This window comes from Nothobranchius furzeri, chromosome 2 (genome assembly GCF_043380555.1).
Source record: "Nothobranchius furzeri strain GRZ-AD chromosome 2, NfurGRZ-RIMD1, whole genome shotgun sequence".
NCBI lineage: Eukaryota > Metazoa > Chordata > Actinopteri > Cyprinodontiformes > Nothobranchiidae > Nothobranchius > Nothobranchius furzeri.
In genome coordinates this window covers 1,194,919-1,256,622 of record NC_091742.1, presented here as the reverse complement: position 1 = coordinate 1,256,622, position 61,704 = coordinate 1,194,919, and the positions used below count along the sequence as shown (strand labels likewise).

Genomic DNA, 61,704 nt, shown 5'->3' with positions numbered 1-61,704 from the left:
CCCTATCCAATCTTTTAACTTTAAATCCCAATCTGATATTTTGCCTTTACCGAAAATCATAAAGCTGAAATATATTTTTGGCAAGCAACTTCCTGTTTTGAGACCAAATGTAGAGTGTTATATTTTCGGTAGCTTTATTTTGCGGTGAATTGCTACTGTGAAGATGGACTCCAAAGTACGAAAAAGGAAAGGTCGCATTTGGTTACGGAGAGCACGAGGTGGGCTGCAACCAGTAACAGCAGCTCTCGCTTTGTTACTCTCTTGGCATTTGTTGCTCTTTCTTCTGTGCGTGTTTTAATTCCCTTAAGGTGGGCGCCGCTAATGCTAGCTCTCTTTAGCGGCTAACTTCTCTACGGGAAACGTCGCTTCTGCCTCCAGAATTACAGAGAAACGACTATGCAGCAGAATGAAGCTCTGGAGAGGGAACAGAGTCATAAACCATATCTACCCTTTGTGGTTATGGGAAGTGTCTGCTTTCTCCCCAATAAAATGGAAGAGCTCTCAGTGCTGACCCGGCTGCAGCGGGACTACTGACAGCCTGGTGTGTTCATTACCCAGACGTGGATGAACAAGCTCGTAGCAGACTCTTAGGTTTTCCTGGAAGCATTTAAAATCACACAAGCCGACAGGAGAGCGGAGCAATTTGTTAAGTGTCCCAGACATCTTGAGAAATGTAAATCGCTGTTTAATTCGTCATCAATCTGTGACTTCTTTGGAAAACCCGACCGTGAACAGGACGAGACTATCACACAGGAAAAGGAGCCCTCTATAGGAGTTTTCCACCTGGAAGTAGCATATGCTAACATGCTCATACTCTATTTCGGGAGATCGGCAAGACTCAATTATAATTGCCGATTTCGGATCACTGAAAAGAATGAAAATATCGGCCCGATACAATCCAAGGATCGGGACATCCCTAATTTAAATAATTTTCTTGATCCAGTATGTGCTAAAACAACCCTTTACAGGGTTATTAAAATGTCACTCAGACCCCGCCATCTACTGTGGCCAGAACACCACACTTGCAACTTCAGAGTTGCCGGTTCGGTCCCTGCTGGTGGAGGGAGCTGTGGAATGGGGTGGAGCTGACACGCCAGCGATGAAGTCTGCTTCCAGCGTGTTTTAGATCAGGAACACAGCTGATTTGTTTGATTTAGTGAAGAACCGCTCCTCTAAAAACTAATGGAGGCTGAGGAGTAATTTCAGCAGTTAGACTAAAGTGTTAAAAAGACAAACGCACAGTGAGGAGACAAGTTTCATTTTTGCTTTGACTACAGATAATTAAAAACGAACACTAGGGGGTGCTAAAATCAATTAAAACTGCTCCTTTTTATTTGATATTTCTCAACATTTTAGCAGTGCTTAAAATAAGCTCAATATGCAGTCCATCTGAAAAGTGTTAGAGTACAAATAATAACACAAGAGATATATGGAAGACGTTAAACAGCATCATTACCCTGGGCACTTTATGGAAGGGACAAGAAGCATTAATAATAGGAAGGAGATAGTAAATGGTTTTAATGAATTCTTTGTAAACATAGGGCCAAAACTGGCAGAAGAAATAAAGGTTGATGGAATAGAAAGGGACACTGGTGAAAATATTGAAAGGAATAGAAGCTCAATGTTTTTGAGAGCAGTGGAAGAGAAAGATCTATGACATAGTTAGAGGACTTAAGAACGAAACCAGCACATTGGAATGATATTGATATGGTAACAGTAAAAACAGTTATTGACTTATAATTCAATTTGTCATTTCATAAAGGGGGTTTTCCACAAGATATGAAAGTTGCTAAAGTTATTCCCATTTACAAAACCGGTGAAAGGCATCATTTTACAAACTACAGACCAGTGTCGATACTCTCCCAGTTCTCTAAGATACTGGAATAAACTGTTCATAAAAAGATTTGACAGTTTTTTGGAAAAATATGAATTACTGTCTGATAGCCAATTTGGGGTCAGAAGCAACAGATCAACAGCTTTGGCACTGATAGATTTAATGGAAAAGATAACGGACTGTATTGATAATAAGAGGTATGCACTCTCAGTTTTTTTTAATTACATAAAAAAGGCGTTCGATCCTGTTAATCATGAAATCCTATTAAAAAAATGGAAAGGTACGGGTTTAGGGGAATCGTTGGGGACTGGTTAAAAAGTTATGTAAGGAATAGGAAACAATATGTACAAATAAATGAATACAAATCTGATTTGATGGATATAGCTTGTGGAGTACCTCAAGGTTCAGTACTGGGACCAAAATTGTTTATTATGTACTTAAATGATATCTGCAGAGTATCAAAATTTTTAAAGTTTGTAATATTTGCAGATGACACAAATATTGTGTTCAGGTGTGGAATTGCCACAGGTCTTGGAGTTGATCACACAGGAATTAACAATATTAAAAAAGTGGTTTGATATAAATAAATTATCATTGAATCTAGATAAAAACAGCTTTATGTCATTTGGCAACCAAAAGAAAAACATCAAAATAGAAATTTGTGTGGATAATGTATATTTAGAAAGAGTAAATGAAATAAAATTTCTTGGTGTGACCATTGACCACAAGCTCTGTTGGAAGCCACACATTACTTATGTTCGGGGGAAATTGGCACGGGCCGTTGCCATCCTGGGGAAAGCAAAGAAGATGTTGGATCAGAAAGCCCTGCACATGTTATACTGTGCTTTAATTCTACCATGTATGAGTTACTGTGTAGAGGTCTGGGGAAACATACAAAAGCAACATACAGACGATAACTACAATACAGAAAAAGGCCATTAGAATAATTAATAATGTGGGGTACAGGGACCATACAAATGCACTCTTTGTCGAAATGCAAGCTATTAAATTCCAAGACTTGGTGAAGCTCAAAACAGCACCAGTAATGTATAAAGTAAGAAATAAAGTGCTTCCAAAAGAAATCTGTGTATTGTTAAAAGAAAGAGAAGGTGGGTATAACTTAAGAGGGAAATTGAAGTTAAAAATACAAAGTGCTAGAACAACTTTAAAAACTATGTCAATCGCAGTTGCAGGAGTTAAATTACGGAACAGTCTAACAGAAGAGATGAAAGAAAGTAAAAACATAAACCAGTTTAAAGTAAAATATAAAAACCTAATTTTAAATAAGTGTAAGAATGAAGAAAACAGGGATAACCCAGGACGGTGAATGTGGATGGTTATGCTGTTGTGCTTCTTTTTGGTGTTTTTTGGTTTGTTTGGTTTTTCTTTTTTCTTCATAACTGGTGAATCTGAAAATTTACACATTCTCTGTTTTCCATATGTTGTTTGTTTATTTTTTATATAATTTTTCCATTTGTTGTTTGTTTCATTTAAGATTGAAAGAAAATTAAATGAACAAGAGGTAAAACTTGGGGTAGGGACAAATAAGTAAATACTTCTGCCTACTCCTTTTCAAACAAATAATGAATTTTTTGTAAAAACAGAGTAAAAAATAAGTGTAATGTTTGCAGATATGTGCAACATGATTCTGTAAATACTGAGCGGTATGGCCAGGATAATAGCTGCTGTCTTGTGTGAATTTTCTGTTTTTATTCGCACTTTGCATAATCTTCCTGCTTTTTTAGGAATTGTGGTTTTATTCTTCCTGTAAGACGTGTGCATTTTTTAAATAGAAAAGGACTTTGTTGGCAGCTTGAATTGAAATAAATATTTTTAGACAGTTTTTTACCTATAAAAAATGAAAATTTTAACCACGAGCCAAAAATCTTCTAAAGTTAAATATCTATTGAAGTGCTGTCAGAGATGATATTTATTATTTTAGCTTTTATTTTTAAAGTGTTGGCCAGAGAAAACTAATTCATGTTTCTGTTTGCTACAAAATAAAGAGTATTTTGTCTTCTCGTCCTTTAAAACCACACGCAAGTGATTGATGGGTTCCATCAGTTTAATGACATAAAAGCCCAGGAGAGAAAACATGCTGCCGAGGAGCATAATTCAAAGTGAACACAGTTGAAAACATTAGTGGAAGATGAAAGTCTGCCTCTTTCATGCTCATCCTCATCAGAGAGGAGGAGGCCAGGTTATCCTCCACAAATGGTAATGATGAGATGCCTTCTGCAGGGATCACTCAATAATCAGTGTGGGAGTCGCCTGACCCTTTAACCTTTAACCGGCACAATGGGATTTGAGTCCAAAAATTCATTAAAAACAAATATGAATGATGTGAAAGATTGAAGAAGATTAGCTTTCTGCCTCTAGTTTCCTCTAACGTATAACAAGTCAGTATATCAAAAGCTGATTTATTATGGTTGCTGCCAGAAAATTATGACAAATATAAATTTTTCTTTGTAATTTTAACATATATATATATATATATATATATATATATATATATATGTATATATATATATATATATATATATATATATATATATATATATATATATATATATATATACTTGACAGGAAGTAATCTACGTCAATTGATAATCATTACCTATAACATATGTGGAAGACTGTCAAAAATTGTGCAATCCATCCATTTTCTGAACCAGCTGTTGTCCACGCAGGGTCGCAGTGGGCAATCAGGCGGGGTACACCCTGGACAGAGAGCCAGTCCATTCCAGGGCAATCCACAAAAAGTTAATTATAAGCACCTAAACTTGGTTCATTCTAAATTAAAATGGTCATATTCAATAGATGTATATGTTTTTAGTTCCTAATGCCATCACATTTTCTAAAATGCCAAGAGCTTGATCAGTTTCAATTGAATGTCAGGTTGTGTGATGCTGACATCTGCAGGACAGCGACAGAACTGCTCATTTTGTCATCTGTAAATGTATAAATGGATAATAATAATAATAATAATAATAATAATAATAACCATAGAGGTAAATGTTTAATTTCCATAAATTATCAACTAGATTTCAAAAACACACTGACAGTAAGAGCCTTGCAGAAAATAAAACAGTCTAAACATTTCTTCTGGCATTCATAAGCAAGATTAATTAATGAACCTTTAGAGACTGCAGATGTGGCGAATATGTGATGATTTGATGCATTTAATTTAATTAATGGATGTAATAAAAAAGAAAGATGCTGCACTTCTTAATGAAAAAGTCTGCTCTATCAGTAATTGTCTGTGAAAACCTGCCTGCTCTGGCCTTTTTGGTGACTTTTACATGTTTTTATGAAAAAACAAGAAAAATGCACAGATGGACAAAAACTCAATAAACTCATTGATTAATGATAAAACCTATTATTCACCTCGCTCTCATTGATCATTGACATTCAGTGCTTTATTTCAGCTGTAATTAAATATTATAAATAATAAGTGGTTTGTTTTGTTGCTTCTACAACAAATATTTTTAGTAGGAAAAACATCCCGATGTCGACCAGTTTACCAAGCGAAGGACTTTTACAGTGTGGCATTTAAAGAATGCTGACTCACACTTCCTGTTTCCTGTCCGTACAGGAAATGGTAGGGTTTAACCCCTGGCTGCCATGGCCACTCCACTCTCTTATCTCCAAGATACCATCTGGGGAGGATGAAAACTTCTGTAATTTAGCCGAGTTTGTTGTTTTTAAACAGTTCCAGTGTGGTTCACAGTTTTTCACATTAAAAGTAGAGCTTTTATTTTGACATTTGACTGTTTTATCTTTAAGATGATTGAAATCAAAGCAAGTCAGATGTTTCCATATCGTTGATGTGGGGGGAGCCAACTGAGTGGATTTTATCTTAAAGTGAGGCATCCGGTGTGCGTGCGAGTGCTTTTAGCTTTTTTAAAGTTGCAAAGCAAACTCTTATTTCTTAAATAATGCTCCAGTCTGCCCACCAGAAACATTTCAGTCACTCTATTTCTTGTTGAAATCGCCTTTTCTGATTCAGATTCTCTATTTACATACATACTGACATACATACCCCATATATATATATATATATATATATATATATATATATATATATATATATATATATATATATATATACATTTTGTATAAGGAAGCCAATTTTTTCCAACTTAACTGAATAAAACATAAAAAGTGCAAAAGATTGTGCATGTCATCTCAAACAGTTGGTTTCTGTATCACTCATCAGTCACCTTCACTAATTCCACACGGGGTCCAGCGGCTGCCGATCGTGGTCGTTTTTCCATTATTTCATGCCAGCCGGTGCCTACCCACACTCCATTGACTCATTTGAAAACCAAAAGCTGAAATAGTCAAAGTAAAGTCAGTGGAATGAACATGAGTTGAGTTGAAGTCTTTGATTTGCTTCAGTTGTTCATTTCCGCTGCTGACAGCAGAAACAAGAGAAGCTCTGATGTTCGTTCTGATGAATTGTTTGAATTCAATCGTTTGAGCGAGTCAAAAAGATGATCTTCAGTCATTAAAGTCTGTTGTTTTCTGATGCTCAACAAGAAACGTTTCTACCTTTTTGTATGTATTTGATGCTAGCTAGGGCTGCATCTCATATTGTCCCTCCGTAGCAATGAAGAAATCATTAAGAGTGTTCTGTAGAAATTCAAAAGTCGGACGCTCTTCTGGTTTTTGTCTCCAGCACGTCATCATAATCTCATAGAGCTCCTCGGGACAGTTGTCTGGTTGTGGCATTCTGTAGAGCTTGTCCAGGTTCCTGATCACCTCTGGGTTGGTCATTCCTGGTCAGGAAAAATGAACAAAAAATAAATAAATAAACAAACCTAGCAGGTACTTTAATAAGCTCTGATTTGTAATTTCCTTACCCGGGTATGGGATTCTCCCGTAGGTGACGATTTCTGTCAGCAGGATCCCGAAAGACCAGATGTCAGATTTGATGCTAAATGTGCCGTAGTTGATCGCTTCTGGAGCTGTCCATTTGATGGGAAACTTAGCTCCTACATTTGAAATTGAGGAGAAAAATGGAAGGAAATGTTGTCACTAGCCCATGGTGGCATAAAAGATGTTTGCGTGGGAGGTTTTATTCGTTTTTGATGACATGTGAGGTATAAACGTTAATAGAATTATGTTATCTTGGTGTTTATTATCAACAGAAACACATAAAAATAAAAGGATGTCTTTGATCTTTCAGGTTCGGTAGAAAGGTTGTTAACCATAAAACCGCAGTTGGTACCATGCCTAGCTGTTAGCTTATCAATCAGTTCTCAACTAAGCTCTTTTCTCCCAAACTGAGTTCAAAGAGCCATCTGTAGCAGGTAAGATATTATCTTTTCATAGCATCTTCACAGAAACCCACCCACTGAGGCTTTTTCATTCTAAAGATGATAAACATGTTTTCCAATCCTGTACCTAGTTTTGGTTTTCCTAACACCAGCTGAACTTTAAATTAAACTTTAATAAAGTTTCGAGAAGCTGGAAGCAGTAACATGAGAAAATTGTAACGCCACTGATCCAACTTCCTGTCAGAGGAGCGACCTTGATCTTTTAACAGCTTCATTTTGACAACACTAAGAAGAGACTCTATAAAAAATGAAAAAAGTAAAGAATCTGCAAGTTCTTGTTTTAATGCAAACATAAATTCAGGCGTATTAGAAATATCAAAACACTTAGACATTAATTCAATGTTATGTGATCATCTTATATATTCTTTAAATAGAGTTCCATTTCTTAAAGTTTCAGGGTAAAAAAATGTGTTTGTAAATTATTTTTGATTTATTTAATAATAAAAACATGAAGTTTCTCACTTATGAAGACTGAATATTCAAATTTCAGTTTTTATGTAAAACATGTACTTTTGTGCAGCTTGAGTTCAGGGCCTCAGTGTTTCTAAACTTTTCAACAAACACATTTTCTGTGAGATTCTGCCCATTCTTCACCTTCATGAGCCGTGTACTCAGTCTCGATGATCCTCGCCAGGCCAAAGTCTGCGACCTTGCAGTGCAGCGTCTCGTTGACCAGAATATTAGCTGCACGCAGGTCACGATGGATAGAATTCTTCTTTTCGATGAACGCCATCCCCTCAGCTATCTGTTAACATGATGAAAGCAAATGCGACTGCAGAACTAAACATGAGTTTTACAGCATATTGAAAAACTACACTGTAAAAAATAAAATGTTGAATTAACTCAATCAAGTTGGGTCAACTGGTTCCACTAAACCTAGTTCCAAGAATAAACTGTATTGGGCACCCATGGGATGTCTCTACCTGATTTATGGTAATAGCTGTTTACCATGTGTTTTCGTCAACGACGGCAATGACTACATTATTTCTTTCACGTCCCTTTTTCCAATAACAAAACCGAGACACCGAAGCTAAGAAAAGCTCTTTGGTGACTAAAACAAAACCAGACGTTTGGGGTTTTTGGTTGACGAGAAGGGACAAAAATTAAGCTCTAGATGCAAACTTCTGCCTCTCTTAAGCCTGGGGCACACCGGAGACAGATGCGCCACACCCACACTATCCTTTAAATAGAAGCCATTGTAGTTACTGAGAGTGGCTGCATGGGGAGCGCAGCGCAGCATCCCAGAAGCGCAGCGCCGAGGCACTACAGATAGATGCCATTTCTATTTCAAGCTCTGAGGCGCGGCTGGTTACGACAATGTGGAGTACTTTACAACAGACATTACAACGCGGGACGGTTTTACGGCACAAATCCAGCCGCAGTTTTGATAACTTTAAAGTACTATTAATCTTAAAATATTCTAACAAATAGCAAACATCATTTTTAATGAATTAGAGTCTCAGAAAACACAACGGCAAGTCTGATCACGTATAAGCAATAGAGTCACTTCCTGCTTCATGTTCTCAAGTCCCACGTTCAGCAACATGGCGCTTTCCATGTGACCACTTGACTTTTCAAAACTGCAGTGCTTCCGTGGTGCGCCTGTCTCCGGTGTGCCCCAGGCTTTAGAAATTCTAAAAAATAACAGCTCATTCTGCTCAGCAGACCTGTGTGCCGATTATTGAAGATATAAACATCACAAATATAGGCAATCACGAGGTGGCTTTTAACTATATTTGTAATATTAACACATTTCTTATCCACATGCTTCCAGAAAATGTGATGCTTTTGGGCAGATTAATGAAAGAAATGACTGTTTTAAACACAATTTATCTGAACATGTTTAAGACGAATGTTTTAAAGTCAATGTGTAACGAGTCACATTGCTGCTTTTTAAACCAACAGCATAATAGTTAGTCTTGTGTCACATATATATGTTTATGAGCATTTAGACTCTATAGCAGGGTTTTTAACACCAGCTGTAATTCTGCTTTCAACCAGTAGGACGGAGAAGCATAAAAATTATGAAATGTTCCTTTGAGCACTAGGTTTAGTGGAACCAGGTGACATTACTCGGTTGACTAAATTCAACTTTTCATTTCTTACAGTGAATGTGCACATTGTTCACATGGAATAACTGCTGCATGTGTGTGACGACTCATGGTAACAGATGAGGCGATTGGAAAGGAGGGGGCTTAACAGGATGTGCCAGCTATCAGGAAGTTAAAAGTTTTTCACAGGGGGCAAAAAATTATAGTAGAAGAAGGGAGGGCTCAGTGTGGATGGAAAAATAGCACAACTTCCTGTCCGGATGTTAATAATTGACGTAGCGCGAGGCTTTCAAGCCAGACGAACACAGAAGCCCCGCCGCAGAAACCACACAGCTCCTGTTGACAGTTTCCTTGTGTGTTCACATCATGACTGATGTCAAAAGGAATGCTCTACTGTAACAAGAGCATTGCTACTGTAGAGCGACATTTGGGTGTAAGTTGGCTTTGAGGTCAGTATTAAGGCTAATGTTAGTTTTTTTAAGGATACCAATGAGCTAAATGCTAAAAGCTAACAGAAAGAACAGCATCAACTTAAAAAAAGAGGATTTAAGGAAGAATTCAGATGAAAACTTGAAACGTTTCCGGTGCTTAGCGAATGATCGGTGATAATCTTTGATAGACACACAGATTATTAATAGAATGGAAATGTCACATTAACACTGCTCAAATAATAAGGTTTCCTACCTTAAGATGTGTATGAAATGAACTCTACTATGATTAGGTAGAGTGCCTGTTCATTAATTAAACCTATTACTCATATTATGAACATTTTGTTGAACTTTGTTGAAAGGGTTAAGTCTATGATAGACATAGGAGGGGTGGTTGGTACAGTTTTTTTAGATCTACGAAAAGCGTTTGACACGGCTAACCATGATATCCTCCAGTCTAAATTTGTTCAGTTTAATTTTTCACAATTTACGTGCAGCTGGTTCAAATCATATCTCACTAATCGAACTCAGTGTGTCAAAATACAAAATAACAGATCTTCTTTTAAAGATCTTGTTACAGGTGTACCACAGGGCTCAATCTTGGGCCTAATTCTATTCAGTCTTTACATTAACAACCTACAATCTGTGTGTCATGGTTGTGAAGTGCTTATGTATGCAGATGATACCGTGATTTTTGTCAAAGGTGATGATCATTTTGAGGCAGCTGCACAACTTACAAAGGTCATGGTAAATGTCTCAAACTGGTAGAATAGCTGTCATTTACAACTAAATTTCTCTAAAACTGTTGCAAAGTTTTTTACTAAAACACGAAAAAAGGTTTACACAGAACCTAATGTTGTCAAGGCCGGATTAACCATATGGGCAACCGGGCAATTGCCCAGGGCCCACAAGCTCTAAAGAGCCCTGGCCCAGGGCAGCAAGGGCACAAGCACAATATTGTATCTGTAATCTCCCGCTTTATATTAAACAAACTGTCCACCGGGCTTTTGCACTGCACAGAGAGGCTTCACTGCCTATGACTTTGAACGTCAGTTGAGAGCGGTTGAGAGTTAGCCTCATGCAGACTGACCAATGAAGAGAGGGCCTCAAGTTAAGACCCTCTCCTCATTGGTCAGTCCACACGAAGTGGGTCAAAGGTTACGCCGAGCGGGTTACGTGACATCAGGCGTTGCTACAACAGAAAAAAACAGACATGGAGAAGCCAAGTGGTGGCGCGAAACGGAAATTAAAAAAGGAAAAGGGCATCAGAAATGCAGAAAACTTAAAATATACACCTAAAATATGTAATTTCTTTACTCCTGTTGAGTCAGCTTCCGTCAATGGCGAGGACTCAGCTAGCCAGGGCTTTTCTACACCGCCAACACCAGCTTACACTTACAGCCCGGAGAGCAAAGAGCCAGCAGCATCAACTTCAAGCAACAAACCACAGGCAGCGAGTCTGATCGCTGAGGAAAGCGGTAATGGCGGGTCTCCAGTTTCACCGCCACCGGAGCCGCTTGTCGAGTCTGGGAGCAACCCCTGCATCTCAACGCCTCTACTCCCTGGGGATCCTGTGGGGGGGCCGTTACGGAGCGGCTCCGGCAAGAAGCGATTTACCGAGGGCCTGCAGCTTTCCAGAACCGGGCCGCCAAGTATCCTGCATCGGTAAGGGAGTCCGGACTTGGAAGTAGAACACGCTCCCTCACCAATAATTTGCTTCACTGCCGGCTTCCAAACAATCAAATTGTGCCAAGAGAATGGCTTCTTTACTCGCCATCAACTGGATCAATTTATTGTTATGCCTGCAAACTTCCGTCATCCCAAAAGCATGCATTCATCAGCGGATTCTGTGATTGGAAACATCCAGGAAGGGTTAGTGATCACGAAAAGAGTGCACAACATAGCCAAAACATGCTGTCTTTATTGCACAGATCTAAATATGCATGCAGAGTGGACGCTTCTCTTGCCCGACAGTGTGAGTCAGAACAGCAGTACTGGAAGGAAGTCCTCAGACATGCGGTGGCTGTTGTCAAATTTTTAGGAGCGAAAGGAATGTCGTTTCGAGGCGACAACGAACTGCTGGGCTCTGCGCACAATGGGAACTATCTGGGACCGCTTGAACTTTTAGCAGAGTTTGACCCCTTTTCAAAGGAGCACCTTGAGAGACATGGCAGTAAGGGTAGAGGTAAGCCATCTTAATTGTCATCAACTGTGTGTGAAGAATGTATTTCATTAATGGGTGAAAAAACTAAGCAAGTGATTGCAGAGGAACTCAAACGTGCAAAATATTTCTCTGTAATTGTTGATTCAACACCAGATTTAGCACATGCAGATCAGCTCACATCTGTTTTTCATTTTGTCAGTGCAGATGGCAGAGTAGTGGAAAGATTCCTCGGGTTTGAGCCCATCCACAGCCACACAGGTGTCAGCCTAGCTGAATCTGTGATTGAAATGGTGCATCATTTGGGGTTAGACTTGCCAAACTGTCGTGGCCAAAGCTACGATAATGCTAGCAACATGTTTATGTTTATGTATTTAGCAGACGCTTTTGTCCAAAGCGACTTACAAGTGATAATTGGCATGTTGCCCTTGAGGCTAACAACAACAATAACAACAACAACATTGACATCAATCATGGAGAGTAGGGAACAAGGAGTGGACGGTAGAGAGGAGGGACGGATGCAGGGAGGGTGCTAGTTAAGAAGATGCACTCTGAAGAGCAGGGTCTTCGGGAGTTTCTAGAAAATTGAAAAGGAAGCCGCTGTTCTGGTAGTGCTTGGAAGGTCATTCTACATTTGTGGAACGACATGGCGGGCAAATACAGCGGGCTCCAGGTGCACTTGAAAATTACTTACACTGTCTTAAAAACTGAATCTGTAATTTTATTTTTTTTTCCCGTTTCTGTTTTGAAACAGGTAAAAAATGAACTGAGGACCACAATGTCACAGACTCGGCTCTCTGCACTTTCTCTCTTACATGAACTTGTTAGTGGCCTTGATTTAGAAGATATTGTACACCAGTTTGCACAGTCAAAGTCCAGAAAAAAGCCAGTATAAGATGCCAAATGAAAGCAAACATGCACTTCCTGATTATTTAGGATTAAAATTGTGTGTTTTTGCCAGGTTTTGTAGTATTTTTATCTTGTCTTCTACAGAGAAATTGTGTCACAGATGCAGCTCTGCACTTACTGTTGTAGCTATTGGACATGAACTTGTTGGTGGCTTTGATTTTGAAGACGTTATACACCAGTTCGCACAGTCAAAGTCCAGATTTCTAAATGTTTATGTAGCACTAAAATGTTTAACTGGTTATTTGTGCTGTGACATGTTGTTCTATTTTAAAACAAGTTAAAATGAGCTTAGGATCAAAATGTTAACGAGCAGATAATAGTGATGTTGCATTTTGTTTATTTTCCTTGGGGTGCGAGCTTTATGAAAATGGTGAAAATTGTTGTGGAAGGATAACTGGCAGATTTAAATAGTTTGTGTTGGACTAATAACTTGATTGCCTTGTTGATTTCTGAGGTGACAGGGTCTCCATGTCAGTGTGATTTCTGCTTAAAATGAGCTTAGGACCAAAATGTTTCTTGATGTGTTCTCTGTGGTATTCTGTGATAGCTCTATCAATTCAATACATTTCTATTGGGAATAAGTGTTGTTAAATAAATGATGGTTTCTAAGTGGTTGCTTATTTACTCATTTTGACCCAATGTAATGGGTCAATTTGACCAGATTATACAGATGCTGATGTGTTTTGCTTTCATAGCATCATATGTGAGTGGGTATCTTTGATAGGGGACATAGTAGTGCATTTGTAGTTCTATGAGCATTTAAATATCTGTAAATCAAAATACACCTGATGACAGTTAGAATTTCAAGTATTGAGTATATTTACTGCATATTACAGTAAAATATTCTGTATATGACCATTTTATGGTGATCCTTGGGTCGTGATGATGGGGCCCTTGAATATTGTTGCCCAGGGTACAACGAAGTGTTCATCTGGCCCTGAATGTTGTTATTTCTGGACAGAGAATTCTAAATGTAAATGAATACAAATATCTAAGTATTATTTTAAACAGTAACTTCACTTTTAAACAACATGTTAAAAAAGTGACCACATGTATAAATTCCACACTTGTAAATTTTAAGCACCTTAGAAATCATGTCAACAGAAGCTGCAAAAATGTACATGTTTGCTCTCGTAAATCTCACATACATTAATGTTTACCTGCTTGGGCCTCTGCAAACTCCACCACTTTAAGTAGGTTAAAATCTTTATATAAACAGGCTATCAAAATTCTAGATAAAAAAAAAAACAAGGTCCTTTCATCATTGCACAATCCTTAGTAAATATAGGCTCCTAAACTGGAGCAATCTTGTCATTTTTTAAAACTGTTGTCTTACGTACAAGATCAAAACCGCTTAGCTCCACCTCCTCCATGTACTCTCTAATGTTGTTTAACTTGTATTGTTTTTAAAATATTTATAACTTTAAATGTTGTTTTATACTATGTGCCAATCGGCAGGGGGACTACCAATGGAAATGAACCTTTTGGCTATAATTGGGTACATTTACATTGTGAAATGTTTATTAATGCACACTGTCCCTCCACATGAAATAAAAGTTATTCATTCATTCACCTGTGCTGACATGTCGATCAGCTTATTCATCTTCAGCTTCTTTCCTTCCTCAGTTTTCAGAAAATCAAGAAGGCATCCTGTGATTAAGAAAAGGGAAGTGATTCAATTTAAAAAGTGAGCAGAAATACTAAATTTCGTGCTGTAATTATATAATCTTAACAACAGTAAGACGATATCATCATTCATAAATTAGACGAGTTGTCTTATTACCTTAAAAATAATCATATTTCTTATAGTTTCATGTCAAAATTTAGTTGAACAACCAATAACAGAAATTTGACCAATTCGATAAGCAAAATAGTGATTTTTTCATCTTGTTTGCATATTTTTCCTGCGTTAACTTGATGAGAAGTTTCCAGTTTCCAAAAAAGGCTCCTCTCTAGAGGACTGTGCATGTTTACCATCAAATTGTAACAACCTCATGGCTATTCCTTTAAAAAAACTAAACAATATACTGCATTTTCATTTACAAGTCAATGTTTCACTAATTAACAAATTACATTAATATGGATTACTGAGAAAATCTAAAGAACAATAAAAATATATAAATAATTAATTAAATGAATACACAAACAAATAAATAAATGACACAATTCTGTGTGAATATTTAACACATTTGATCTATTTGGTGATGTTTGTTGATTTAACAGACACATTTCATGCTACACTATCAAAGGCAAGTTGGGCCTGGAAAGATGTCCAAAGTACAGCCAGCAGGATTTTTTACTGAAGTGATGCATAACAGAATTACCCATAAAACAAAAAGACTAAAATGCAAAAGGTTTAGCGGTTCACTAACCTTTTTAAATGTTTGTTTTTGCTTTTCATTTAATTCCAACGTCATTATAAGCAGCAAAGCTTCACTGCAAACGAAAGAAGTGCTTACTTTTAAACAACCTTCACATGTTTGTTTTGTTGTTTTTGTGCCTGTGTAGTAATTAAGATAAAGTGTGTATGTGCCTTTAAACACTTAGCTGTTGGGTTTATATAATCTCTTGAAAACCTTCAGGACCACTTCTACGAGGTAACAGATGTAAAAAGGACTAAATGCACTGTACAAATCTAGGGAAAAGTTGTATTATAGGTTTTTACAGGAGTTTTATTTTTTATTAAAATTTACATGAAAACCAACATAAATGTTTTGTAATTGAAATTTAATGGAATAAAGTTCAGGCAGGAAATTAAATAATGTTACATTAAAATTACAGATTCAGATTTTTTTTACAGTGAATTAATTAAAAACATCAATTTAAATGCTAACGAATGTGATAAGCTCTTCACATTGTAACATGATGATGTGTTAAAAATATTTTGAAATGGCTATTTTGGTTAAAAAAAACATAATATTTGCTACATTTTCATGTCTTATATCTGAACTTTTAATTTCTCATTGAAAATCCATTGTGTTATATATGTGTGTGTGTGTGTGTATATATATATATATATATATATATATATATATATATATATATATGTATGTATATATACAGTATATATATATATATATATATATATATATATATATATATATATATATATACTGTATATATGTGTATACATATACTGTGTGTGTATATATATATATATATACTGTATATATACATATATACTGTATATATACATACATACATACATATATATATATATATATATATATATATATATATATATATATATATATATATATATATATATATATATATATATATATGTATAGTTTTTCATGGACTCACCATTGATCATGAACTCTGTGACGATAAGGATTGGGTGCTTGGTGACCACAGCATGCAGTCGCACCAGCCGCTCATGCTGCAGCTGCTTCATCAAGTTAGCTTCCTGAAGAAAGGCCTCTGGCTCCATCGTTCCTTCTTTTAATGTCTTTATAGCAACCTTCTGCGTGCTCTTGTAATAACCTGCCGTAGAGATGTATTAATAAATAACTTCGATCAGGTGATTTGTTGGATTTTTTTTACGTTTCCAAACACCAGAAGGAGCTTCTCGTCTCACCCATCCAAACTTCTCCAAACTGCCCTGCCCCGAGTTTCTTCACCATTTTCAGCGTCTCTCTGGGAATCTCCCATTCATCCTGCGCCCATGGCTGCTGGAGGGCCTTCTGCTTGCAGGGTTCGTACAGCCGCAGACACAGCCCATCTGCAGTGCCTGCACCAGAGCGTCAAACACTCTAATTTAGAGAACACTACCTTAAGCTAAATTTAGCTAAAACGACGCAGTTCTTGTTTCCACCTCTGATACGGAACGTTGCTTCTTTCAGTGCTTGTGTGTGTGCCTTATTTTAATCAAAGTTGCTGTGCTTTTTGCAGCCCACTGCTACATTTAACCTTCTTATCTTGTGGTTTAGGCTCAGGGGAAGAAATACTATCAAACATATTCAGCGGAAATGCAAATATCAACACATTCTCACTCCCAGCGCGTCAAAAACAAACGCTTGGTCAGCCACCCTCCGCCTCAGACCCCTGATGCCAAAAGAGCCTTTTTTCGCTACTTATGTGTGAAAAGGGGTTTTTCCCTTTTCTGACTGCAGATCCCAATGCAGCGTTACACTGACACGATGGGATGTCCACAGCCAGGGCACCAAACAAGCTCATTGTACCTCACTCTAACCTTATCCTCTTATTTAACCTTCCCCTCACCCCTATCCTAACCTTGACCCTCTTGCTAGCGAACACGTTAGTGATGGTCACTCTAAAAGCCGGCTCTATGAAGTGAACGGCGGGAGCCGCCTCGCCATTGGCCGGGTTTGGACCGAGCCAACGCGAGGGGGAGGTTTCAACTACCACGGTGGAGGTTAAAAGTAGAGGGTATGTGTAACCTCCCCCTCGCCACATGGTATGTTCTAACGTTCCCCTTGGGCGCCAAATACGAAAACTGACAGTCAGAATGCAAACGCTTGATCACAGTGAGAGTAACGTTTTAGGTAGCAAGAGGGTTAAGGTTAGGAGGGTGAGGGGAAGGTTATAAATAGTAAAACGTTAAGGTTTAGGTGCGGTTAAATGAGCCAGTTTGGTGCCGCATCAGCAGATATCCCATCATGTCAGTTTTACGCTGCACTGGGTTCTGCAGACAGAAAAGAGAAAACCCTTTTTCACACATAAGTGACGAAAAAGGGCACTTCAGGGGTCTGAGGCGGAGGGTGGCCGACCAAGCGTTTGTTTTTGACGTGCTGGGAGTGAGAATGTGTTGCAAATATGTATCACAAAGCCTCACTTTTAGACTTTAACTGAAACTCAACAGAGACAGCAAAGCTTAAACCTACGGTCGGATCGATAAACACTTTAGAAACTATAAATGTGTGTATGAATGAATCTAACCGTTAGACTTAAGGTTCTAGACCAAGTGAGTAGTGTTCTTTTTCAGATAAGATATATTTTTTTTCTTTTTGGGCTAACCATAAGATAAAATATCTAAACAAGGCTTTTAAAAAAACTTCTTTGAAATTCAGTTTTTTCAGTGTACTTTTGTGTAAAACTCACGGCTGTAGTATTTGACCAGTTCCTGCAGGGATGGGAAGGTACTGGAGGGGGAGATGTAGAAACCACCTTTATCCAGACAGCGTATTTTGTAGTGTTTTACCACATCTCCTTGCTCTCGGTCGCAGTCTCTGACTGACAGCGAGTACGACCCTGAGGAGGGATGAAGACAAAGATGAAGGGTGATCATTTGAAGGTTGAAGCGTTAGTATCTCTCACCGACAAGCTAAAAAAAGATGTGTTGTAATGATTTGGTTCATGTCCAAAATAACTCAGGATTAATTTAGTTAATTTCAAAGCAACACGCTTTTACACTGTAAGAAATGGAATGTTGAATTTACTTAATCAAATTATGTGAACTAGTTCCACTAAACCTGGTTATTTATACCATAACAACTTATGTATCATACTCTTAATGTTTAAGCAACTTAGTGGCACTGGTTAAGTAAATGCAACATTTTATTTCTTACAGTGTTGTTTCTGAGCTTGTAGATGAAGGTGTAACCAGTTCTGCATAAAACGTTAATGGGTTGTCCCATTTTCTGTAAGTAAGCTGAAAACTCACCTGTTCAGGCTGGCTTTTGTGTGACCTTCATCACCACCTTCTCCTTATTCTGCTCTCTACCAACTACACCTTTCCACTGATTTCCCTCTTTACTATTTATTTTCTTTTTCCCTTTCCCTACATTGTTTTCATCATTTTAACCATATTATAAAATCTTTTTTCTTTCTTTCTAAGTGGCTCAGAATCCTAGCTGTGATCCCACTAAATTATGCATGGAAGTATTGCTAAATTTCTGAGTGAAGAGTCAACCAAATGCAATATGGCCGCCACAGTTGATCAGCACTAACCAAAATAAAATTGCCAGGAACTCAGCCAACTTTATAGCCTACCATCCTATTTATGTAAATATACAGTCTGGCCACGACCCTTAGACAGAGCTCAGCTGTGGGGCAGAATCTATGTTTGTTTTTCAAACTGTCTCTGCACTCAGTTAGACAGCGCTATGACCAATCAGAGCAATGACCATCACTATGGAAGCTATCAATGGGGCAGTCTGCCTTGGCACCATGTGCTTGGCCACCCAACATCTCTCTAAAAATGTGGAGTGCTGTGTTTGGCCTGACCTAGAATTGCAGTGGTAGACCTGGTGAGGCTATAATGGAAAATAGCTAGACCAACCTGCCGAGCAAAACCTTTTGTTACTGCTACAGTTTGTCTAGATTACTACAGAGGTTGAGCCAAACGTTCACATGCTGGTAGCAGTCATCCGCAACACATAATCTGAGTGCTGATGGGCATTACTGTGTTGTAAAGCACCTTGGGGGGTTGTAGAACCCTAGAGCGCACTATACAAAAACAAGTGATTTACCATTTAACATTTGGCTGTGATGACACGTGTTATTTCATCAAAATGATCACAAATAGCCTACATCATTTATTAAATGATATCAGATTTAAGCAGGGTTTTAATTTTTTTTTAAAGTAATCAACAAAATTTCTGTTTTGCAGAAACAAACTCACCCTTGCTAGTTTCACTCTCTCGCACAAGAAAGGCGCCTGGTTTATTTCCGGGGGCTAAAAGCAGCCGTTCGGTCTCCCTCCTACTCAAATCTTTAAAAAACCACCTGCGGCGGGGGAAGCTGTTCAACAACTCAGTTCACACAGCAAATGTAACGTCGTGTATATCAAAACTGGCTCTCACTTCTCCACCTCCAGTGTGTTTTCTTTAGCTACATAGTTAGATGGGATGAATCCTTCTTGTCCAGTGATCAGTGACTTTGCCAGCCACCATTCTCCACTCCTACAACACAGATTAATACAGATTATTAAGGATTATCCATGCTCTAACTGCTGGGATCCAGGACGACACTTACTCCTGCAAAACTTTGACTCTGTCTCCTTTTTTGAAAGCTAGATCACTTTCGTTGTTCGCTTTAAAGTCGTGCTGTGCCACAAACACGTTCTCATCTGGACAAACAGAGATCGACATGTCATTTGATGTTAATTTCTTACCTTTTTATGATTTTTGCCATGCATGTACAGTATTTCCCAGTACTGCACTCACAAATAAAATATAATAAATTCAACATGTTGCATGACATTCTTGGCTACAAAGCACTCTTTTCTTAATGCTGTCGTTAGCTTAAATGGCTTTTTTTCTGCCCGTAATCTTGTTTATCTTATCCCCAGAAGACAGCAGAGGAAATGCAGCCGTGATTAGAATCACAAAGTTTGGTTTCGTCATTCTGCTCAGTCCTGCAAATGTCAAACCTTTTTTTTTAAAGTCAGTTTTACAAATAATAAAGAAACAAAAAAAGAGGTTCCTTATTACCGTTAGCTGAGTGGGAGTTTGTGTTTTTTTCCTATAAAGCAGGAAAAATAATGTTTTGGTGAAATGTGATTTCATCTCAAGATGCATTAATTAATTTGGAGCTTTAAGGAAACAAGGCTTCATTTTCCACTTACTGTATGATTTGACGCCTTCAGATCCTGAGAGATGGCGTACCTTTTGAGGAATCCATCATCTTTTTCTTGCTTCTGGTCACTGCAAGTGCAGCCCATCCTGCGTGTGCAACAGCAAACTATTGAAACAGTTGTTTTGCCACCAAAGGATGCAAAACCAGCCATGCAAATATGTGAAAACTCAGCTCTTTACCTGACTGAGCCACTGAGCTTCGCCGTTTTCAGTCGCCACTCCTCCTGCTGCAGGTCACCGCTTTAGACTTCATGCCCAATCTGAGAAATGGATCAAAATGCTTCATTTAAAACGGATTCTTTAAGATTCTTGAAACAGGAAGTTTCTAATTTCCTTCTGGGATTAAGAAAGTATCTTTGAATTGAATTGAACTGAATTAGACAAAACATTTGCATATTTTTCATAGTAATTTATCTCATATGTTTACGTGAGGCAACAACAGGGAATAAGAATAAAATGTTTTTGCTTCTGGGGAAAACTGTTTTAAATACAAGTTTGTTTGTTTGTTTGTTTTCACATACAAGGGTTCAACGTTCTGATCGACTGATACTTTTTTAAAGTTTCTCCCTCAGCTTTGCACACACATTTGGATTCATTTGCATTAGACAACAACTTCCCAAATTTCTGCTAAACTGGAGAAGTTTTTCATAGAAGTGAAAACGTATGTTTGTCCATGCAAATAGGTGTGAGTGGAAACAATTGTGTTGAACAGAACCAAATCACCAGATGTTCTTTTACACCTCAGCATCACGCATGACGCTTAAACTTCACAGATTCAGTCAAACCTCCACTGTTAGCTTAACGAACACAAGCAAATGAGCGTTAACCGAGCGAAAATCATTAGAAGAAAGCACATTTATTTTGATGCTTTTGCTTTCCACTCATATGCAAACATTTCAATTCCTGTTCATTTGCAACATTTTTTTATTTCTAATACTATAATAATTGTTTTACTTGCAAATGAATCACCAGTTTTTTTCTGTCTCAGAGGGTTAAAAATAAACACAAATGTCAGAAATGTGATTATTTGCAAATAAACAGCTGACTGCACCCGTCTGTTGAAGCTAATCTATCTGGCATGTTTCTTCATGTGAATATTGCGTTTTATTTACAAGAAAATAAATACAAACAGTAATGAAGTTAGTAATTACCTTGAGATTGTGTCTGTCTCGTGTCTTTGGAAGTCACTGAGATGCCAAGTGTTGAGTTTCCTCCCTTAAGCAGGCTGACTGTCAGTGTAACTCTCACTCACTCTGGTTTGGAAAGTTTCTGTCTCACACTTGTCTCTCTTCCTCTCTCTCTGGCACACACACACACACACACACACACACACACACACACACACACACACACACACACACACACACACACACACACACACACACACACACACACACACACACACACACAAAGTAAAGGCCATACCTCCCCTGAAGTTGACTGAAAAGCAAGCAGAAGTAAATTTTGTCTTGTAATTTCCTCTCTGTTTATTCAACTCCTATTAGTCAGGCAGAATGCAACACTTTCAGCTAAATATCTGTGTTAATGTAGAATTTTTTTAATTTAAATGAACAATTTTGTAGTTGTTTTTGTTCCATATTAAATCTGAAATGAAAACTGGTTGTTTGCTGTGTTTGTTTGTGTTTGGAGGTAACTTTAGGTGTGGTTGAGACAAATGAACATCATGGTTCCCATGGCACATTTTTCAGTTCCTCTATAGTGTGGGTTGTTTATCTCTACAGTGCATCTTATGCGCCTAACACACAACGAGCTGTGTGTGTTTGCGCGTGTGTTGCTTTGTGTTCAATTTAATTCTATTCAATTCAAAGATACTTTATTAATCCCAGAAGGAACTTAGTGTTTCAGTACACACAATTCTGAGATCAGACATACAGACATAGGTGTAGACACATGACAAGAATTGGTGACTGTGGTCATTCAGAACCCGAGTCGCGCTACCTTAACAGAGATCAGAGGGTTCATATGAGAATAGAGTCAGGTGGAGGAAAAAAAGGCTCTTCAGAGTTACCCTCCACAGGAAGGGCAGCTTTGCTATGCAAAAAACACCTCAGACAGAAATGCAACAGACTTCAGACATCACACAACATAAGTGTCCACTAGGTGGGGAGGTAGGGTTGGGGACTCTCCTCACATCAGTGCATGCAGCCGCGATAAGCAGCGCTCGTCACCTCCGTTTGGACAGGGGAGGGAGGTATTTGGGTTAGAGAGCAGAGTGATTCCTGGAAACGATTCAACGGCCTTCACCGGTCTCAGTTCTGCCCAGGCTGGGATAGGGAGACAGAGTTACCATGGCGATGGCAGCATTCCACATTTCTTCTGAGGGGGAGTAATCACTTCAGCCTCACAGGCTCAAGGGCACCAGATTCAGATAAGAACTTGTTTTGGTGCCAGACAGAGATAATTTCTTCTCTGTCTTAAAGTTTTGTTGATCTCCAACCCCTCTAAATCCAATAATTTCATAATTAATCTATCCCAACCTGTGCTGATCTGTCAACTCTATCCTTGATGGCATCAACCTTCTGTGCCAGAGCCTGAATCTCAGCCAAAGTTCCAAGCTTACGACTCATCTCGACAATTATATGAGTTAATGCGTTCACAGTGCGGTGTAATCCATCCCTGAACTCCGGGATTGAGACGATATTCCTCGACAGCTCATAAATTTTTCGGTAAGCCAGGTAACCGCTCAGGCCAAACAGCAAGAAACCTGACCCCAACACCACGAATATCCAGACGTCTTCAGAATCCTCTACAGACAGTTGAGAGAGGGACATCAGGTTCCACTGTTTCCAGGAGTCCATGATATACCCAGTTGGCTCTGTCCCAGAGGGGCATCTGGGAGCCCCTTCTCCCGTTCTCATTGATGAAAAAATGTTGTCAATCGCGTTGAGAGACCAACTGACCAGGTCCATTTTGAATAATTTCAAGTTTCCAGAAACTGCGGCTATTATTAGAAAAATGCATGGTCAAAATTAGAGTAAGTACTCAAAGTTGTGATCATGAACTTCATAGAAAGATGTTAGCTCCTCCTCAGTCCCTTTTTACTTGGTTAATTGAAGACAATAATTATGATAATATTAAGTTATTTAATAAAATGAAGCAACATTAAATGAGTTATTGTTATCTGTATGACCATGTGGGAAATTTCCACCATTTTGTCTTAATTTTATTGTGATTTTTGTGCATCGTTCCTCTTTAAAATTCACTTCAGTGACATTGTCTCATTGCATGACCCAATCTGGACCATTTGGATCATCTCTCAGACAAATTATCTAAAAGTAAAAAATTTTGAGTCAACAGACAATTGTTCTCTTTAACCCTTAAACATCACCTCTGCACCGCCATGTTTTTGGGTTGGTAGGAAGTGTGTTTAGTTTGAGCTCTCTCCAGATGAGGAGCTGTGCATCACAACCAAACATTCCTGAAGTTGCTCCCCTGGTGAAGCAAAGTTTGTTTAGTGAATCAACTTTAAAGACATACTGTGTAACTTTTTCATATTTTTGTCATCATTTTCTTAAACTAGTATGGAAATGTCACTCACTGCCCCCTGTGGCCAGAAGACGACACTTGCAACTTCAGAGTGCCGGTCCAATCTGTTGGAAAAAAGTGGAGCTGACATACCTGGCGCTGCAGTCTGGTTCCAGCTCATTTCCTGCATGTTTTAGAACACAGCTGATTTTCTAAATTTAGTGATGAATCACTCCTTTATCCTGTATTGTTTTTTCTCACTTTTGGTTCTAGTAAACGGACACTCTTAAACAGTTAGCTTGTTGACCTCAGCTTGTAGAATCTGATATTTGATGATCAAAAAAACCTCAGTGCAAACCTGCTTATTATGTTGACCGTTGTATATTATATTATATTATATTATATTATATTATATTATATTATTCATCAATTTCCCTCTGGGATTAATAAAGTATTTTTGAATTGAATTTAATTTAATTTGAATTATATTATATTATGTTATATTACTAATATACATGCTGACATTTATGCTTCTGAAATCAGCTAATTTTGAATAGACTGAAAACCATGCAAGTAGAATTTTTGAATGTCTTGCTTTATTTGTATAAAGTGCAATTTGCTGGTTTAAACAGTTTTTTTTCAGCAGGAAAGAGACACTGCAGCTTTTTGAGTTGATGGGTGCTTCACCTTTGAGTGGCTTAACCACGTTTTTCTTGCTGAAAGAGCTCGAAAACCTCTTTTGGCTTCCACTGGCTACACTTGTTGGTTTCCTAGCTTCGTGCTAGCTTTGGGTTGGTTCGTAGCTACATTGGTTCAGAGTTTGACGGGTGGTGGGAACCACTCTGTCTTCAGATAAGCCCCACAGAAAGCTATGGGTGGGGTTTGTCCATCTTTTTGTACATTGTGTCATGTATCTCAGTCATTGACTGAGCCACATATTGTATCACCAGATTTTTGCCTGTATATACACTCACCTAAAGGATTATTAGGAACACCATACTAATACGGTGTTTGACCCCCTTTCAGAACTGCCCTAATTCTACGTGGCATTGATTCAATAAGGTGCTGAAAGCATTCTTTAGGCATGATGGATCCATGTTCTCAATCTGTTTACGCCAAATAATGACTCTGCGATCTGAATGTCTCAACAGAAATCGACTCATCAGGCCAGGAAACATTTTTCCAGTCTTCAACTGTCCAGTGTTGGTGAGCTGGTGCAAATTGTAGCTTCTTTTTCCTGTTTGTAGTGGAGACGAGTGGTACCCGGTGGGGTCTTCTGCTGTTGTAGCCCATCCACCTCAAGGTTGCGTGTGTCTTCACGCATTCCTCGGTTGTAACTAGTGGTTATTTCAGTCAAAGTTGATCTTCTATCAGCTTGAATCAGTCGGCCCATTCTCCTCTGACCTCTAGCATCAACAAGGCATTTTCGCTCACAGGACTGCTGCATACTGGATGTTTTTCCCTTTTCACACCATTATTTGTAAACCCTAGAAATGGTTGTGGGTGAAAATCCCAGTAACTGAGCAGATTGTGAAATACTCAGACCGGCCCATGTGGCACCAACAACCATGCCACATTCAAAGTCTCTTAACCCACCTTTCATCCCCATTCTGAAGCTTGGATTGAACTGCAGCAGGTTGTCTTGACAGAAATGCATTGAGCTGCCACCACGTGATTGGCCGATTAGTAATTTGCATTAAGGAGCTTTTTTTGAATGCCTGAAGGTCAATTTAAAAACACTTATAGAAACATTCTGACTGAGAATTTAAAATGACCTAAGTAAGCATAAGTCCTGGCTGCTTTTAGCATCACTGTCTACATAAACTGTGAATTGTTGTTTTTATTTATCTGTGTCCTGCTAGGTGTTATATTTATAAAGAATGTATTTTTTTACTATCACTGTAACATAAATGTAGAATTTGATAGAAAAAACATTTAATTACACAAACATTTTAGTTGTTGGTTGAAGTTCTTCAGTTTGGCCACTAGATGGCACAAACTCTCACGTTTTAAACCTCATTTCTCATTTGTCCCGGTCTGTTTCAACTTCTTTATTTCAAATTTCATTCACCCTTCATCCCATTAAACACGTTTTATTCTAATTCCTTAAATCAATATGATTTTATGACCTTTAATCATTTGGGACTTTTATTGTTTTCTGTTTGTATGTGAATGCAGATGCAGCCTTATTTGATTGTAAACTGTTGTGTGGTCAAGCCATCAAACAGTGATGTGGTTTTGCACACCACCACACACCTTTAACCAGGCCTTTCCTTTTCTCACCACACAAAACCCTGTGAAGGGAATTCACCTGTCTGCTTCTTATCAGATGAGAACCTAAACACACCACATGTCCTCGAGTCACCTGTAGGTAATAATGACCCTATAATCTCTGCTCACCATTGCCAGTACACTGTGGAATTTCATTAATAGTCAGCCTCAAAAGGAAGCTATCATTCACAGCATCCTCTGACCTGTATGTGCAGGGATGAATAAATCTTGCAGCACTGGAAGTGTTTGTTTCCTATTGGGGGGGTCTTTATACAACACGGAGTGTAGGGATATTGCTCTCCGGGCAACACTTCACAGGTTTTTGTTTGGACCACCTGTGCTGTGTGCTGCGCTGTAGTTCTCCGACGGAACAGCCACACTCAAACACACACACACACACACACACACACACACACACACTCACTCTCTCTCTCTCTCTCTCTCTCTCTCTCTCTCTCTCTCTCTCTCTCTCACACACACACACACACACACACAGGCTGCAGGTGCATGAGTGTTATTGAGTGCGTCCTGGCTACTAACTTTTGTTTCTCCTCATACTCCTTTATTTCTAGTTTTTCCATCAGCCCTTGTTTTCTTCCCAGGGCTCGGCGGATGCTTGTGTGCGGCCCTGCTGGGGTCCCCAGACGTTGCATCCTGCCTGCAGAAGGGTCGTAAGTGGCCCCACAGGATAACCTGAACAACAGTGAGAAAGAAAGGGAGCGTGGGTCTCCTCTGGTAATGCAGTTCTGACCACCTCGGTGCCAAGCGCGAACACGCTGCCAACTGCTGCGTTCAGTTCCCATTATTACAGCGAGCGGGCACTAGAAAATGTTTGTCTGCACGCTCGTGTTGTAAAGCAGGACTGTGGGACTGGGAATTTTAAAGGGGAGATGTGAAGTCAAAGGTCATCTTAAAGTTTTATTACACCTTTGATTACACACACACACATGCAAACACACACAGCCCTTAATTTTGATCCCCCCCCCCCCCCCCCCCCCCCACACACACACACACACACACACATTACAAGAGGCCCCTTTTTGACTTCCTGCCTGTGTGTGGGAACCATTTCTGTCGTCTGTCACACATGAATAGGGAGAAGGTCTTGTTTCTCTACTTGCCATGAAAGACAAAGTTATTCTCATCAAGTAAAAAAACAATTGAGCTCCTCCTCCCCCCACCTCTATACAACAACCCCACACTACAGCTGTTCCTACAAACACTCCATTCTGCTTTGCAAGATTGTCATCACAAGTGTTGCAACCATGCCATACATTCAACCAAAAATCGAGGATTTGCCCTGCTCAGATATAAAAATATGACCAAAGTAGTGTTTCTCATGTAAAAAGATCCCGTGTGGGTTGTTGGGACCTGTCGCTCTGCTGCTGGAAGGGAGTCTCTGCAGCTGCTTGAGAGGCCAGTTTGCTCTGAGGTAAACATGGTCGGGGGGGGGGAAGCCCCTTATTATTGTGCTCCGGATGACGTTCCTGACTCTTCCAGTGTTTACTGTGGAAATTACCGCCAACAGCCAGCAAGCAGGTGCTTCCTCAAAAAATGCGCTGCTTTTCCAAAAGATTTGAGGATTAAATTGATCTAATCAAACCTTCTACCAGCATTTAAGATTTTGGCAGAAACTCAATAATAAAATAATGTGTTAGTTTGCAGATAATTACTTGAAATGTTTTTATTATAGCTTGTCACAATTATCTCTCTTTTAATAAACTCTCTCTATGCTATCAGAGACTCCCTAGTGTTTATTCATGTTAACTTGGACAGTTTAGAAGTTCAAACCTGCTGCAGTTTTGCTGTTTGTCATTTTATTAAAATTTATCTATCCTTGGTAAACGTCTCAAGAAAAAGACCAATTTGGCAATGTGTTTTTGTGTTTGTATGCAATGAACATGTCGTTTGGGAAGTCGCAAGTCATTGGCATTCAAGTCCGAGTCAAGTCATAAGTCTTTATAGATTTTATCGTCAAGTCAGAAGTCATTAAAATAATGACTCGAGTCTGACTCAAGTCCAAGTCACATGTCTCGAATCCACACCTCTGGTTAAAAGCACTACCTTAAAAGATGGCGGATGATGTGCAGACCTTCCGTGAACGGTAGGTGTTTCATACCGTTAGGTTGACGGTTAAAATTCCCTGAAGAAACTTTAAATCTTTGTGTTTGCTTGTTTATATTTTGCTTCTTTGTAAGAATGGACAAACATGTTTTGTTTCTCTTCACCTTATCCGTTTGTAACATTTTGTAAAGAATTAAGTGTAGATTGAAATGAATGAATTCACAGATTAATGGTGTCTTTCTTCTCCTTTCAGATTGACAGTGTTCCGAGTCTTTTGCAGTGTCCGGGTGTTCTTGTTTGTGTCGGACGGGAGCCCACTCACCCTTCCATCATTGAGAACTTTGAGAAAAGATCAGATGACAAACTTCCAGGGATGAGTCCGAAGCCACACTCCACCAGATGTACTAATGGACATGTCATTAAAATAATGACTCAAGTCTGACTTGAGTCCAAGTCATGTGACTTGAGTCCACACCTCTGATGTATATATACACACATAAAAAAACAACTTGTGACTATTTTATTTATAAATCGCGAATGGGCAAATTAAACATTTTTTAAAATTGAACGCAATAAAAGTTTGAACAATAACTGAAAATTCTGTGTAAGATTTTCTGAAATGTTTGTGTTTCTCAATCTAAGGTAAATGTGTTGGTTTTTAATGAAAAATTATTCACAGCCACTGGCTAAACTCTGCCAGAGTTACCACAGGGACCAGTTAGGTGGGCCACCACAAAGTTTTCACTGGCCCCCTTTGTGAAATGCTCCTGGAGACACCACTGTATGGGAAGGGATTTGGTAAACATTGGGTAAGAGGAAGCAGAGTTTACACATTTGGCCACTAGGGGGCAGAAAAAAATAAAAACCCAACTACAAATTTTGTGTTTGTCTTGAAAAAATGTTTTAAACATAATTAACAAAAAAATACTTGACATGAAGCTGAAGGTAAACAGATTTAAAAAAGCCTAAATTTGCTCAAAGTGAAGATGTTTTAATGTTATTGTTTAATTTGCATCTTAGAATTAAATAAAACAATTTTAAAAGATTCAAGCCAGCGGTCCCTGCAGGGGTCCTGTTGCTTCCATGCAGCCCACGCACAGAGAGGCACTGGGTTTTACTTGAGTTACACAGTCAGTCACTGTGACACCAATTACCTGTGTCACATGAGCACAGGAGACTGGAAAGGGAAACTCTGAGAGGCACATACATCAACTCTGTCTGGCGCTCACCATAAAAAGACAAAGAAGGAACCCTCTAAGGAAAGTCTGATGTCCTCCGACTCGCCCTTCTGTACCTCCCTAAGTAAAACAGCTGGGATATAGTTTGGAAATTTGATCAAAAAATTGCTCAAGTGAGCAGACAAACGTTTATTTTTTATGGTATTTTTAGCGTTGATCATAAAGCGACATCTCAGATTGTGTTCAATATGGAGTGCTAACACTTTTAATGATTTAACAATTTTAGGTGGGGAATAATGAATTAATGACAAATGTGGCTTTATTAAACTTTATTTGTAGAGACAATATGAGAATGACATTCAGTAAAAGCAAGTTTGGATTACAGATGATAACATCCCAAAAGAAACAGCTGAACCAGCTAAAACAGAACATTATGGGGTTTTTCGTGTCACGAAAAGCTGTCTGCTATTATTTGGTTATCTGAAGGATCTGAAAAGACAACATTTTTATCATCCAACTTAGTTTTTTCTTCTATTTACTACACAACTGTGTCATAAACTTCCAAAAATCAAGCTTCTTTTTAATTTAATACTGATATAAGGTCAAAACATTCTGTATTAAATAAAATATATATATGTTCCTACTTAAAATGAGCAGCAACAATGGTTCAAGAAATAAAATGTTAAATTTACTTAACCAAGTTATGCCAGTTGGTTCCACTTAATATAGTTAGTAATATGCATAGCCATGTTAAAACTAGGGGTGGGACTGATTAAAAATTAATCTAATTAATTAGAGGTTTTGTAATTAATTAATCTTGATTAATCAAATTTTTATTATTCAAAACTATTTGCGCTCAAGCAAATTTTTTTTTTTCAAATTAAAAATTACATCAGTGAGGCACAAATGGCCCACCCACAGTTAAATGAGTGTATTTCTGTAATTACAAGATCTATTTGTTTACGTTGGTCTTATTATAAAGGTAACCATTGTGGGATTTGTTGGGAAGTGTAAATATTAGTGTATGTGTTATTGATGAAGTGTAAACAAACATGGAACATTGTAAATGTTGGGAACTGAACTGAACACTAGGTGGCAGCAGAGCACTGCTAATATATATAGAGGTGTAGTGTAGAGTTCAAGGAGAAGTTCTGCTGAGAGTTACAGGATGAATGCTGCCACTATGCTTGTCAGAGGTGCAGCTTGACGGCATTTATTAAAGAGACAATCAATAGTTTTTAACTTTAGTCACTGAAAATATTCATCAAAACGTTGTTGGAAATAAATAAAGCGATGGCCAGTTGTTAAAAAACATTGGCGGCTTCTTACCATTTAACCAAACAAATCAAGTCTAAAGTAAATATGGTGCGGGTCTAGCATCTTTGGGGGGCGCCATGCTTCCTTCTGACCAGCTTGGGGTCCTGCGCCTGTTGATGACATCACAACAGATCATTGGCTGAAAATACAACTTTTGGAAGTAACGTTACCTCGTTCAAAAACATTTTGGTAGTAAGACACAGGAATTTAATAACAAAATTGCAAAACTTTTTCCTAAACATACATAAAAGAACGGATTTGAAAAAGAGATGCAATATAATTTGGCTGAATGGTATTGTCATAGTATGATGATGTCATCGGCAGGCGCAAGCCCCAAGCAGTTCCGGAAAGTACAGCACCTGAAAACAACAATTGGATTGCATTCTCTTATAGAATTACCTGAAGAACCATCAAAGTCTGAGGAGTCACACCAAGGTTGCATTCTTTCTGCTCCACAGGTAATATTTATTGTAATGTTTTTTAAACTAGCAACAGTCAGGAAGATGTGGTGTAAAACTCCCCTAAAATGCGTCTATGTACTGCCCTCTAGTGGCTGGAAACTACACACTGCAACTTTAAACTGTATGAATTGTGATGCAAAACTTTCCGGCTCCCAATTGGGGGACGCTCGGGCTCGAAGAGGAACATTTTTAACACTTTATTTTTCTAATTAATTTATCGTAATCAACATGTTAAATTCCCACCCCTAGTTAAAATTAAATGTATGGTACTCTTTACACCTAAGCAACGAGGTAACTTGGTTAAGTAAATTCAACATTTTATTTTTTACAGTGTAGTTTCTGTGCATGTAAGTGTTTATTATAACAGCCGTGAGTTAAATCTGTTCTACATACGGAGTTTATCACAGCCGTAATCACGCTAATTGTGCAACGCGGAAGTATCGCTACATTTCTACATCAAGTACATAGTACATTCAAGTATTTCAGATTTTGTATCGTCATACGAGTGCATGAGCAGCTGTGTGGTTTAAGCTTAACAAAGTGCAGGTAAATAGTTTGGTTCTTGTTTATTATAAACTAATTGTTACTGTGCTTAGAGTTCAGATTTACCTCGACCTGCAGCATCAACTCGGCAGAGCCACATTTGAGTTTTGTAACAAAGTCCTTAGATGTTTCCAAAGTCAACTCTCGTTCAAACTCTTCGACTCGCGGCTTAGAGCGTCCTCTTGGCTGTTTATCTCGGTCTCAGAATCTTCCACGTCGGCGTAAGCGCCGTCCTCTGATTCAACACTCTCTTTTTCCAACGGCTCTAGAGGCATTAGCGTTGTTTGTTTGGCTGCTTTCTGAAACGCATCACAACTGCCTGCTGTGTTTATAGTGAAAGGCTGACAACAGTCATCAGATTCATCCTCAGGTTCATCCGAGTCTTCCTCGGCTTCATCTTCTCCATCAGCCGACTCTCCCTGGTTTCCATTCCAGTCTTCGTCGGGCTTCTTTGTTTCCTCGTCTTCTTTTTCAGAGTCTTTAGCTTTTTCTTGGTCAGTCTCACAGCTTCTGCTGTTTTCCTGATGAACATCAGTCGAGTCTTCTTCTCCTATGTGTTTGACTGTATCAGAAACAGACTCGGGTTTACTCACGGTATCTGCATCCTGATCTCCCCTAAGCTGATGCTCCTCATCTTGTACAGCTTCATCTTCTGCACCGTCCGTGAACTCCTCCCCACCTGTTCCAACCTGCTCTGGGATTTTTTCTCCAACATCACTTATTGGAATCTCACTGCCTTCCACATCCAGTTCACTAGACTCTTCCTCGGCAATTTCCCGGGCTTCCGTCTCATTTTGACTTGTCACAATGTCTGCATCACATTTGGATTCAGACTCCCTTCCACCTTCGTCTTCATCTGATTCATCTCCAGGAGTTTTGCTCTCTACTGATCCATCATTGTTCGATGTGTCGCTTTCCTCATCGTTTTGTTCTGAACATTCTTTCTCATCAAGCTCCTCAGCTGATCTAACTCCATCTTCTGCTTCACTTCCAGTCTCTTGGTCTTCCGTAGCTTCCTGGCCTGTCTCATCTACCGTCTCACATTCAGATTGGTCTCCAGAATCTTCATTTTTCACATTTGATGTATCTTCTTGTCCCGTGCTTTGCCGTGCTCTTAACTTTTCCACAGATTGCTCCCCATCCGATGAAGAGTTTTCACTCACGTCTTCTGACGTCTTGTCCCTCATGGCTTTGGCGTTTTCTTCGCTCACAGATTCGGTTTCTTTTTCTTCTCCAGATGTTGTTTCATCCTGCTCCTCCTCACTTTCATTCGAGACTTTCTCGGTCTCCTGTTTCGAGTCTGCAGTTGAAGTTTCTTCACCTGAGAGAGCATCCGTACCTCCTCCAGAACCTCCCTCTCTGTCATCAGTAGTCTCCTTAGCTTCAGTGGTTTTGACACAACGTTCTTCGGCGGTCTCGTCTCCTGAGTCAGACTCACGTTCAGTTGTATCTCCATCAGTCTCTTCTTCTTTTTCATTTATAACTGCCAGATTAGGCTTATGTTTTTCAGAAATAGGTTCATCTTCAAGGTCATCTTCCTCTTCTTCATCATCTCCAGCTTCGTCTTCTTCAGACTCTTCACTTTTGGTTGTCAAACTGTTTTCTTCTGCATGCTCCTCCTCAGCTCTGGTTTCTCCTTCTTTGGTGTCTTTGTCATCATGCTGAGTTGACAGTTCACTACTCAGAACATCATTCTCTGCAGCAGTTTCATCCTCCTCGCCTCCGGAATCCTCTTCAGAGACACTCCTGAGTTCATTTCCATCATCCACCATCATTTTTTCAGTGTCTTCTTTCTGAATTTGATCCAGAGCTTCATCCTGAGGTTCATCCCCTTCGGTCACAGCATTTCTAGCTGTTGAATCTTCTTCTGGTTGTTTTGATGATTCATCAGCCATGACTGAATCATTCTTTTCATCTGAAGACTCATCTGCACTGATGGCAGGGAGCTTCTCTTCATCTGTGGCATCATTTTCAGAATAACGTTCACTTGTAGCTCCTACAGAGGTCTCTGATGCATCGGTTGTCTCATCTTCTAAAGAGCTTGCAGGATTTTCAGCAGCATCCGTTTCACTTTGAACTCCAGTTTCCTCTCCTGGATTAACATTTTCTCCTTCTTCAACATCCTCATCATCAGGTTCATGATCAGTGCTGGTAGCCACATCAGGACCTTCAGTGTTGGTGGCATCATCCTCTGATTTATCTTCCCCTGAGACTTTACTTGTTTTCACTGCACCTTGTTCTCTTGATGAGTCAATTGCTGAATCATTGTCTTCATCTGAGGATTCATCTCCACTAATAGGAGAGACCTTCTCTGTGGCTGCTAAAGTGCTTTCTTCCATGTTTCCACCTTCTGCTGCGACGGTGTTGCTGTGATTTGTACTCAGATCTTCAATCTCCATCCCAGCAACAGGCTCATCTTCATTCTCTTCTCCAGGTAGTTCCGTTGAAAGTTCGTGACTGGTGTCACCCTTCTCATTCGTAGTCTCTCCTTGATTGGAGGTGGTCTCTAAATCTTCTGCAGCGTCATCTTCACTGACTTTATCGTTCTCCTCCACAGCATCAGCATCAGATTCCCGGCCACTTAGAGATGTTTGATCAGCCTCGTCTTCTTCTGATGCATCACTTGTTACGAGTGAGGACGTTTCTGCTGCTGCTTCTTCACTTTCTGCTGTTTCATCGGCTTTGTTGTCGTCAGTGTCTGCTGCTACATCCCTTTCCAACACGGCATCTTCAGCTTTCTCTTCGTCGGACTCGTCTTCATTCAGATCTGCAGATTTGGTTTCTGCTTCTTCTCGTGCCTTGTTTTCCGTTTCATTAACAATGGCGGTGCCATTGGTTTCTGATTGCATCACTGATCTTTTCATCTTTGAAATCATCCATACTGACGACAGCTCCTTCTTTTTTACTGTGGACCAGTGGGTCTTCTCTTCTTTACTAACAGCTTCCTCTTTTGATTCTTCATTGCTCAGAGCCATACTGGGTTCTTTAAGCAATTCATCACCTGATGTTTTTCTTGTCGTTCCAACTTGTCCCGATTTGTCGGGCTCGTTTTCATTCTCAAACTCTTTTTCTGTCGTACCTTCGGACTGGTCTTCCAGTTCCTGATCTTCATTGGTTTCTGTTTTGAATTGTCCACCTGATGTGACTGAACTGTCAGTGTCTTCTTCTGAAATCTTTTCATCAGCTTCTCCACTTTCTTTTGTCTGCTCCGTGGGTTCCTGTTCATCCAGCTCAACCACATCGTGGTCAGCATAATCTGCTGCCGTCGCCAAGGATTCTTCAGTGCTTCTGTCTGTTTTGTCATCTTCTACTTCTTCCACCACAAGAAGTGCTTCCGTATCTTTGTTTTCACTTTGACATGGTTTGGCATCAGCTGAAACTTTGCTCTTCATGAGAAGAATCCTTTTCAGGTCATAATCCATGACAGCAGGTGTGATGCTTTCCATTTGTGCTGAGGGACCGGGCATGGAGGACGTTTTCTTCTTTAAGCATGTTTCACAGGGACAGTGTTCATCGATGTTTTCACTGCGCTGGTCGCTGTAAGACGTATCTGTTGCTGAATCATCACTTTTTTCTACTTGTGAGCCCGCTGATGGTTGGACCCTGATCTTTAGCCTCCGTCTTCTCTCTTCCGTTTGCATCATTGACGATCGGGTCCTTGTTTCTTTGGGGGGTCTTGGTAATCCCACTTGGTTTTGAATTTTCCTGACTTCTCTGTCGATGCTTGTTTGGAGTTTCTGGTGAAACTCGGTTTTCAGCTCATTTATCATCATGTCCAGCTGATCACTATCTTCCAAATTCCACCGAACTTTAAACTCCTCCATTGCGCTGCTGTAGTGAGCCATGAACTGCTTTTCTATTTTTGTTAGTAAGGTCAGCACCCAAACGGGATCAGGATCATGACACTGCTTTTTGGCTAGCTGCGTTTCTTGGCTAAAGGTGGGATATTGACCTCTGGTGTCCTCTTGACTTTCCGTTTCAGCATCTTCTGTACATTTTTTGCCGGTACTGCTGGAGTCTCCTGAACTCTTGATTGTGGATGAGGGCGTTTCAGGTGGTTCTTTGGGGCTATCATTGCTTCTAAATGTTTCATCTGTTTTTGGATCATCATCCTCTTGCTTTTCTTCTCCCTCCAGTCGCCATGGGACCTCTGTGTCCTTTTCGGCTTGCTTAGCGGTTGCATCGTCATTACCTTTTACGCCATCACTGCTCTTCCCAGATCCCGTGGAGCCACTGTTGACGTCCACGCCAGACGATGATGTGTGATTGTACTCTTCATCAACAGAATGGTGATCAGTCGTAGTTAGCACTTGTTCATTCGCTGGAGGATCAGAAAGCCAAAGAGACTGAAGGATCCTCATTAGGTCTTGGTATCTTTTATCCTTCTCATTTACATTTTTAGGTTCATGGTCGATTAACTGCAACTTCACAAGGCAGTCCAGAAGACATTTAGCTGAGGAGCTCAGCTTTCGTCCATATACCTGAGAGACTTCTGGTAAACTGCTGCATCTGTCAAGTTTAGGATTTAAAAGTACTTTCATAACTTGTATGGAAGAGTTGATCATCTTAGAGTCATCTTCTCGTTGAGAAGAAGAGTTGTCTTCATTTGTTTCCTCAGTTGTTGCTTGACAACCGTTGCTATGGACATCATTCCCATTTTCCTCATCTTTTCTTTCTGAATCTTCACCTTCCTGGCCAACCTTGTTGTTACCCTCAGCTCTGTTGCCTTCTTCTGCTTCAGAACTACTTTTTAAGTCATCACAGGTTTCATGAAGTTCATCAATTTCATAGATATCTTGCTCCTCTGGTAATGTTTTCAGCCATTCGTTCACCACCTCAGTAGGGGATGCGTTGGGTAGGGTGGATGGGACCAGATCAAAGTCATCTGCTTCCTTGTTCTTTTCCTCAGACTTGCTGCTTTTGTGGCTTTTATCCGTGACCCTCCCACAACTGTCTGCGGTTTCATTTACTTTCATTTTTGACGTATTCAGTTTATTCTCCTCAGGCGCAGAACTCTCACAGATTTCTTTGATAATGTCTGAACTGGACAGAGTTTGTGACAAGTCACTCTCACTTGACTCTGCACGAGAGACGACTGGTTGTGTTGCACTTTGAGAAGTTGTGAAATTTGCAACGGTAACCTCGGCATCTGTTTCCTCTGTCCCTCGACTTTCTGTCTTACAGCTTCCTTTATCAGTTGAATCTTGTTTGTCCCACAAACGGGCCGTACTCTTACCAGAAGTACCCACAACCTCACTGGCATTTTTAGAAGAGACTTCGGTGCCTCTGGATTTCTTGGATTTAACAGACAGATGTGAGTGCACACTTAAAGAACTTTGAGACTTTGCATCACCTTTTTTCATTTGCATCTCAGATGTTTTTGACCTTTTTGAATGTCCTGAAACTTTGGACTTGGACGACATGGTTGCAGGTGACCTGTCACCACTTTCCTCTACGGTCACAGCGGGCACCTCTGATCTGCTGACTGCGTCAGACAGATCCGACTGGATTGAAACAGGGTTAAGCGTTGTTTCTTCTTTTTTGGACTTCACAGACACGTCTGATTTAATCGACATAATTTTTTGTCTTCTCTCAGATGCTTCTTCAGTTTTTCCATCATTTGATGATTTGGTCGACACGGCACAAAGTGAACTGGTATCTTCTTCGTTTTTGAGTTTCTCTCTAAGTGCACATCCAGACCTGTTGGTGCTAGAGGGAGTGTTTGACCTAACTGACAACACACTCTCAGTCCTTTGTGTTTGATCTTCCTCTCTGACTGTCTGTTCAGAAACTTTTGAATTTCCTGATCTGCTAGAACGGTTTGAAGCTTTTGACTTTCTAGAAATGGATGTAACATTTGTCTTCACCGACCTCACAGACACTGGGCTTAAAGTTCCTATCCCAGCATCACCGTCTGAGTTTTCACCCGTCACATTGGCTTTTATTTCACGAGAAACCTCCAAGTTTCCGGATCTTTTTGAGCCTCCTGTGGCATTTGAATGCTCAGGTTTTGTAGATTTGCTGGAGGAACGACTTGATGTGCGGTTCACATTCTTACGTTGATCTTCGCGTGAAGCATTAAATGCATCTGAACACTCCTCAGTGTGTTCTTCAGCGAAACCCTGAGTAATGTTTTCAGATTTTCTGGAACTGTTGGACGTTGCTGACTTTGACCTTGAGACTTGCTCTGCTGACTTGTTTGCAGAGCAATCTGACAAACAAACGTAGCTTTCTTCTTTTGCACTTTCTTCACATGAAATAGTACGTGTTGATGCCTGTGACTGTGCTGAGACATTTGACTTTGCAGACACAGTACTCGCTGCTCTTGCTTCTTCAGTAGGAACATCACTGACCTTTGACACTTCTGATTTCACAGATTTAGCTGAGCGAGACGATTTGCCTGACACTGATCTTGTCGATTTAGCAGAAAAAGTGCTAGGGGCTCTCTCTGTGCTTTGTTCATCCACGTCTTTGATTACAGTACCAGAAACTTGAGACTTGCAGGATCTTTCAGACACGTTAGACAAACTTGTTTTGACTGATGCACAACTTGCAGCTCTTCCTTCGGTTTGTTCTTGGTTGGAATTTTCTCTGGAACGGTCTGAGATTTGGGCAGCATCAGAGCATTTGGACTTTTTTGATCTGGCTGAAATGCTGGACTTGATCGTCTGAGAGCTTGCAGATCTTTCCTGAAGATCAGAATCATACGCGCTTTCTTCTGTTTGAGCTACCGAAACTTTTGATCCATTCGATTTAGCAGAAAGCGCACTCTCCGGTCTGTCCTGAGGACCTCTGTCATCAGTTCTCCCTTCCAGAGGGTTAGTATCTGAATGAGCTCCAGCTGATGCGTGTGACTTGGGTCTGTCAATGTTTTCATCAACTGGAGCCTCGACTGAACACTTGGACCTAGTTGATCTCATGGAATGGATAGACATGGAGCTCATCGATTGGGTTTCAATGTCTCCTTCGTCTTGGGGTTCTTCATTAACATTTTCACCTGTGGGCTTGCAAGAAGCAACAGAAACTTCTGAATTCTGAGAAAACGTAGAAACACTCGACTTTGCAGATCTTGCAGATTTGGCAGACATAATGCTTGGACTTCGGTCTTCTCGTTCCTCGCCTCCACAGATGCTTTCCATTGCCGGGCCGTCATGCTCTTTTAACCCCATAGACGTTGTAGATTGGACCATTTTAGCTGAAAGTGCACTTTGGATTGTTTCATCTGTACCATCTCCTTCATCAGTAGCTTTAGACTGAAGCTCAGAAACATCTGATTTGACTGATTTAACTGACAAAGCACCAGATGTTCTCTTTGCAGAGGTTTCCGACACGCTTGACTCGACCGATCTGGTTGACATGCTGCTCGGTCCTCTCCCTGCATTTGTCTCTTTGTCTTCATGAGAGACGTTTGAGCGTTCTTTTACAAAAACATTGGTGGAACATCTAGATTTAGTGGATTTTGCAGACACGTTTGACTCAACTGATTGAGGAGACATGGACTTTTCTCCCCTGTCCTCTGGTGCTCTTTCCACATGTCCCTCATCATCAAAACCATTTTCCTGTGCTGGATCAACCATTCCTCTCGATTCAGTAGAAATGGTGGATTTTGCAGTTTTGTTTGAAAGTGCGCTCTGTGGTCGCTCATGCCTTTCCTCTACATTACTGCTCGACTGAACTTCAGAAATATTAGATATGACTGATTTAGTTGACAAAGCACTCGGCATTCTCTCTACAGATCTTATAGACATTTCTGAAATGGACGACTTAACGGAGATGCTGCTGGGTGGTCTTTCCTCCACATGCTCTCTCTCATCCTCTGTGACTTCTTCCACTGAATCATCATCTGAACAATTTGTTTGATTTGTTCTAGTAGAAATATTTGAATCAAGTGACTGAGATGAAATTGGTCTCAGATTTCTGTCTCCATTGTCTCCTTCCTCCTCCGAACAAACTCCAACACCCGCTGGTTTTTTAGATGCTGCTGATACATTTGATTTAGTTGATTTTCCTGACTTGGCTGACATTTTACTTGAAGCTCTCGCCTCACGATTAGACATGCTTTCATCTCCTGGATGTTTGATTGACTTTGCAGATTTGGCAGTTGCAACAGACTGAATGTTTTTGGCCGACTGTGCACTTTGGGATCTCTCTCGAGATTCACCTGCACTGTCCTCTTCATCAGGAAATCCAGCTGCAGCTCCAGAAACATTTGATTTGACGGATTTGATCGAAATGAACGACTTTTCGGTTTTGGTTGAAGAAACGCTCTGTGGTCTTTCTGCAGAATTTGTGGATCTCTCAGAAACACGTGACTGGACTGTTTTAGCAGACATGCTGCTTGGTAACCTTCCCTCCAGGTTCTCCGTCTGACTTCTTTCATCGGGGCTCTTCGAGCTTTTCTCTTGAAAAGTAACATCAGAACATTTTGACTTAGAAGATTTCGCAGAATAAGCGGACATGTCGGTTTTTGCAGACAGTGCACTCGAAGCTCTCTCTTCCTCGTCTGGACGTTTGTTTGAAGAAACCTTTGACTTGTTGGATTTAGTGGAATTATGTGATTTTGCTGACTTACTCTCTGAATGTGACTTGACTGATGCGCTGCTTGTTGCTCTCTTTTCAGATTTTAACTCCTGATTTTCTCCAACATCTGGCTCTTGAGCAGAGCATTCTGTTCTGTTTGATTTGTCTGACAGTGAGCTCGCTGATCTCCTCCCGGTTTCTGATTTGGGAGCTGAACAGGTCTCTGTACAGTTTTCTCTCTCTGACTTGTCACAGCAGTTCGACTGACTCGATCTTACCGAACTCACGGACCTGATAGATTTATCTGACATGCAACTGGCTCTACCGGCAGTTTCCTGTTGCTCATCACCGTCTTCACAAGCTTTGGACTTAGTAGACACTGCTGAGGTGTTTGATTTGACTGATATGACACTTTCTGCTCTTTGGTCTGATTTGATGGACACGCCACTAGATGATCTGACTTCAGAGGTCTCTGGTATCTCGCCTGTTTCTTCCTCACTTTGCTCTCCATCGTTTCCATCCTCCGTATTGTCTTGACTTCCTTTATTTGACACATCTGTTGTTTTAAATTCGCTGGATTCTGGGGAGACATTTGCCTGGACAGATCTTGTGGATTTGACTGACATGGTGCTTTGTGGTCTTATATTCTTTGAGGTGTCACTTTCAGCAGCTGTTACTTCAGAAGATCGCGACCTCCCAGAAACATCGGACTTTTCTGATTTGGTGCTTTTTGCTCTTGGCTCTGCTTCATCAGCTGAGAGCTGAGTGGTTTCCTCTTCATTTGCCTCAAGATGTTTTAACTCAGCCGACACATTTGATGCAACCGACATCACGCTTGGCGTCCTCTGCTCTAACTCCTCCTCAGCTTGTTCTTCACCTGTGGTACGCAATCCTCTTGACTCTTTTGATTTGATAGAGGCTTTGGATGAAACTCTTTCTGGCTTGCAATGGTCAGGCAATGAATCAGACTTTACAGATTTCACAGATGTGCTGCTGGATGGTCTCTTTCCTGCCTCTTCATCTTCAGATTCAACTCCTAAAGCATCCGAGTTGCATCTCGCTGAGGCATTTGGATGATCTGACATGGCACTTTTGGATCCTCTTCTCTCTTCTTTGTGGTCTGTGTTCTGCATTTCCTCAAATGCATTTGATCCCACAGCGATGGCACTAGTTTGCTCTTGTAGCTCCTCTTGCTCTTTAGTTTGAGTCATGATGTTTACTTTTGTTTCATCCTGACAACCTGCAGAAACTCCACAGTGACAGGTGAGTGAGGGCTTTGACAATTTTGGCTTCCTTGTGTGTCCAGAAGCAGTGGATCTTTTATCCGTGGAGCTTGAAATATCCAACATTTCACTTCCTGGTGCAACTTTTGTTTTTGTGTCACTATCTTGAGAAGATGCTCTAGAAGCTGTTAGCGAACCATCCTTTTTTACTTCATCTTCTACAGATTCTTCTTGTTCCTGATCAGATTTAACTTTCAGAACGTCATCTTGACAGCCGGACATACCAGCAGCCTCATCGTTGTTCAGTTTAGGTGATGGCATGTTGGAATTTGGTGAGCAACTCTCACTCCTCATAGTGCAAAACTCCACAGTTTCAGCTGCCTTGATGCTCTGTGTTACACAAGTTTCTCTCTCCACTATTTCCTCTGTGAGATCTTCACTCGATCTAGACACTGTCTGCCTTTCTACAACAGTTTTTCTAGAAACCACAGTGAGAGAAGATGCACTTGAGCTGGAGCTTTGAATGCAGCGACTTGTACCGCGTGTTCCTGGTTTCCAGAGGTCATAATCCTGACAGTGACTGCAGCAGTGAGCACAGTGAGGCTCCTCTATGTGTCCTTGGTGGTGCTGAGGAAAACAAGCATCCTCAGCAGAAATGTTCTCTGATTCTGAACAGCTTACATCACAAACCTGTGCAAAATCACTATTATTATGTCCTTGGGTGTAATCACAAGTCCCACTCTTTGTCTTTCTTACTTTTGTGGACCAATGCAACGTTTGGTCATTTTGTAATCTGAAGCGAACTTTCATCTCCATGGTCAAGCTGCCATCTTTGTTGACACGAACCAGTTTTTCTATGTCATCCTCTTTTACGCTTTTGTCAGTGGGTGGGCAGGAAGCACCGAGGTCTGGTGAGTTAGTTCCATCCGGTCCAGACGTGTCAGATGGTGCTGCTTTCTGGGTAGACCTGCTGTAAGATTCCACATTTGAAGAGATGATGCTTGTTTTATCTTCTTGGATTCATCAACCAGCCATAAAAAGGAGACAGAAAAACACAATCAAGGATGTAAGTTTAATCAATTAATGAATGCAGGTAGACAGAACGATGAACAGTTTTTTACTTGCTATTTTATAAAAACGATCAATCACACACGTGAAAATAGTCTTCAACCTTATTTTCTGCATTAGCTGCTGATAGAAAATCGATGAGGAAACGCTTGGATTAGAAAAGCCACACAGATCTATGTCACACCGAAAATTAGCATTCATGGATTCACCCATATTGGCTCACGACGAGGAAGGCTGTTGTTTATTTAGTGTCCAGGAAACTGCAGAGAACGTCTCGGCTAGAAGAAGTTAAACATTAGCATTAGCAACAACACCACACGGCAGATCTCCTTCAGGCTTCTGTTATTTGTGGAGATAAGACATCAACGTTGAAGAGCAAATGGAAGCAGCAGAAGAGTCGCATTGTTGTTAGCCAATCAGAGACGAGATATTCAGTTACTCCAAAACCTGTCGTCTGAAGCTCAACTATGCTCTTCCTGAAACAGAAGATCAACTAACATGGCATTCATACCAGAGCCCACAGTAAATGTGTTGATAAAAAATGAGTGAACTTGGTCTTTAAGATTTAACTTCTAATAAATACAAAAATGACGAAGAAAAACCGAGCTTTTGATGTCCTGATGTCATGAAATATTGGATCAGGATATTATGTCAGAAGTGACCAAACTGTTTCCCTTACTTTCATGTCCATTAGTACATCTGGTGGAGTGTGGCTTCGGACTCATCCCTGGAAGTTTGTCATCTGATCTTTTCTCAAAGTTCTCAATGATGGAAGGGTGAGTGGGCTCCCGTCCGACACAAACAAGAACACCCAGACACTGCAAAAGACTCGGAACACTGTCAATCTGAAAGAAGAAGAAAGACACCATTAATCTGTGAATTCATTCATTTCCGTCTACACTTAAGTCTTTACAAAATGTTACAAACGGATAAGGTGAAGAGAAACAAAACATGTTTGTCCATTCTTACAAAGAAACAAAATATAAACAAGCAAACACAAAGATTTAAAGTTTCTTCAGGGAATTTTAACCGTCAACCTAACGGTATGAAACACCTACTGTTCACTGAAGGCCTGCACATCACCCGCCATCTTTTAAGGTAGTGCTTTTAACCAGAGGTGTGGATTTGAGACACGTGACTTGGACTTGAGTCAGACTCGAGTCATTATTTTAATGACTTCTGACTTGACGATGAAATCTATAAAGACTTATGAATTGACTCGGACTTGAATGCCAATGACTTGCGACTTGAATCGACTTGCATCTGTTGACCTGATGATGACTTGAGCATATTTGATATTTTAGCACAAAAGTGGCACGACATGGACAAAAATCATAAGTCATTTTTCGTTCTGGGTGTGATCTTGTTCTGCTAACTGCAGCAGCTCTTTGTTTATAATCAGTTTCAGTTGCACTTTCTGCTTGTTTCAGCAAATAAATGAAGCTTTAAGAAGCTTTATTTCTGTAATTTATTTATTATCATTGTCATTAAATTGAAGTTGGACAGATGACTTGGTTATGACTTGAAAATTCAAAGTTAAGGACTTGGACTTGACTTGGGACTTTCACATCATTAAATTTGGACTCGACTTGGATTTGACTCGAGACTTGACTAGAAAGACTTGTGACTTACTTGTGACTTGCAAAGCAGTGACTTGGTCACACCTCTGCTTGTTGAAATCTTGAAATGCTATATTGCAAGATTTTGTGATCGGTTAACAATCAGAGAAGGTTCTAAGCTACTAACGTAAAAATGAATCTCAATATTTGTAAAACGGACTAAGTTGTAGCCATTGTTGGTAACGACGATTAACAGTGGCCTCAAAAGTTATTCAGTTGTGGACTCATCTGTTTTTCCAATAAATCCTCTGTGGTCTTTAGTATGAGTTGTTTTCTATGGAAACAAACTACTGCGCTCATGTTTAAGAAGTCAAAATAAACTGGAGGAGTGGAGTACGGAGAAAAGCAGATTTATGAGTCTTGCTCATTAATATTCATGATATGTAAATTTATCATCTCAGCTCTTCCGCCGCCTTCATTCACACTTCCGTCTTGAGTAAAAATTTAAATTATGTTGTTTTATCTCCATAAATAACACAAGATGGGTTCTGCCATGTTTGGAAGTTGCTAATGCTAATGGTTAGCTTCTCCTAGCAGAGACGAGCTCTGCTCTCTCCTGGTTGTTAAATCAATAACCTTTTAGCAGCCGCAAGCCAAGGTGGGTGAGTCCATGAATGCTGATATATCCCCGTGATGTAGACAGGACTGGCTTTTTCTGACCCGAGCATTTGCCCGTCTATTTTCTATCAGCGGCTAATGCAGGAAATAGAGTTAGACGACTACTTTGCATGTGAAACTCAGAGTGACTGTATTTTTAAAAAAAAACAAGTATTAAATGTTGAACTTCCTCTTGAAAGTTTGCAGAGTGACAATAAATGCCCTACCAGCTCATTAATTATTAAAAACAAGATCCCTCTTAGGTCAAAGGTTATTCAAGGACACGATGAAGTGTTTCTCCATTTATCTTCACTACTGTATAAACACATGAGAACAATACGAGTTTATTAAAGCAACAAATATATTTACAGTCATGATGTGAATATCTATCTTAAGAATAACCTCTTTCCACTCTTTTCCCAGTTTGCTTTTAACATTTAACACATTTTTTCTCTAATGAAAGTTAGAAAATGTCATAAAAATGCAGGCTGAAAAACACAGTGGTTTTTATATTCCCCTCATGTGCAGCCAGTTTTGATGACAGTGTAGTTTTGCATGTTAAATCCACTGTCAGAAAAAAGGCAGATGAATGGTCACACAAAGCTCCAGGTGAAGATAATTAATTGCCACAGCAGAAGACACGTTTCTGAAACACCTACGGTATCAAAGCAGGGGAGTTTTAACATTGACCTGTTTCTCTTTCCTCAAAAATAGCTCTGATTTGACCAAGATTAATGGGGTTTCGGAGAGATCTCCACAGTCTGAATGTGTACGTGAAGGAATATCCCCATTTTGTTCCCTCATACACTCTAAAAATACATAAATCCCACTTGAATCATAATAAGCTACTTAGTGCAAACTAGATGAAAATGATATTTTTCAAATGCAATTGTTCTTGAAATGTCACCAGTGCTGTTCGAGCTTCTACCTTCATTTCTCCGTTTATTATTCTAGTTATGCTAAATCTATCAACAAAACATCAATTTTTTTCTCTAATTTTGTGGAGGAAAATAGGCTTTCTTGGGTTTGATGATAAAATTAATGTCACATGATTTTTAAATCATACCTGTTCTGGATCTGCAAATAAAAAATTTTAAAGACCAAGTTCACTGAGAAACAGTTTTTCAACTGTTATTTTGGAAATATGATTGGTCACTCTCGCATACAGGCCAAATGTGCAAATGGTCTTCTACCCCTATTACCTGCATTAGCTGCCAATAGAAAATAGGCAGAGAAACGCTGGGATTAAAGAAGCCACTCAGATCTGCGTCACGCTGAATATCGGCATTCATGGACTCACCCATCTTGGCTCATGACTGGGAAGGCTGTAGTTGGTTTAACGTCCAGGAGAGAGCAGAGCACATCTTGGCTAGTAGAAGCTAACCGTTAGCATTAGCAGCTCCATAACAAAGCAGGACTCCTTCAGGCTTGAGTTATTTGTGGACGTAAAACATCAACGTTGCTTTTTTTGCCAGTGGTACAGTCATGTTGCTGTTAGCCAATCAGAGACAAGATGTTTGAATATCAGGAAATAATTACAAGTAAGACTCCTGATCCTTCCGTTTTCTCCTCCGACTAACTTCTACTTCCTGAATCAGGAGTGCCAGAGCTTTTTTTCCCACATATAACCTCACATGGTGTCTTTTAAACCAGACACTCCTGCAAATGTGTTGACAAAATTAGTGAAATTAAGTCTTTAAGAAACCATAGATTTGTTTTTAATGAGCCATTGTCCTCAAAATCCTACAAAGGGATCTTTTAGTTTAGCTTTTTAGTTAAAAAAAAAAGCTAATGTGATTTTAGAATTACAATAAACATAATAAACAACCCAACATATAAAAGACATTTTAAAATAAGGAAACAGGAAAACTTAACATTCAGCTACAGAATCTGCTTCCTCTCACCTTGCGACCCTCCTGAGTGTACAGTTTCCTAATGTGGTACTGCATGAGCTCAGAGACTTCCTCCAAAAAAAGAGCAAAGCTGCGCAGGATCCTGTGGTGGAGTACAATGACCTTCCTACATGAAGGGTCGCTGTTTTTCACCAGCACCACCCTCTTTTTACATCTGCGGTGATGAAGGTGGTGTTCGCTGCGTGAGTGGCCCTCTTCAGGCCGGCTCGGCCCCCTGGGAACATACTGGTGTGGACAGTGATGGTGGTACGGTGGGTGAGCATGATAGAAAGGCAACAAGTGGTTCTCCCTTGCTTCCATGGCATGGTGATACTCGGAACATAGACAGCATTCCTCCAAAAGGTCATGATGGGCCACCATGCCGTGGTGGGGGATTCTGGGTAGTCTAGCTGTGGGGTGCTTGAAGGGGGGACAGGACTTGTGGGAACCTTGTCCTCCTACAGCGCTGAAGCACTGGAAGTTCTGTTTGTGGCAAGACATGTTGTGACGGTGATGGATTAGAAAGTCAGGTGAACAGGAAGTGGATGGGAGGTGAGATGGGGTGAACAGAGACGCCTAACAGGATGGTGGATCATCACTCATCTTCATGACGCTCACTCATCCCACACTGAAAGAAAAATAGGTAATACATAATGAAAATTTGCAAAAAATTATTATTTTTTAACTCTAAATGTATGTTTTTAGCCAAAGAAGAAGAAATAAATTTTAAGGGGCTAAAAATACATTTTTGCGTGCATGTTTTCACCCTCGCAACAGCCAGCTGAGGCTTCTTTTTGTATTTTTGTATTCATGTTTCTTCTACTTTTCACTAAGCTTCTTTAGTACAGAAATATCATCTAAAATAAGGCATGTCTATGAAGATCCTCTCAAACAGATCACTTTTACTCCGTTGTGATGTAATCAGGATTAGTCAGTTTATGTTAATTTAACTCTAAATTAAACCTATTTAGCTCAATTTATTTCTAATAAGTTCCACATATCGCATGACCTAAAATCTAAGAAACTTTAAATTAAGCACTATTATTTTGAAAAGTGTGAACATTATTTACAGCCTCTTTAAAGGTAGAGCCATTTTATAGTTTGGTGTGACTGAATCATCCAAGAGAAGTGCTAACTATACTAATCTAAAGGTTTAGCCCGTGCCAAATTCCCCTCGACCTGCACTGATCTGCCATGTCTGAAGGTGGTATACATAGCACACGGTTATTTACAGCGTGTACTGGCTGGTGTGGAGATCAAACGGTGAATGAAGGCACGGATAATGAGGATAAGACTGAAAATACATCCCCCTCTTGACTTTAAATAACAAGTCTACATGTGAAGCAAAATTGGACATTACCTCAAGATTGTCCTCGTCCTTCACAAAAATAGCATTCGGCCATTTTGTCTGCAAGTAAAATGTAAGGATTACCAATGGATAGGCAAAACAATGCACCCTTACAAGCACAGAGGCACAGACAACTCACTCTGATTAAAGAGATGCAATCCACTCTGAAATGGGAAGATGGAAATGGTAAATTAGGCTAAACTTGACTGGCATTCATAAAGAACGGCTTTGTTGAGTGTCCTACGTATGATGTTACTAATGCTTTATGGTAGCAAACCAGCAACTATTGATTGTAGTTAAACACACTAAGCACAGATGATAAATTAGGTTAAAATCAGGGATGTCTTTATAATCGATATTAGATATATCAATATAAAACGATTAAAACCAATAACAATATATTGGTCATTAAAACAAAGAAACTATTTTTTTTTCAAGTAGCTAACATCACCTGACATCTTCTATCAGTCATACCTGAACTTTAAAGTAACAGTAGATAGTTTATGTTTTATTTTTTTTTACTTTAAGCTAGAGCTTTAACATTGATCTCAGTGATTGCTGGGTTAGAAACTTGACCGGTTTTATAATTGACACCATGCTGCAGCCCTCTGCTGACCAAAAACCGCACTTGAGAGTTTGCAGAGCGGGTAGGTGTTCTAGGGGGTGCTCTTTATCTGTTTTACGGCTGTTAGCTGTTTTGCTAGTGGGTTTTTTTATTTTTCATTTTGCTGATCGTCATTAAAAAGCAAAAGAAGTTTCCTTTTTTGTTAGCATCAAGATGGAGCCTGGAAGTAAAAGTAAGATAGTAATGTCCTCGGAGGCGAAGCAAAAAGCTAAAACCGGAGTAGACATCGGCACAGCCTACACTAACTTGAGGGAACTAAAGGATGCTACAAAATCACGAACTGATGGCGACCTGGATTTGTTGCTACTGGACTTATAAGTAATAATATTTGTGTCCAACAGTGTGAATCTTTTTACTTTGTGGTTTATTTTAGTATTAGTCGGCTCATGTTCGTATTAGCTCGTTGTTAGCACTAGTTACAGCAGGCTGCAGCAGGGTTGTTTACGACAGTTGTAATTCCACTATGAGCCAGTAGGACGGAGGAGCAGGAAACTGCTCTCTGTTACATTAAACGCTATCTGTGAAAAATATGACAAGTACTTCAATTAAAATAGGCCTGCTGTGTCAAACAAACACAAATAGCTCAAAAACTGTACCTCAAATCTGTCTTGTTTTGACATTTTGAGAGAGAGGGGTAGCTGAAGAGTTTGGTGTGTAATATGCGCAAAGTTGTGTCATTAAAAGTGTAAAACAATTCCATTCATTTTGATTTTAATGCCAGTATTGGCTGATAGTATTGGCCAAGTTAGAATGCAACAAAACATTGTTTCCAGAATTTGATTTGCATCAATATCTACTAAAAAAACCATGAAACCCATGAGTGAATTAGGTCTTACACCCTTAGTACAGGTTTATGGAATTTCTTATTTACATGTAATACATATAAATACATGTCAATTTATTTTTATATAGTACTTATCACAGATAGAATCACAAAATGCTTAAGATAGATCAACACATTAGAAAAAATAAAGTCATAATATTATAATGATGAAAGGTTACAAATTTGAGTTAAAAATAAGAAAGTAAAAGATTTGGGTAAAACCAACTTTAAATAAAAGGGTCTTCAGTTGTTGTTTTTTTTAATGTGGGAGTTTGTAATTTTTAATGTCAGCATTTTAGTCATAAACTGTTCCAATATGTTCGGTTACATTTAGACGTAGATCCTAAGCATTGATTTTTAATTACTTCATGCACAATCAGACTCTGAAAACCATATATAAACCACAAAATTAGAACTATTGACATTTTTAAAGATGAAGACATAAATATGCTAAGTTTGTCATTGCAAATGAGGTGTTTTGATCAAATAATAAAGTAGTGAATACTACAACAGTTGTTTGTTAACTGTTTAGTCAAGTTTGCACCAATTACCTTTTAATTGAATGCCTAAAACCGTTATAGATGATATTAGCTGCTGCTGAACAAATGAAGCGCCTGCCTCATAACAGAATTATGCAAAAGCATTTCTTTATTCAGCACAACTAAAAACAAGTGTTTGGTTCTCCTGAATTACGCAATGCATCCCCTGAGATATATTGGCCAATATATATATATATATATATATATATATATATATATATATATATATATATATATATACATTTTAACAAGCAACGCTTGCATCTTGCACACAAAATGATAATAATTTCCAAGTGTTATAGCATTTGAGCCGTTCTATAAGCATAAATTAAGAAGGATACTCACATTATTTATGATCCACCCAGCTGGATGAGAAAAATGGCTCCAGACATTTAGAAGGTACGTTCCTACAGCAGATGTGCTGCCGGCGTTTGGATGGGGAAACCCTTCCAAATGCTTCCCTTCTACCTGCTAATCAGATGTGTGGGGCGCTAAGGATAGACTGAAAAGCCCTGCTAATCACCCTGAGGCTTTGGACACATGACTTGGACCTTACTGTTACATAAAGGGAGTTTAGCTCGCTTCAAGATGCACGCTCAGAAGCATCCCATGACTATGCAGAATTCTGAGTTTCATTTTTTGATCTCTTATTAATTTCTGCATATTTATAACCACTACTATATCTGTTCAGGTGCCTTCAGGGGCAAACAGGTGATTTCTGATTTAAGACTTTGTGCAAATTAGGGTTAAATATCTCGTGACTGAAAACATTTCCTGCCCAAATGTTACTAGTTTTCTGAGCTTCTCAAGGACAAAGGAACTTCCACGGGCTCTGTCGGGGGGGTTACTCTTATCAGTCATACAGAGAGCATGCCGACCCCTCTCTGTGATGTCAGGAGTTACATGAAACGAGTCCTCACAGGAGCACCATCTCCCACGAAGCCTACACGCACGCACCAAGTCTTTCATGCACCATCTGTCCGTTTTCCTAAGCAGCTTGTTGGGTCATGGTGGGTTGGAGATGAGTCAAGGTGCACTGACTGACTAAATCCTGAGTCATGGGACAAATAGAAGGAAGACCACCCCCACCCCCAATGCTGCATCATCAAGGTTGGGTCAGCATGAGTCAGAAGATGTGATTGATATTATTTTTGTGTGAAGAGGTTAAAGGAGTCAAGTCTGGATGGAGTAAACACTAAGAAAAACAATTAGGACACAAATAATAGATTTCTGTCAGCAAATGTCTTATGCATGAAAGGAGTTTCAACTTTTATTATCAGGTTAGTTTTAAAATGTCTGCCAGCTTGCGTAAATCTTAAAACATGCAAAATTAATAATAAACTTGTTTTACATCTAGTACAGTTAAAATGTTCATGCTTGATCATTTATTGAGCTGGGAGTTTTCTGGCCTCTGCCACATGGACGCTGTTCACGTTCACAGCGGGACGCTACAAAGCTTATCATACGTCCAAAGCACACGTGGACAGTGATACCGGAGCTTAGCTCTACCTCCTGCTGGTCGCAGTTTAAATATCAGGGTTAATCAGTGACGACCTGCTGTGCAGCAGGACTCCTGCTATATTAAGTCACCTTCTTGACAAAAACGCTCCTGCAGTGCTGTAAGACTTTTAATTCTAATAAATATCCAGACAGTGAATGTTGCAAGTTGAAACTGAATTGTTTTATTTACTATTTTAAAATATTTCCATAGGACAGACAGTAGTTACATCATGGCACACTCTTGGAAAAAAGTACTCGATTTGTAGCTTGTACCTTTTAGAGTTGGGTCTTGTACTGCTGGTGGTAGCTCTAGATTCCAGACCAGGGGTTTTAAATTCCAGGCCAGCATGTTTGAGGTTTCTCTGCTTCAACACTCTTGATTCAGTGGTTGAATCATCTGTGCAGCAACTCATCGTCTCTGCAGGAGCCTGTTAATTACCGGCTGATTGAAATCAAGTGAAGAAGAAGAAGAAGAAGAAGAAGAAGAAGAAGAAGAAGAAGAAGAAGAAGAAGAAGAAGAAGAAGAAGAAGAAGAAGAAGAAGAAGAAAATATCATTTCTATAGCGCCTCTCAAGATAAAAATCACGAGGTGCTTCGCAAAAACAAAAAAAGTGTAAAAATATAAAAAAGCATTTAGAAAATATATTTAACCCTTTGATGCATGAATTATGAAATCTTCAACCATGATTTTTTTAACATTTTTTTTCATTCATCTTTAGGTGTGAATGAAACAAATTTCATGTTTACATATTTTTTGTAACATTTAATTTACAAATAGTTTATTACATGTCAACCTCAGTGGACAGCGTGCATTCTGAGCATGAAATATGTTGGCTTTACTTACTGAAGTACGAATGGAGGGGCTCAAATGCAATAAAGTCTTCAACAGCTGTGTTTAATAGCAAAAATAAATAAATAACAATTTTGAGTACCTGTCCACTGTAGTGACCATTATGCATCAAAGGGTTAAAATGAGCAAAAATAGGCAATTGTGATTAAAAAAATGTTAAGAAAGAGTGAATAGGAAAGAAGGAAATCAGTGGATCCTGACTGTGACAGAACCTGGTTGGAACAACGAAAAGATTAAATTGCTGAAGAACTGTTTTAATAAAAAGGGTATGTCAGAAGTGGGATTCGAACCCACGCCTCCAGAGGAGACTGCGACCTGAACGCAGCGCCTTAGACCGCTCGGCCATCCTGACTGCCATACACTACGGTGTCAGAATTTGTCTTTTTAACTAAATCAGAATTGTTGATGAGATGATATTCTTGTATATTTAGTTTGTAGTTCTTTTTAAGAAGCTAAGCGGTTCTCGGTGCTATTTCAGCTTGACCAGTTAACTAGTACTGATGCAGATGACGCAGCTAGAATTTATACGTTCCGTTGAAAACACGTGCATTCTTGGAATAGTCAAAAATCGACTTTCAAATTTGCAGTTAAAAGATGAAATAAACAAATTACCTGATGTTTGTGTACGAAAACAGGATTTTAAAATAACTTCACGGTGCAGCTCAGCTGCTCACATGCTCGAAGCTGCAGTTCCTCTACTGTCCTCCAGAGGCTCCAATTTCCCTTATTTTACTCCAACCAGAAACTACAAACGTGCATCTTTTTGTTTTATTTAAGCCACCTGGTCGCTGTTTTCATTCATGTGAAAGGAAACACAAAGTCAAGTCAATCAATATAGATTAATGCATTTAATTTTTTCAATTAGCTTTTATAATAATTAAATTGAAAACTTTTTATTCATATTGAGAACAGAATCTAACAGACATACTGCTTCTGAGAGAACATTTTCTTATAGTTTGTGTGATTTCCTATCATCAAACACTCTCAGGTTTATAAGTTTATCCATCCATCCATCCATCCATTATCAACCACTTATCTGGAGTCGTGTCACAGCCTCAGCAGAGGAGCCCAGACTTCCCCCAGCCACTTGGGCAAGCTACTCCTGGGAAATCCCAAGACGTTCCTCAGCCAGTGTGTCGTGGGTCTTCCTTTAAGTTTCCTCCTGGTTGAACGTGCTCAGTGAACTTTACCAGGGAGTTGTCCAACAGGTATCCTAACCAGATGCCCGAGCCCCCTTTACTGGTACCTCTCGATGTGGAGGAGCAGCGGATCTACTCCGAGCCCCTCCTGGATGACCGAGCTTCTCACCTTATCTCTAAGGGAGAGGCCAGACACCCTGCGTGTACCCACAATCACATTCTTTGGCCACTCCCCAAATATTTACTTATTTGTTTTATATGTCAAGTTTAGCTAATACCATAGTTGTGATTTTATCATTCATTTGACTGAATGTGCTGCTCTGTATTAATAATTCTGTAGTAAATAGCTGTCAAATCACACAATAATCCTAAGGATTAATTGTAGCATGTGCATATTTACACGCTAAACCACACCATTGTTGAATTGTTTATGTTATGAATGTGGGCCAAAGGGAATACGTGACTGTTTCAGCCTGATTTGCTTATCTGAGCTTTCAGCTATCGCTGCTCTTTAAGTACCCTGCCATCTGTAATAAACACAGACCTATCTCACTCATATCCTGTTTTGAACCTGTCAACACGGAGCTTTAGATGAAGTGTTTGAACTCTTGGGAAAACCATGTGAGTCATTTCCATGCGTCTCGTTTTTGATGTTGAGTCTTTAAGGAAGTGGGGCTGAGCATCCAGCAGGAAGGGATTCCTCCAAGCTCAGGCACTCGCGACATCCCAAATATTAAAGTCATAACGTAAGATGGGAGTTATAGGGAGGGGGCATGGAACTGATACCAGGGTTGGCTGGTGCCAAGGTCAGTCAGAAGCATTTTTACCCAGAACCTCTGGGAGTAAACAGCTCACATCAAGGTACGGGAAACTCTCTGTGTCATAAGTGACGTACTTTATCTCAGATTAACCAGCAATAAAATTGGGTTTTTCTTTCATCTACATGAACTTGCAGCAAGACCAATCATTGCACACAAATACTTCTAGACTGAGTTAGGTAGATTTGTATTGCATTTCCAAAAGGGTGAGAATAATAACATGATTTTCATGAAAATTTATAGATGCAAATTACAATCATTACATTGATGAATTTGGTACGTTCTCAATACATCAACATCTTATTTACAAACAAAGAAACCTTAATTACTTCTAATCCAGCCTACTGACATTTTATAGATTTTATTTACAATAATATTTTCATTTTAGAAGGATTAAAAGTGTTTCTATGTTATTTACTTGATTAAAATCAGTGAAGATCAGTGGTTTTTAAACAGGCCAGATTTTGACATACATTTTTATTTTACCAAAAAACTTTCGTCTGGGATTGTTTTGTTTCACGTATGTAGTGCAGACAAAAAACAACATGCTTACTCCTAAAAATATTCGAAAAAAATGTACTGTAAGTATTAAAGGGAAAAGTCCACTGTTGTCAGTAAAAGCTGTGCATGTTTTTCACTTGTATCTCAGAGGAGATTGATAAGTAAAAAATTATAAAGAACTTTCAAAAAAATAACCAAGGTTCTCATTAATGTGGAAAAAAATGGAAATTTGTCAGAAATTTTGTCTTCACGGGACTCAGCACATTTTCAATATTTACATAATGTAATGCTATATTTGTCCCACAGCACTGACGGCAGGATAAAAATGCAGCCCATAAAATGTGTCAGCCTTGTCAGCAAAAAGATTTAATAAATAAAAGGGGAAAAAAAATAGAAAACTCAAGGCGAGCAATGAGAACAAACTTGTTCATTTATTGAAAAACAGGATTAGCCCATTTCACCTTTGGTTAACTAGCATTGCTTGCTCCTTCTGTGTAGCAGCAACATGCATTTGTTGTTCGTAAATACAGACATTTGTATGATTCAGCTCTCAAAGATCACCGTGATCAACATGTTGTTAATAATTCTTGGAGAGAAATAGCTCGCACTGTCGGAAAAGACGAAGACGCTGTTAAAAAAATGCTGGAATGCCATGTTGTAAACAACAGTAATTTTTACTTCTACTATGGTGTAGTGTTGGATGCATGCCGTAGAGCTCCATGCTGCCCCCTACAGTTTGGGAGAATATTGGCTCACCGCAGAGACAAGCCGCATGAACCATAAACGCTGCAAGTTGTGAAGCTCGTTCCATCCGCGAGCCGCATCACCAAGCGGAAAGTGAATGCATCAAGCATCAACCAAGCTTAACGGGGAGAGAATTTCTTGGAGGAGTTCCGGAGCTTGATGTCACGGGAGGAGAGCCAAACCAATTGACCTGGAGTGTAGGGAGGTGCTGGACGAAGGTGGCGATCCGCAAGCCTGTGGTTGCGATCTGCCGTACACTGCAGAGCTGTACGGGTCTGATTCCAGGTGCGCCTGGCCCTACGGAGGAACTGAGGTACTGTGATAGGAGAAGCAGAATCCGAGGGAAACAGAGAGGGCTGGTACCCCAGGGAGACCTCAAATGGAAACTGACCTGTGGAGGAGGCGGTGTGGGAATTGTGTGCATACTCCATCCAAGGCAACTGCGAACTCCAACTAGAAGGGTTGGAGGAGCAAACACATCTGAGCATAGCCTTGAGCTCCTGATTCAAACGTTTGCATTGGCCATTTGTTTGTGGATGGAAACCAGAGGTGAGGGAGACCTGTGCCCCCAGGTGGGCAGCGAATTCAGTCCAAACACGAGATACAAATTGAGGTCCTCTGTCAGAGAGGATCTCGGTAGGTAACTGGAAAACATGTTTGATGAGTAGGTTAGCGGTCTCAGCAGAGGAAGGAAGGGATTTTAATGGAACCAGGTGACAGGACTTAGAAAAATGGTCAACGATAGTGAGGATGATAGTGAAGCCCTTGGAAGGAGGTAGACCAGTTACAAAATCTAGAGCTACATGAGACCAGGGATGAGGAGGTACTGGCAAGGGTTGGAGAAGACATTGAGGGGAATGGTTGTTGCTCTTAAACCTGGCATAAACTTGACAGGCGCTAATGTATTCCTTAACATCTTTGTACATGGAAGGCCACCAAAAGGTCCTACGAATGAGAGTTAAGGTTCTGCCAGGACCAGGATGAATAGAGAACTTAGCCATGTGTGCCCAATGAATCAGGGAGCCACGAGTACTGGAGGGAACGTATATTTTGTGTGGAGGACTGGTACTTGGATCTGGTTCCAAACGTTGAGCTTCCAGTACCTTGTTGGTGATGTCCCATGCTATTGAGCCGACAATGCAGGAGGCTGGTAGGACAGTGGTGGGTTCTGTATCCTTATCAGAAGCATACTGCCGGGAGAGGGCATCGGGCTTGACGTTCTTAGAACTAGTGTCATGTTCTGTGTCCCTTTGTTCCCCAGCCCTCCAGTTCCCACTCCAGGTTCTCCTTTTGTGTTTCATGGCGCCCTCATGTGTCCTTTGTCTGCGTCTTTCCCCATGTGCCTCCTAATGTTTCTCCATCCCTCTCTGGATTCCCTTTTGTGTTCTCTTAGCGCCCTCATGTGTCCTTTGTCTGCATCTCTGTTGTGTGTCTTAAGTTATAGCCACAGCCTCTTGTTCCCCAGTTCATAGTTTGTGTGTCTCAGTATGTGTATGTTTTTGTGTGAGTTCTTCCCTTAGTCTTTAGGTTTAGTTTTGTGTTTTACATAGTGTTAGGTTTATCTGCCCTCCACTGGTTCTCTTCCCCATCCAGATAATTGTTGTCACCTGCCTTCCCTCCAGCCTCACTCCACACACCTGCTTCCTGTTTCCCTAATTGCTCCTCCCTGTCTATATAAGCCCTCCTTGTCTCATTGTTCTTGTCGGTCCATTGTTGTTTGTCAGCGTTATTTGTTCTGTCAGTCTGCTCGTCCCTCTTGTGCTTTTTGACTCCCTGGATTTTTGGATTTTGGCTCCCTGCCGTTTGGATTTATTTTTGTTCTTCCTCCAAATAAAGGATTTTTACTTACATATCCACTCCTGCCTCTTGTCATCCTGGGTTCTGCATCTTGGGTCCTAACCTCCTGCTCCTAAACGTGACAGAATGGACCGACCACACCAGGACCCAGCAGAACTTTCAGCTTCACCCACGTCTCAGTAGATGTATAATTTTTATGGTGACCCGGACACCTGTCGGACTTTCATCTTGGACTTTGCAAGATCTTATGGCCCGGACGCTTTGGACAGGGACTTGGTTATTAATATGGTGCTCCGCCTAAGGGGAAGAGCCCTTCAATGGGCTAGCAGTTACCTCGAGCGACATCCTATAGAGGAGCTGGACTTTTGGGATTTCGCAGGCGATCTGCGAGATGCTTGTTGCAGCCCACATGCTCCCTCTTCAGCTCCTACACTCCTGTCCCGTCCTGAGTCGTCTCAGACTATCCGAACCGGTTTCATCTCCTTCTCCCCTGTACCTGCCAACGTCATCCTCGCACCTCAGAGGAGACGCACTCACCACAGACGTTGCCGCCATCACCAGCAGTCTCCCGAGGCCGCATCGCCTCCTGCTCCAGCGGTGGTCCCGAGGGTTGCATCGCCTCCTGCTCCAGCGGTGGTCCCGAGGGTCTCATCGCCTCCTGCTCCAGCGGTGGTCCCGAGGGTTGCGTCGCCTCCTGCTCCAGCGGTGGTCCCGAGGGTCGCATCGCCTCCTGCTCCAGCGGTGGTCCCGAGGGTCGCATCGCCTCCTGTCTCGGCGGTGGTCACGAGGGACGCATCGCATCCTGTCTCGGCGGTGGTCCCGGAGGACGCATCGCATCCTGTCTCGGCGGTGGTCCCGGAGGACGCATCGCATCCTGTCTCGGCGATGGTCCCGGAGGACGCATCGCATCCTGTCTCGGTGGTGGTCCCGGAGGACTCATCGCATCCTGTCTCGGCGGTGGTCCCGGAGGACGCATCGCATCCTGTCTCGGCGGTGGTCCCGGAGGACGCATCGCATCCTGTCTCGGCGGTGGTCCCAGAGGACGCATCGCATCCTGTCTCGGCGGTGGTCCCGGAGGACGCATCGCATTCTGTCTCGGCGGTGGTCCCGGAGGACGCATCGCATCCGGTCCAGCCCTTCCAAGAGGCTCCGGTCCAGCCCTTCCAAGAGGCTCCGGTCCAGCCCTTCCAAGAGGCTCTGGTCCAGCCCTTCCAAGAGGCTCTGGTCCAGCCCTTCCAAGAGGCTCCGGTCCAGCCCTTCCAAGAGGCTCCGGTCCAGCCCTTCCAAGAGGCTCCGGTCCAGCCCGTCCAAGAGGCTCCGGTCCAGCCCGTCCAAGAGGCTCCGGTCCAGCCCGTCCAAGAGGCTCCGGTCCAGCCCGTCCAAGAGGCTCCACCCGTTCCGGCGCCCACAGGCCAAGGGTCGACGCCCCTGTCTCAAGTCTCCCAAGTCTCCCAAGTCTCAAGTGTCCAAGTCTCCCCAGTCTCAAGTGTCCAAGTCTCCCAAGTCTCAAGTGTCCAAGTCTCCCAAGTCTCAAGTGTCCAAGTTTCCCAAGTCTCAAGTGTCCAAGTCTCCCCAGTCGCAAGTGTCCAAGTCTCCCCAGTCGCAAGTGTCCAAGTCTCCCCAGTCGCAAGTGTCCAAGTCTCCCCAGTCTCAAGTGTCCAAGTCTCCCCAGTCTCAAGTGTCCAAGTCTCCCCAGTCTCAAGTGTCCAAGTCTCCCCAGTCTCAAGTGTCCAAGTCTCCCCAGTCTCAAGTGTCCAAGTCTCCCCAGTCTCAAGTGTCCCACTCTCCCCAGTCTCAAGTGTCCCACTCTCCCCAGTCTCAAGTCCCCCAGTCACCCCAGTCACAAGTGTTCCTGTCACAAGTGTCCCAGTCACCCCAGTCACAAGTGTTCCTGTCACAAGTGTCCCAGTCACCCCAGTCACAAGTGTTCCTGTCACAAGTCTCCCAGTCTCCCAGGTCTCAAGTCTCCCCACACGTCTTCCAGTCTCCCATGTCTCAAGTCTCCCCACATGTCTTCCAGTCTCCCATGTCTCAAGTCTCCCCAAGAGTCTTCCAGTCTCCCAAGTCTCAGGTCTCCTAGTCATGAGAGTTCCAGTCTCCCAGGCGCAAGTGTTCCGGTCTCCCAAGTCTCAAGTATTCCAGTCACAAGTCCCGTCTCCAGAGACCCTTCCTCGGCCCCCTAGACTTCTCTGGTCCCGCCTCCTGATCCCCCGTCGCCGTCCCCCTAGACTTCTCAGGTCCCGCCTCCTGGTTCCCCGTCGCCGTCCCCCTAGACTTCTCAGGTCCCGCCTCCTGGTTCCCCGTCGCCGGCCCCCACGACTCCTCTGGTCCCGCCTCCTGGTTCCCCGTCGCCGGCCCCCACAACTCCTCTGGTCCTGCCTCCTGGTTCCCCGTCGCCGGCCCCCGAGACTTGCCCGGTCCCGCCTCCTGGTTCCCTGTCGCCGGCCCCCGAGACTTCCCTGGTCCCGCCTCCTGGTTCCCCGTCGCCGGCCCCCCAGAGTCCCCTGGTCCCGCCTCCTGGTTCCCCGTCGTCGGCCCCCCAGAGTCCCCTGGTCCCTCCTCGCCGACCCTCGTGGGTTGTTTTTTGTCCGGGCCCTCCTCTCCCACCCTGTGGTCTCTCGTGTCCTGTTTTGTCTTTGTCTTTTGTTTATGTTTTTGTCTTATTCTGGTTTTGTGCGTCTGGTATCCGCCCTTGGGGGGGGGGGGGGGGGGGTACTGTCATGTTCTGTGTCCCTTTGTTCCCCAGCCCTCCAGTTCCCACTCCAGGTTCTCCTTTTGTGTTTCATGGCGCCCTCATGTGTCCTTTGTCTGCGTCTTTCCCCATGTGCCTCCTAATGTTTCTCCATCCCTCTCTGGATTCCCTCTTGTGTTCTCTTAGCGCCCTCATGTGTCCTTTGTCTGCATCTCTGTTGTGTGTCTTAAGTTATAGCCACAGCCTCTTGTTCCCCAGTTCATAGTTTGTGTGTCTCAGTATGTGTATGTGTTTGTGTGAGTTCTTCCCTTAGTCTTTAGGTTTAGTTTTGTGTTTTACATAGTGTTAGGTTTATCTGCCCTCCACTGGTTCTCTTCCCCATCCAGATAATTGTTGTCACCTGCCTTCCCTCCAGCCTCACTCCACACAATTGCTTCCTGTTTCCCTAATTGCTCCTCCCTGTCTACATAAGCCCTCCTTGTCTTGTCGGTCCATTGTTGTTTGTCAGCGTTATTTGTTCTGTCAGTCTGCTCGTCCCTCTTGTGCTTTTTGACTCCCTGGATTTTTGGATTTTGGCTCCCTGCCGTTTGGATTTATTTTTGTTCTTCCCCCAAATAAAGGATTTTTACTTACATATCCACTCCTGCCTCTTGTCATCCTGGGTTCTGCATCTTGGGTCCTAACCTCCTGCTCCTAAACGTGACAACTAGGTCTGAAAGAGATAGTAAAGTTGAATCGGGAGAAAAAACAACGACCAACAGGAAACAAAGGTTTAGTCTCTTAGCCTCCTTTAAATATGCTAGATTCTTGTTATCAGTCCATATTACTATTGGATGTTCTGCACCCTCCAGCCAGTGGCGCCACTCCTCTAATGCCATCTTGATGGCCAGTAGTTCCCAGTCTCCCACATCGTAATTCTGTTCCGCAGATGAAAGACGACGGGAGAAGAAGGCACAGGGATGAAGGCAGTGATCTGTGGGAAAAACTTGGGAGAGAACAGTGCCCACCCCGGTGTCAGAGGGGTCACCCTCCAGGGTGAACTGTAACGAAGTGTCTGGGCGTGTGAGAATGGGTGCTTGAGTGAAGCTGGTCTTGAGCGCATTGAATGCCTGGTCGGCCTCTGGGGACCACAGGAACGGTACTTTGACCGAGGTGAGTTGAGTGAGGGGTGTGACTATTTGACTGTAGTTTCTGATGAAACTGCGATAAAAGTTTGCAAAACCCAAAAAAAATGTCGTCGCTGCTGATGTGTAGCTGGAGTTGGCCATGTCTGAACTGCTTCGATTTTGTCGGGGTCTGTTTTCAGTCGACCGCTCTCCAGAACAAAACCCAGAAACTTGACAGAGGAGGCATGAAACTCACATTTTTCGACTTTGACATATAGGCGGTTTTTGAGAAGTTGTTGAAGCACAGCTCGGACATGTTGACGGTGTTCAGCGAGTGATCTGGAAAAAAATCAGAATATCGTCCAGGTAAACCATGACGAATTTGTTGATATAATCACCCAAGACAGAGTTCACCAGCGATTGGAAGACTGCGGGGGCATTAGTGAGTCCAAATGGCATGACCAGATATTCGTAATGTCCCAGAGGGGTCTTGAAGGCCGTCTTCCATTCATCCCCCTCCAGGATTCTCACGAGGTGGTAAGCGTTGCGCAGGTCCAGCTTGGGAAAAATAGAGGCATCGTTAACAGGGTTGAAAGTTGATGAAAGCAGCGGTAAAGGGTACTTGGTTTTGATTGTGATCTGGTTCAGTCCTCTGTAGTCAATGCAGGGACGCAGGGAACCATCCTTCTTGGACACAAAAAAGAACTCTGCTCTCAG

General features: G+C 40.9%; 2 protein-coding genes and 1 non-coding gene across 4 annotated transcripts; all 3 read right to left on the bottom strand.

Moving 5' to 3' along the window:
• Positions 1–5,943: 5,943 nt before the first annotated feature.
• On the bottom strand, positions 5,944–21,549 carry blk (BLK proto-oncogene, Src family tyrosine kinase). Its single transcript, XM_015947142.3, has 14 exons — positions 21,418–21,549; positions 20,447–20,526; positions 20,257–20,353; positions 20,123–20,153; positions 19,665–19,758; positions 19,493–19,591; positions 19,312–19,415; positions 17,790–17,939; positions 16,306–16,458; positions 16,032–16,211; positions 14,299–14,375; positions 7,771–7,921; positions 6,700–6,831; positions 5,944–6,615 (listed from the first exon to the last, which is right to left on the bottom strand). Exons 3-14 carry the CDS (start codon positions 20,350–20,352, stop codon positions 6,413–6,415), a joined length of 1,470 nt encoding a protein of 489 aa, XP_015802628.3. The 5' UTR covers position 20,353; positions 20,447–20,526; positions 21,418–21,549; the 3' UTR covers positions 5,944–6,412.
• Positions 21,550–29,583: 8,034 nt separating this feature from the next.
• rp1l1b (rp1 like 1b) lies at positions 29,584–48,197 on the bottom strand. Of its 2 annotated transcripts, XM_070548766.1 has the most exons (4): positions 47,866–48,197; positions 46,518–47,133; positions 43,077–43,242; positions 29,584–42,342 (listed from the first exon to the last, which is right to left on the bottom strand). In XM_070548766.1, exons 2-4 carry the CDS (start codon positions 47,004–47,006, stop codon positions 31,724–31,726), a joined length of 11,274 nt encoding a protein of 3,757 aa, XP_070404867.1. In that variant the 5' UTR covers positions 47,007–47,133; positions 47,866–48,197; the 3' UTR covers positions 29,584–31,723. The 2 variants fall into 2 exon arrangements, with proteins under 2 accessions (XP_070404867.1, XP_054603848.2); XM_054747873.2 differs by having other exon boundaries at positions 46,518–48,197.
• A 4,262-nt stretch (positions 48,198–52,459) lies between these two features.
• trnal-cag (transfer RNA leucine (anticodon CAG)) lies at positions 52,460–52,542 on the bottom strand. Its single transcript has one exon. It is a non-coding gene; the product is annotated as a tRNA-Leu (tRNA).
• Between the last annotated feature and the right edge of the window lie 9,162 nt (positions 52,543–61,704).

Bases quoted from the DNA above. Each gene is read 5' to 3' on its own strand.
- blk (XM_015947142.3), bottom strand. From the start codon at position 20,352: ATGGGCTGCACTTGCAGTGACCAGAAGCAAGAAAAAGATGATGGATTC. The intron at 19,416-19,492 runs GTGAGAGCCAGT...CCCCCGCCGCAG, and splicing joins AACACACTGGAGGTGGAGAA to GTGGTTTTTTAAAGATTTGA. The intron at 16,212-16,305 runs GTGAGACGAGAA...TCTCTACGGCAG, and splicing joins GTTTGGAGAAGTTTGGATGG to GTTATTACAAGAGCACGCAG.
- rp1l1b (XM_054747873.2), bottom strand. From the start codon at position 47,006: ATGTCTTGCCACAAACAGAACTTCCAGTGCTTCAGCGCTGTAGGAGGA. The intron at 43,243-46,517 runs GTGAGAGGAAGC...TTCTTCTTTCAG, and splicing joins ACACTCAGGAGGGTCGCAAG to ATTGACAGTGTTCCGAGTCT. The intron at 42,343-43,076 runs GTAAGGGAAACA...GATGAATCCAAG, and splicing joins ATGTACTAATGGACATGAAA to AAGATAAAACAAGCATCATC.